The 64,486-nt window shown below is 39.4% G+C and overlaps 2 protein-coding genes across 2 annotated transcripts; both read left to right on the top strand.

The window, feature by feature from the left end:
- The first annotated feature begins 10,616 nt into the window (after positions 1 to 10,616).
- Positions 10,617 to 49,307, top strand: LOC121522438 (follistatin-related protein 1-like). The gene is made up of 11 exons (XM_041806828.1): positions 10,617 to 10,821; positions 10,957 to 11,013; positions 36,355 to 36,456; positions 36,573 to 36,702; positions 40,452 to 40,484; positions 40,744 to 40,874; positions 41,625 to 41,743; positions 44,272 to 44,384; positions 45,048 to 45,158; positions 45,310 to 45,404; positions 47,850 to 49,307. Exons 1-11 carry the CDS (start codon positions 10,819 to 10,821, stop codon positions 47,889 to 47,891), a joined length of 936 nt encoding a protein of 311 aa, XP_041662762.1. The 5' UTR covers positions 10,617 to 10,818; the 3' UTR covers positions 47,892 to 49,307.
- Positions 49,308 to 51,409: 2,102 nt separating this feature from the next.
- LOC121523118 (leucine-rich repeat-containing protein 58-like) lies at positions 51,410 to 64,190 on the top strand. The gene is made up of 4 exons (XM_041807893.1): positions 51,410 to 52,133; positions 59,050 to 59,178; positions 59,298 to 59,575; positions 62,496 to 64,190. Exons 1-4 carry the CDS (start codon positions 51,676 to 51,678, stop codon positions 62,687 to 62,689), a joined length of 1,059 nt encoding a protein of 352 aa, XP_041663827.1. The 5' UTR covers positions 51,410 to 51,675; the 3' UTR covers positions 62,690 to 64,190.
- The last annotated feature ends 296 nt before the right edge of the window (positions 64,191 to 64,486 follow it).

The following is a 64,486-nucleotide window of genomic DNA, read 5'->3' as shown; positions in this document are numbered from 1 at the left end:
TAGCGGATGCTAACACTAGCTAGCGCGCTAGCATGCAAACAGTTCAACATCCGCTACATTACCAATATGTTGTTCACTAAGTGTGCGGAGTTACCATCATTCTAAACTCAGTTCTCTGAGGTTTTTTAGAGTGCCAGCAGTAGCTACACTGCATTTGAGTATACTTCTCAGTGTGGATGCAATATGCATACTTGTGCTTTCAAATGTTTAGTATTCAGAACAAAAGTATGTGACTTGGGACGCACTGATTTTTTTTCCTCCTACTAAGCTTACCTGCAAGTTACATAAGCTCACTAACTTGCAAAATATTCGTCATTTTTATTGGATATTTGATGTACTTTGTACTTTTACACAATTGGATTAGCTTGCTAGCTGGCTAAGTAGCTAGCTATTTTAGCCTACAGGCTAGTTAAGTAGGCTTATTACCTAGCTTCACTAGCTAACTATTAATGTTTTTATACATTAGTTGACCACACTTGATTAGCTTGCTTGTTGTGTTACCCACTAGCTATGTTTTCTTCATAGATTGCTAACTAGCTAGTTACATTAGCATACTAACTTTCACTCATAACTTAGTGGTTATTTTTATTGGATATGTGATGGTACTTAAAAAACAAATGGATTAGCTTGGTTGTTGGAAAAACAGCTAGCTATTTCAGCTTGTTTGCCAGCTAAGTTTGTTAACTTGCTAGTTGCATTAGCTATTTTTTTATCTACACTATTTGGTAGCTAAAATAAACATAAATCAAGTTTGTTTAAACATTAGACCCAGGAGACCGGGATCCATGATGGATTTGACCCTTCACAGTCCTCAAAGGTCAAATAGGATTTTTCTCTTCATCTTCTATAGGCTATATCTGTTTCTATATCAATATATAGGCCACTAATGCTAATGTTACAGGTTTAGCTAGTCACAACATGAGAGCTTTGATAAAAGCAAGATTTGCACAGGGAAACAGCACAACAAACAAGTACGCACTCATGAACATATCCGCATAGTAACACACAAGGCATTTTTATCACTAAATACAGTTGAAGTGTTTCAATAAAATTATCCTTTTGCATCTGGCCTGTTTCGTCTTGTATATTGCACTATGTAGTTGAAACGTTTTTATTCCTTTATTTGATTATTACTATGCTTAATGACTGAAAAGCTCCTCGTTACTCTGCAGTTATACAACTCTCCTCTATTTTCATTATAGTTCCCAAAAAAAGCACCCCATCATTTTCCACCAGGATTCATTAGTACTCCATGTACTGTGTTTATTCTGTAATAACTTTATGCCACTTTCATTGTGATATAGAGATAAAATACCTTAATAACTTTTATAAATCCTGCAAATTAAAAGTTCCTTTCCTCAGCATATCTCTCCCAGCTCTACTCCCTCAGGGTATTTTAATAATTTGTACACAGAGTTTTATTTATCTCTCCTTCTCTTAAAAATGCTCAGTTTTTGCTTCCCTGTTCTTCATAGTCTTCTTAGTCACTGAAAACATTTGTAAAGTGCCTCCAGGGTTCCCTTCCAGGAAAGAAAACATGAGGTTCTGCCTCTTAGGGTGATTGTATAATGTTCTTCTTCATAACTTCTACTTTGTGGCACTTTTAATATTTGCTACAAGAAACAAGCCACAAATCTGAATAATTGTTCATTGATAATGCACATATTTCCAAATAGTAGTAAGTTGTTTTTGTAGCTCCTGCTCAGACATACCACTTTGAAGGACAGAGACAAAGATCTTTGCACATTTTGTCACCAAGTGTAAGCTAAAGTTTGAGGAAAGTTCTGCTATTTTCCTAATAATTCTTGTGTGTTTTGTGGCTCTGGCTAAAGTGTTGGCTGAATCTAATCAGATTCAGTTCACTTTTAACTGCAGTGTTAACCTAGCCTTAATTGCCCGAACATGTACAGCCCAGACCTGATTTCCCCCCCTGGGCAACTGGTCAGTATTTGTTTCTCTTATTAAAAGACATTGTAAACTTTGAGCACACAAGCTTGTGGAGCATCTTCTCTTTCTTTTCTCATTGCTTTGGGCTGATGGAGAAGAATTTGATTACTGCTCTTGTTAAAGGGTGCTGCTTGACTGAGAGTCTGCAGAGCAACAGGCCTGCCAGGCCTGCAGCGTAAATACATTAAGGCATTTGAGGAGAAAAACACCCTTTGGACATGTTTTATGTGTGTATGTGGGTGCTTTTTGTGTGGAGGTGTTCGAGTGAATACATCTGATGCAATACTTGTTTTTTTAACAAGCCCCCTCCAACCTCGCCAAGGTTGTTAGTTTGTATTCATACATTGTGTTTTTGTGTGCATGCAGATTTTTTTTTTTTTTTTTTTTTGTGCAAATGCCACATTAATGAATGAGATCCTCAGTAATAGCACCCAACAGGCGCCCTTGGCTATATTCACTGGAGACGAAGTAGGAGAAGGCATGTAAAAAAAAGGAACACTGTTTTTCAACAACAATGAATAAATTCCTTAAGCATCAGCTCATTTGTTTCCTTTAAATGCAAGAAACAACCCCAAAACATCTTCAAACAGCTTTAGTTTGAGCTAATTAGCTGTTTTGTTTGCATGCAGCATCCCCTCCTTTCTCTTCCTCTTTTGTTGCAACTGGGAAATTGTGAGAGCCGAGCAATATTGTTGGCATTATAGTGAAACAAGAGTCTGTACGCTTGATCATATTATAAAAGTCTGCAGGGCCCTCCCACACACAAACATACCTACTAGACAGGAAGTCTCACACCTCAAAGCTCTGTCAGACTTTCCAACATCAATATATACAAAACTGTGAAAATCACTTGCCCTCTAACTGTTTATGTTATGCATATTCATCACATGACATTTGTAAAGGGAAAAAGCCATCCAACCTTCATGGCCCTGTATGAAAAAAAAATAATTGACCCCTTGTTAAATCATGACTTAACTGTGATCAACCACATTTTTGGAAAGCTCAGTACAATTTCACCAGCCACACCCAGGCCTGATTATTGCCAGACTTCCCATCCATCCATCCATCCACTTATCCAGGGTTGGGTCACGGTGGCAGAAGGCTAAGCAAGTCAACCCAGACATCTCTCTCCCCAGCAACATTTTCCAACTCCTCCTGGGGGATTTCAAGGCGTTCCCAGACCAGATGAGGTAAAGAATCCCTCCAACGAGTTCCGGGTCTACCCAGGGGTCTCCACCCTTCTGAGGAATCTCGTTTCGATTGCTTGAATCCACAGTCTTGTTCTTTCGGTCATTACTCAGAGTTCATGACCTTAGGTGAGGGTTGGGACAAAGATCGACTGGTAAATTGAGAGTTTTGCTTTCTGGCTGAACTTCCTCTTCACCATGATAGTGCGGTACAACATCTGCAATACTGCAGATGCTGCACAAATCCACCTGTCGATCTCACGGTCCCTTCTACCCTCACTCATTGCCAGACTTGTTGAATCAAGAAATTCCTTCAATGGAACCTGCCTGACAAAGTGAAGTGGGCCAAAAGATCTAAAAAAGCAACACATCATGCAGCCATCTTTAAAAATTCAAGAACAAATGAGAAACAAAGTCACTGACATCTATCAGCCTGGAAAGGGTTACTGGGCCATTTCTAAGGTTTTGTGGATTCCAGCGAGAGCCATTATCTACAAAAGGAGAAAACTTCGAACAGGGGTGTACCTTCACAGGAGTGGCGGGCCCACCAGAATTAGTCCAGGAGCACATCAACGACTCATCTAGGAGGTCACAAAAGAAGCCAGAGCAACATTCAAACTTAACTTAAGTAAGGTCAGTGTTCATGATTCAACAGCAAGAAGCTGGACAATAATAGCATCCATAGGAGAGTTCCATAGGAGAGTGCTGACCAAAAACAACACCAAGGCTTGTCTCACATTTGCCAAAAAATGTTTTGATGACCCCAAAACTTTTGGGAAAATATTGTGTGAGCTGACAAGAAAAAGGTGAACTTTTCGGAGGGTTCCCCTTCTGTTACATCTGGAATAAAACTAATAGCATTTAATGAAAATAACATCATACTGACAGTCATGCTTGAGGACTTGAACGACTTGCTGTTGGAACCATCAATTCTGTAACCTTACATGCCAAACCTCCCATAGACGGTGTTTGGGAAAGGGCAAAGCCTTTGTAAAAAAAAAAAACTGAGAGTGATTGGATAAGCGGTCCGTCACATCTTTACAGGCCAATCGAAAAAGAAATAATGCCGTAGGTGTGTGCCACTACCGAGGAGTAAACTCCATAGAGAACTGCATAACACAAACCACAGCAACTGTCGGTGCACGACTTTTGTCGTTTTTGAAAAGAAAAGAACTTAATGCTGTTCTTTGTTCTTCTTTTAATGTAGAAATGTCATCAAGTACTGATAAAACTGCGATTAAGCAGCATCCACGCTTATCTCTTCCACCATAATTACACCGACCTCTTGTCGCTGCTTGCTTTCGTCACAGCTCTGCCTCGTCCGGTAGTACTGCCTCTCAACTCCTCAAACAGTGCTGATTGGTCCTGTCACTTTCTTACAGGGTCCAGTCTGTTAAGATGGGAGGTTTGCAAGATGGTTCAACATTGAGAAACAGTGAGAAACACAGAAACCATCTGTTTTGCAAGGTTATGAATTCTGATTTCTACCAGAAAATCTCAAAGGAGAATGTCCAGTAATTTGTTCATGACCTCAAGCTCAAACACACTTGGGTTATGCAGCAGGACAATGATCTGAAACTCACTAGCAAGTCCACCTCTGAATGGCAAAAAAATAAAAGATAAAAATAAAATGAAGGTTTCCAAGTGGTCTGGTCAGAAGTTTGGACTTCTGTGGCCTTAAACAGGCTGTCCACACTTGAAAACCCTGTAGCCCACAGGTGTCAAACTCAAGGCCCGGGGGCCAACTCCGGCCCGTGGTACAGTTGCACCAGGTCCACAAGATTATATCATATTTTTATTAAAAATGGTCCAGCAGTGTAAGGTCCGCATTTATGCATTCATGATTTCCTCCAGTATAAAAATGTAAACGTAACCACGATGACTCAAAATGTTGTTGTTAAGTCATAAAAGCTGAGACAATGAGACAAACATTAGTGTTTTCATGTCATATTTCCAATTTTGTATCTCACATTTATGACTTAAGTTTATGATTGTGACTTTTATTTAACTTCCTTGACTTTGAGAATCACAATTTTAAAATTTGGGTCATATTTGATCTTTTATAACATATTATTTCAAATCTTATGCCATTTTTTGACCTTTACAACTCCTAACTTTGAGTTTTAAGTCGATATTTTGACATTTAAGTTGAAAATTGAACTCATATTTTGACCTTTTAAACTTATGGTTGTGACTTTTTTATGTAGCCCAATTAAAACAACTCTGCAAAAAAAAAAGTGGGCCAAAATTCCCCCACTTAGTTGCAATTGTTGCCAGGGGTTAATTACTTTTCACATAGGACCAAGTAGGATGGGTGACTTTTCCCCTTAATAAATGAAATCGTCATTTTAAAACTGCATTGAATTTACTAGGGGAAAACTCTGACTGGTATTAAATACTTGTTAGATTATCTGAAACATTCAAATGTGACAAATATGCAAAAACAAAAAATAGATATTAGGAAGGGGCAACATTTTTTTACAGCCCTGTATGTTGCTATCTAATGCGTGCACACACAATGCATTTCTTCTTAAGATACGGAAAGCCCTTGAAGTGCACATACACACTATGGCTGCCTTTGAAACACACTTCTGCACGCCTCAGAGAAAGAGATGATAGAAAAACCATGATTAAAGAGAAGTCCAGCAGCAGAAAAGAAACTAATTGAACGTGTATGTGTGTGCCGAAGAGTGGTTTATTGCCTCTGAGTATGTGTGAGTGTAATTCAGTGTGACTATGGCTAGTCTTTGACCCTTTCAGGCATTGATGGATGTTTGTGAATATTTGAGATGCCTCTTGGAGAGCCCCCGGCAGAACACAGAGGGACATCAGAGGAGGTAATACCTCTGTTCTCTGTCCTGAATACAGTATGATTCTCTTATATGTATGTATGTATGCATGTATGTGCGCATGTATGTGCATGGAGCATGAATTTAAATCAGCTGGAGCAGAGCGCAGTCCTCAGACTGATGACTTAGAAAGGGCATTGTTGGATGCTGCAGCAACAAGAGAGATTAAACAGTTTGTCTAATGAAGTATTCATCTTCTTAAAGCTGCTTACAGGACATAGTGAAAGTAAATCTGCTCTGACTGTGCCCTCTTCTGAGAAGTACTTTGACATTTTACACATCACATGTTTTTGCATGCTTATGTGCAACCAGCAAAGGAGGAGATCAAAGCTAAACAGGTGGCAAAACTGAGAGAACAGATGATGGGATGAACCATCTGTGAACTTTTGCTTTACATATCAGTCAAGCTGTTATTAAAACATTCAGTTTGCATAGTTTATGCATCCTAAAGGGCTGGTTTTGCTTATGATCTGCTACTGCCAAATAGAATTTGATAGAAATGTAGAAGGGAATCATTTTGACACCACAGATCAGGACTTGCATCCTGAGTTTGGTTGGGAAAACTAAAGCCCCTGCTTCTCATTGAACTTTTGACTTTTCCATGTGCCTTCAGTATAAAAAAATCAATAAGAAGCACTTTTTATGCTTAAGAAGCTCCAAGCAGGCTTTATGTTGCAGGGACGGAGGATGGAGGGGAAAAAGAATGAAACAAGTTACCAGTTAAAGATGTGGAAATATGTTCAAATGCTACTGATGACTTTGCAATACAGACCTCTACACAGTTAAAAAGGATAATTATACATGGAGCAGAAGTATAGATATTGTCTTTTCTTTCTAGTTACTTCTTTATCTTTTTCAAAATCATACCTCAAAATTGCCAATGATGCCATTTTGGAAGCTTCCAGCTCTATCCAGGACCAGCTGCCAAGAAGCATCCCCACAGCATGATGCTGCCAGTACCATGCTTCACAGTAGGGATGGTGTGTTAGTGTGCAGTGTTTGGTGTCCCCCAAACATAGTATCTTGCCTGATGGCCTGAAAGCACCGTTGTGGTCTCATCAAACCAAAAAACTTTCTTACACTTGACCATGGAGTCTCCCACATGCCTTTTGGCAAACTCTAGTCGAGACTTAATGCGTTCTCTTTAACAGCGACGTTCTCTTTGCCAGCAGCGCTTTGGCTGGTCAAACACTTGGGCAGCAGTTGTTGCATGCAGTGACTGTTTTCACTTTGACATTAAAGAAGATTTTTTTGTAAATTTTTTGGTCAAAACAGCCAAATTATATTGACCATGAATGATTTATATAAAATAAATAAAAGGGCAAAACATCTGAGTGGGGTGAACACTTTTTATAAGCACTGTATCTAACTCAACTACCAACGGTTTCATCAGGGGTTTGGGTTTGTTATGCTGGTCTCAGCTAATGTAGCTGCTGGCCTCAAGGACATGAAGGGAGCTGTCTGTTTCACCAATGTTGTCTCACCTCACCTGACATATATCGAGTCAACTCTTTATGGAGGCCTCACTCATACAGCGTCTTCTATAAGCTGTAACACTCTGCTTGACCTGTAAACAAACTTTGATGTGTGAAATCTTCAAAATCCTATTTTAAGTAGTAACATTTTGCAACTTGGCATGCTTGAAATATGCCTCCTGGTATCCAAACATACTTTTTTTAGGAGTAAACAGAAAATAAGTGGCAACATTTTAGTCCTCTTTGACATGCAAGAATAATTTTTGCATTGTTGACTGGGCTTAGGCTTTTTCTGCAGCTCCCCATGGGAAGCACACAAAAAATAAAACAACCTTTGTTTGCTTTCCACACAGTTTCCTGTATGCCTGTAAAACAGTGAGGCAAACAGAGGTCATTGGATAAGTGAGACAATGTGGAGAAAAACAGATCATATCTACATTTATACAATATATGAAGGCTGTTATATGCATGAGGCCAGCTTAAAAAAACTACACTCAGCATGTTTTCCACTACTTCGTATTCAGCATCAGTGCAGGTAGAATATGAAACACCACACACACATGCATGCACATACTATGAAATACACACGCTCATACAAAAAGCCCCGGGGTGTCAAATAATCACAGCATCTATTTAAACAGGTAGGCTTGCTCTGAGGGGATGGAGTTATATATAATTGATGGCTTGCAGTGGAGAGAATTCATTCATCCTCTCCTTTCTGTGCAGAATTCAACAAGCAGCCATGTTTAATGCCTCTGTGATGACTCTTTAATTACTCCTCAGAGCAGCACACAATGCTGTTTGCGGTCCTGGAGTGCTTAAATTACACATCACACAGGTATAACAAGGCACACCAAGGAGCTTAATCTCATTCTCATGACCTCTGTTTTCCCATTAGTAACTGCATTAAAGTTGCACATACATTTATTGAAAATCGCTTTGTGAAACAAGCCAATTACATCAATTTTAGACTGAAATGAGAAACATGTCACAGCTGTTTTTTTCCCGAGCAGTACAGAAACCCTACAAATGAAAAACTCTAAAACTTTCAGAGCCATTTAATGATTTAAACTCAAACTATCCAACATGAAAACAAACATCAAACTGTCTTTTTTCCTTCTTTTCTACTGCTTCAAGCGAGACATCTGTTTTTTAAAGTGAAACTGCATTATTGATCATCTCAATTTATACATCAGAACACGAATGAAGTCTCTGTGCTTTCTGCAAAACAAACACATTCATCGTTGAAGTTTGTCAAATAGTCTCCAAAAGAGCTAAATAAATAAATAAATACATCACTGGGAATTCTGCATGATTTAAAGCTCCTATTAGGAGTTTTTACTTGGTAACTAAACAGAATGAAATTAATCCTGGTGCCTTTTATGAGGTAAAAAAGCAAACAAGAAAAGCTATTTTTATTATACGTCTGAAACACGCTGTACGGGGGTAGGTGTCAGTTAAAGTTGCATGCTGCAAAAACAGACCAACGTTCAAGAGGAAGATGTTTCCACCCTTATTATTTTAAATTTTAAAATTAAGTTTCTTGGGTCTCTATGGAAAGTGTACTTGATCTTATCTTTTCACTGATTGTGTTGTGATTTATGCAGATCTTGTACAATATGAGTAACGTGTAATATGCTGCTGTGCGTATTTTATGTTTGATATGTGCCTCTTTGTTTACATGTATATACAGAAGCCCTGGGTAGACAGGGTAACTTTATACATGTCTTACTCTTTAGGTTTTCTTTTGGTTAGAGGTAAATTTCAGTATTTGTTTCAGTATTTCTTTCTACTCATTTATCTACTGTTCTTTGGATAACACTTCTGGTTCTCCCAAGATAACAAGGAACTTCTTCAGTGAATTACAATATTGCAATGCTGTCTTTGAAAAAAGAGTAAAATAAGATGTGTGCATGCGTTTTCTTCTGTAATGCTGAGCTTTAAATGTGTTTATTTTGTCTCGTCTCTTTATTCAGTATGTGTTTTTTCCATTTAGGGTCCAAAAATGTATTTGATAAATTTGAGTGGTTAAACATATTCAAATAGCTGGGTCGTGATTTCTGGGTCATGGTGGTTGTCGTGGGTCCTGACACCCAACCAGTTGAAAACCACTGCAATAGAGTGTTGTTAGTATTATGTTACACTGTATGGTGTCCTATCAATATGTATCATATCTTATCATGTCATATCCTAACACATTGTATCCTAACATTAGTATTTCAATATTGTATTCTAACATATCTTGTGTTGTATCATATATACTGACATATTGTATTGTACTGTATTGTAACATATCGTATCGGATAGTTTTATATCATGTCTTTTAGTTCAACTGTCTGTTTGTAAAGCACTTTGTGCTGCATTTTATTCTACAAAAAGTGCTATATAAATAAAGTTTGATTTGATTTGATTTGATATTGTATCCTACCACACAACTTTACCCACATGGGGTGCCAGAATTGTCACAAATACAAGTTTCCTTCTATGAGCTTTAATAAAGAATTATAGTAGTTTTCTAACTTTCTGATGCGTATTGCATTGCATCCTTACATATTTTATCCTAAAATATCTGATTATAATGTATCATTTCAAATGTATTGTTTGTTTGTTTTGTTTTTTTCCAGGTAATTTTGCTAGATTCTTGTAAAGCACATCTTCAGACACTGATATGTACAAGAGCAGTCTGAAGGCATAGTTACTAGACTTTTAAATATTTCATAAAGTTGATATTGCATCATCTGTTGGCTCTGTAAACAAACAAAAAAGATACCCATTGGCAACTATTCTAATGCAGGTAACTTGGTTTAAGCTCTGCTGCTCCCTAGTGGCCAAAACCCAATGCATTCACCTTTAATTAACTGTTAAAACCAACCAACTAATAATTGTTTGTCTGTTAACTATAGTATTCTGTCTCTCAAAATAAACAGTGATGCTAACTCCTAAAAGATTATTGTAAATGATAAGGAGGAAGTATAATCAGCAGCAGTGACGTGTCTAGCAAAATTAAATGTAGAAAAGCTGTACTGGGGTTTAATTTCTCAGCAGACTAAGGTAGCACACACAAAGGCTAAGCTACATCCACACATACACTCTCTCTCCTGGGTCCCTCCCCCTCCTCTGCTCCTCTGTAAACGTCCTCGGAGGACTCCAGACGTTTTCATTGGCCGTGGCTGCTCAGGGAGGAGGAGGAGAGACCGACCGACTGGCTCGAATTCCTCCGCGCTCCTCACATTTCTAAAAATCACGGACCTCCTGCTCCTCGCCTCCGTCCCGACAAACATCCAGACGAGCTCCGGCTTCCTCCTCCTCCTCATCTTCCTCCTCTGAGAAGATTTCCGAGACGAGCAGCTTCTAACCAAAATGGTAACGCTTAACATAAAAGTGGCGTTTTTTTTTTCTTTGAGTTTTCTTACCTGCTGAGTAGTCGCTTTACGAACGAGTTTAAAAGCTGAACTATTTTCAACACTAAATCTCACTTTTTCTCTTTTCTTCCTCCAGATGTCGCGAGGTATCACCGTGCTCCTTCTGCTGGCACTGGCCGTCTGTAACGCCGAGGTAAGTTTGACGGTTTTTTCCTCATTTAAAACTTAAAAACCATCATTGTGACGGTTTAAACAGCTCCAATAGCTGTGCTTAACCCTCTCACAGCAATAAAACAACAGTTTTGTTCACTTAAACGAGCCAAGGAACATCTGGAAAGCGTCTATTACCTCAAACAGCACAGTGCCTTGGAGAAAATGAGACATTCGCAGCTGGGTTTTCAGCACTATACTTAGCCAAAAGCGTGTTATAGTATTTATCTTCTTGAGGGTAGCCAATTATGAATTTATTGTTGCCACTTTGCGCAATAAGGAGCTTCATTATGGACACAAAAGACTCACAGTTTCACTAAATTGCTACTGGGACAAATTATTTCAGTAGGGACATCAGTCTTAATCCTCAGCATAATGTCATTGCGTCTTGATGCGAGGCTTGTTTGTGTTTTTTCTTCTTTTTTAGGTCTGTTATTTTGAATTCTACCTAACCAAACACTTAAAATACTTCTGTAGTCTCAGTTGTAAAGTTAACAGCACAAGAAAAGCTGCCCCAGTAACACAAGACTTACACAAAAGTGGCAGACAGCTGTGAAAAGAAAAGAAGGGAGGGTTTTGGTGTTTGCTGGTTCTAGGGTTTGATGGTCCCCAATCATCAGTTATTGAAGGAATTGGTGGCAAAACGCTGCGCCGCCTGGCAGCTGCTCTAATGGTACACAAACACTGTGTTTGGGTGGTCAGACAGTCTGAGAGCATGTGTCTGTTTGCTGGTTTACTCAGGGGCTGTGAGAATGCTCACCTTATGGGTCTCACACTGCAGAGCTAAGTAGTCAAGCCTCTGAGCAAACACAGAGATAATGTGCTGTTAGATTAGCTGGCCTGATGGCGCTGCGGGACAGCCACGTCCATCATCTAATCTTTACTCTGGAAGTAAAAGAAAAATAGTGTTTTTATTCCTCTGAAATATATTACTGGAGACTGGGATGCATTGTAGCCTGCTAACTTTAACCTGCAGTGTCAAATCAATGTAAAAGCAAGCTTCAAAGAAAGCTACAAGGGTTTAATTCACATTCATAACATTGTCCTTAAAGGTAGAGCTTTGGTTTTCTGAATAGCAGTCGCATGAGGCATGGGACAGAGCTATTTGCGCCCCATAATTAATCTGATCTTGTGTCATCTTGTCTATAAAAGTCGACTCTTGTACCCACACAGTCGCTGTAAAATCCCCTATTGTCTTAGTCGGATGCATTTGTTGTCTCTTCGAGGCCCTCCAACTAGAAAATTACATCCGCCTCTCTTTCAAATCATACTGAGGAAAAAACATCTTCAGTCTCATTTGGTAATTTCAGTATGGACTGTGGAGTGCCACAAGGTTCGATTCTTGGCCCACTCACATTCAGTCTTTACATGCAACAAATTTTATCCTCTGTAATGTGCATTGAGTTTACCTTGCTGTGAAATGTTGAATAGAACTAAATTGAATTTACATATTATAGTTTTTGCCTTCATATTGTGATTTTGCTGTTTTCCCCCCTAAACTTAACTAAATTCGGTGTTTCAAACAGCCCCATCCGTAGCAGCGATAGCCTAGCTGACATGGCTGCACTCCAACTGGTTTCTTGTTAAAGGGACCGGGCTGAGCTCATCTCTTAGAGCTAATAGTTTTAAGACTCATTTATGCTTCTGCATTAAATCATATAGCATACACTGTAGGCCAGCGTAGCCCTGAACCTTGTGCAGAGACCTACGCATGCAGCTGACGTGCATGGTCAGAAATGTAGCCATGCATTGAAACAACACAGACTGCATCACTGTGATTGGTTGGCTTGAGTGACCATTAAAATCTACCCGCCGGCATCCAGCGCACACTTCCCCATTCATACGTCTTTCTTAGTGGCTAAACAAGTGCAAAACCTTTCCCATCAGCTGATTCAGAGGACCTACCTTCCATCTTCCATGGTATCTCCTCTTTCTTCTTTGCAATAGCTGTACCATAATAAACTACTTCTCAATATTTATTACCTTTGACTCCAATTTAATATGCCAGTTTCAGTTGCAACTATTTGTACACAAACAAGCTAGCAGGAAATGAGTATAAACCAGGCTTTACCGTTAATAAGTACCACATATAACCTCATTAAGACACCTGAACTATATTTCTTTAAAACTTCTGTGAATGTTACAATCTTATTAAGCTTTTATTGAAAACATCGTACATCTGAGAGATGGACAGGAGTTCATAGTGTTAAGGACCTTGGCCAAGGGCCCACGCTGGATACTGGATGCAGTCTGCATTGTAAATCACTACCCTATCCACTAAGCTTGGAAGTAGCCCGAAACTGGATTTCAACCCGATGTGAATAAATTAAATACCAAATTTTTTTATTTTTTATTTTTTGTAAAACAATGCCGACCAGTAGCACAAACATACAGCACTTATTTGGCTGTAAACATCTTGTGTTAGCATCATTTGTGGGAAAATAGCTCATCAAGACAATCTGGCTGCAGACCGTACATCTCTGAAGGCCCCTCTCAGAACAGAAGTGCTGTAATTTGTCAGTACAACATATTTACACTTTTAGATCTTTTTCAAAATTTAGCTTTATTCATAATCAAAGTCTGGCTGTTACATTCATGACATAACCACATTGTAAACATTACAGACAAAGCAACATTTCATAATTAAAACAGGAAAAAGGTCAGAGGTTCAAGTAGTTACAAGAACAGTGGCTGGCTTTAGCTTTGTTAGCTTTAGCTAAACCTAACACAGCTTCACTAGCTACATGTTACTACATAAGCCAATGTAGTGTAGTTAGCTTTAGCAACATAGTTAAAGCTTATGTAGATAAAATTGCTACATAGCACATTCAGTATGCACAGCTGCTTTGTGAGCTTTACTTTAGCTACATTAGCTATGTAAGCTACTTTTACCACATTAGAATGTTTTCATGGAGGACAAGCTTTTTATTAAACATTTGTAACTGGTTTTTTTGTTTGTTTGTTTTTTTGCAATTTTACAATCAAGAAGAAAACTCCAAGGCACTGTCTTCAAGCATTAAAATGCCTTTATTTTCACAGCATGGTCATGTGCAGACCTTAGAAACACACTTTAACGCGTTTCAGCATTAAGCTTTCAACAGCAAAAGAGCAGCCGCACTAGGAGGAAGTGACGCAATATGCTTACCATACGTCAGCACGTCAGCCATATCAGTGGATTGGGATGTGAGGGGGAGCAAACTGAAGCTAAAAAGAGCAATTTCTGAGTTTTATACAAAATCTATACATCTATACATACTCCTGTCATGGTTCCAGTTTCGAACCAAAATATCCAACAAGTCTTTTGAGAGGTATAAATAACAATTTGAGCAACAGGGAGGTTTGCAAGTCAAGACAGACATACATAGAGGCAGACAGCTCTCCAATTATAGCAGTAAGATAAGCAACCCCATCCAAAAGGAAACATAGATTTTTGAAGCGTTTACAAAGACAGTTGTAAAAAAACACACAATGAAAATAAAGTAGATAAAATAAAACTGCAAGTCATGATTTTGAATTTTAACTTTTGATATCCCAACCCTTGTCATGAAACTATAATTAGGCATTCATAAGTAGAGAACAAAGACAATGTATGAGCTAATGTTGCATGTTTATGCTAGCTAAGATTGTCAAGGATTTGGGTCCATGATACTTTTAAGAAGTATATAGTCTCTGTTACTTATTTATTTATTTATTTATGAATTTGTTTGGGTGTTTTTTTTTTGTTTTGTTTTTTTATTGTTATTTTAGTGTTGCAACTGTTTAGATAGAAAAGAGTAGGAAATTAGGCAGTGAGTAGGAAATGACATGCAGGAAAGGAGCCCCATGTTTGGCCACACACTTAGAGGACTAAAGCCTTTCTACTAAGTCAAACACTTTGCTATCAGCACCCCATTCATCTCCATTATGTATGGATAGTACTGAATAATACTTTTAGCCAGCTGTTTTTGATAATTGAAAACAGGAAATCTCCCAATATTGAGTGTCTTCTTTATTTTGCTAGCCCTGGTAACTGTTTGATTCTAACAAGGATGGTATCAAGGTTGTCTTACCATTTCAGTACCATCAAAAATTAAAACCAAAACTCCAGCTCCTTCTTCTTTCTCTAATACTGACTCCAAAAACTCACCTGTTTACGAATGAACTGCACTGATTGTTTCACGTTTGTTTGTCCAGATGACTCAGGTAGATGTCAATCAAACTGTGCTAAGCCACGCCCACATAGTCTTGATTTTTTTTCCAAGCAAGCAGTTTTGGATTGACCATAGATTATGGCTTAGATTGTTGAAGATGCCTAATGAGACTCTCTTTAGTTTGAATGTGCATTTTTACTTTCTTAAGTCAAGTGTAAGAGATCAAAACAAACACCAGGTGGTGGTTGATTGTCTGTCACAGCTGTTGAACACCTGGCTTTGTGTTGACTCCTCTGTTGACCTGAACAACAGTTGCAGGCTGAAGGACTAAACAGGGGAATAGCTGTGGTCTAATTACAGGATGGATTTTTTTTCAAGCTCTCACAGCTACACCAAATGTGCAAAACAAGATAAACCAATTGTCTGCAGCCCGATCCATCTTTATAGCTTTACGCAGATGTCCATTAGTGTCTCTGCTGCCACGACAGCATGACATGTAGCCTGACCTTCTACTGCCGTCCCTACATTTGCCTGCTGGCTGGGAATGTGTCATTGTGCGCCAGTTTATTGGAGTCGTGGTGCTGATCCGTGAGGTATGGCTTAGTGAAGACAGAGCACACAGGAGAGTCTGTTGATGGGGAAGCATTGGAGAAGCATCTATTCTCCGGAGGTAATTACCCTGATAATATACGGCCTGTTGACTGGCCGTGGGAAGGGCCTGAAGTGGCATTCCTGTGTTGCTACAAGTTGGAGCAAAGCTATCGCAGGAGATGATCTGATGAGCCTCAAGCTTGTTTAAGTTAGAAGACATGTGTTAGATTGTAAACACAGTGCAAAAAAAAGCTGGGAAACAGGCTTCTTTGTGTGTGAATTGATGTGTTTACTTTCTGGCGTGAGTGCAGGTTATTAAAATCTGGACACCAAGTTGTGATTTATTATGAAGGACAATGCCTGTGTGCTCCTGAGGTGAGAAATTGCAGTATTTGAAGACAAGCAGCTCAGAGATGAAGTGCTGCAGGGTGGCCTGGGTCAGGACTTTGTGATTAGAGGACTGTGCATGTGTTTGCAGGCTTGAGAGGAGATATGCATCTTGTAAATAAAATGTTGAAATCAAACACACCAGGAGCTTGATATTCAGAGGAGGTGGAAATGCAGGCATAGTGAAAGTCATAAGAGAGCGCAGCCTTGGGGGAAACATGCGTGGACACACTTGCATACAAACACAGAGGAAGGAGTGTCTGTTATTGTGTTATCTTATTATCCTGCATCATCCACTGTGACTGAGTGGAATGACACAGTGGTTAATTAAGTTTATCTGCACCGGATCCAGATCTTGGAAAACCATGGATGTCAACAAAGAAACCAGGCATGCTCTCCTCCTCTTCCTCTCTGACTGTCCAGGAGCTGGGAGGCCAAAGAAGACAGTTTGAAACACAGAGGAAGAAATCTCTAGTTGAGGGCCTCGATGTGCAGCCTCTGATTGAGCCAGGCGTCCCGCTATGTTGCCATGTTGATGCCTGCTCCCTCTCATTCAAGGTGGGCTAAAAATATCCGCCCAGGTGTAGGGAACATGAGCAAGAGGGGACGCAGTGTCCTCTGTCTGTTTCAGCCTGCTCTAATTATTGTAGCCCAGCATCCAGTCATGGATCCTGCACAGGGCCGGAGAGCTGGAGTGATGTAAAACAGAGGGGAGATGGAGCCACGGCCGTGCAATTACAGCGGGGGAAACAGAGGGTGAGGTAAGACTTGGCTGTGGAGCAAGCGGGGTAGAGGGACACAGAGAAGGGGGTGTGCTGCATTCATGTCCCTGCAGTGTTGTACTCTTCACTCTTGGCTTGGCTTTAAAGGAGTCCTCATTTAGCGTACCAGCTGTGCCGGTGTCTTATCATTACCCGCACTCTGCACTAAAGGCTCCACACACATAAATTAACACGCAAACGCAAATGACAAAGAGCAGCATCAAAGTGTGCTCCAAGGGTTTAACTTACTCATGCATACTCAAAGAGAGGCATGTGAGAAGGTGATGAGGTCTTAATCAGAGTTTCAGCAGGTCTCCTGAATTAAAGCTTAAAGTAGGGGTGTGATGGTACATCAGTCTAAATTCCTGTCTTCATATGGAAAGATTAAAGACAAAGAATTTAAGTGGAAAAAAAATCAGTATCTTCATCTTTAAGGCTTCTAACTTGCATTCAAAGATATCATTTTTCTTGTCTTTAAAATAAAATAATTATTTTTTCATTTAGATATGCAGAATTACTCAGTACTGCAGTAGGAGTTGTATTAAAGGTGCATATAAATTGTGTTGACATTGTTGAATACTGTTATAGTGATTATATAGTGACATTAACACAGTTTCAAGGTCCCGTCAGTGAGGGATTTGGTGGTATTTAAGTCTTGAACTGTCAGGGTTAGCTGCATTCAGTTCTCTTTGCATCCCGGAAGTATTCAGTATTCACCTAATTTATAAAGAAAATACTGAAATGTCACATTGACTTAAGAATTCAGACACTTTACTCAGTACTTATTTGAAGCACAGTTGGTAGCAATGAAAGCCTCAAGTCTTTTTGAATATGAGTAACAAGCATTGCACACCTGGAGTGGGGAATTTTCTGCCATTCCTCTTTGCAAATCCTCTCAAGCTCAGGCAGGTTGGATGGGAACCATAATTGGACAGCCATTTTCAGGTCTTCAGAGATGTTCGATAGGGTTCAAGTCCAGGATTTGGCTGAGCCACTATAGGACATTCACAGTTGCCCCCTAAGCCACTCATGTTCTGCCATGGCTGTGTGCCTAGTGTCAACGTCATGTTGGACGGTTAACCTTCAGCCCAATCTGAGGTCCTGACTACTACAGTACAGGTTGTCATTGAGGATGTCTCTGTACTTTGTTCCATTCAGCTCTCCCTCAATCCTAACCAGTACCCCTATCCCTTCTGCTGAAAGCACCCCCACAGCATGATGCTGCCACCTCCATGCTTCACTGTTGGGATCATATTGGGCAGGTGATGAATGAATCCTGGTTTTCTCCAGACATAATGTTTAGAAGTAAGGCCAAACTTCAGATGCCCTCATGTGTTTTGCACTGAGGAGAGGCTTCCGTCGAGCCACTCTGCCATAAAACCCAGATAGGTGGAGGGCTGCGGTGACGGCTGTCCTTCTAGAACTTTGTCCTATTTCCACACAGGATCTCTGGAGCTCAGTCAGAGTGACCATTAGGTCACTAAGGCCCTTTTCCCTCTATTGCTCAGTTGGGCCAGTGCAACCAGCTCTTGGAAGAGTCCTGGTCCTTCAATGCAGCAGATTTTTTGTTGCCTTCTCCAGATCTGTGCCTTGCAACAGTCCTGCAGGCAGTCCCTTTGACCTCACAGCTTGGTTTCTGCTCTGATATGCAGTATCAGCTGTGAGCTCTTCTAAAGAGAGGTGTGTGGCTTTGCAAGTAATATCCAGTCTATTTAATTTACCACAAATGGACTCCAATCAAGGGTTAGAAACATTTTAGTAATGTAGTCGGATCTGTCTTCAACTTTGTACAGCATCACCCAGATGCACCAGTCACGTTAGTTGTGCGGCTCTACTTGAAGAGCTATGGCAATATTGTTCAATGCCAAAGAATCAATATTACTGTGTATGAAATGCCTAGTCATTTAAACTCAATGTTATGGAGTCAGTGGTTTACATTTGTTCATTTTTGCAGCTCACAGTCAAAGGCAATACATGATCCATTTCTCATGTACAAAAAATGATTGGATTCCACTGTTTTCACACTAAACCGTCTCTTATTGTTTAGTTCTAAATTGCTGAAATACTTTATGGGATAACTCATCGGGCAAAAACCTCACTCAACCCATTAACCTCCTCCAGAGACCATGCAGCATCCAGCAGCCTGTGTAGAAAAGGACGCGCCCGGAGATCAGGCCCTGCATCTGTAATGCAGTTTGTTTGGCAGTCAGGAGGTCACTGTGGGACGGCTGATTAACTGGCTGCTTTTGTTCTCCACAATTGTTGTTGTTAAAATTCCTCCACCTTTAGGCAAACAGCCATGACAACTGCTGCAGAGCAAAAGTGATTCATTTACACAGTTCTACCTCAAAACCAGTCTGTGGAAAAGATTTAATTTAACTGTGATGTGAGGTTGAGGTTGCAGAACATCTTTTTTTAAGAAGAAAATAGCTTTCTACACTTGATACAATGCACCAGTGTGGTTGTGTTGGGTTTTCTTTTCTAGAGCTAAAAACCTTGAATAATTCTCTTTTGCAGCTTCCAAACTTCTATATCTGCTGCTTTTCTTTATTCAGTTTGATGTTCTATGCTTGTCTTTATTAAAACAACGTGGATTAGGAAATTCTTAAGATGTGTCTTAAAAATTAAAATCTTCCATTAAAAATGTTGGAAAGAAAAGTATGTTTATTAGGATGTACTGAAGATATCATAAAGTCATAATTATTCAGAAAACATGCCTGTCAGATCTCCGCTTTTGTCTGGAATGCACCTTTAGTTTCTCCCACCTATTTGGGATAAGTACAGGGACCTGATAAGTTTAAAACCTCAGCCTTGTCTTTGAACAGCAAATATATATATATATATATATATATGTATGTATGTATATATATGTGTGTGGGTGGGGGTGTGTGTGTGTGTGTAGTTGATTAATTAATTAATTTTTTTTTTTTTTTTTTTTACTAAAACTGATGTCTGCAAATCTCCTGAGGTCTGGTTTCTGCAGAAAATACATCACGGCAAGTAATGGTGTCAGCCATTGAGAGTGATATGACTGTCAGGGTGTTATTTGTCCTCCTCTGTCAATAAAGGCAAGATAAGCCAAAAAAATATAGATCTTAAAAAACAATAGTGAATGCGGAGAAAGCATTTATCAAGGAACAACACTTTCTTTTTCAATCTTACATGGAAGGAATGAACACCAGTTGTGGGTAGAGAACACAGTTAAAGTACTCAAGTGGAAGTACTGCAATAATAATTATTCAAGTAGAAGTATAAGTACCCACAAATATAAGTACTTGATTAAGAGTAAAACAGTACCTCATTAAAAGACTACTCATGTAGTGAATAACTTCATTTTGCGCAATTTAGTAAAAAGTATTGCATTACAACATATTATTCAGGGGTAGTAATGTGAACTGCACATTGTAATAAATTAAGTAGCATAACAGAGGTTTGAACTTATACGTTTAGCTAACTAGCAGTGCAGTTGTTAGCTTATTTAGCTTTCTTACCATAACATGCTTTCTTAGATTTTACATGCTATTTTTGAAGCTTAAGATTTTCACGGTTTTAGGTAGACACAGTAGGCAGCGCATTATGTGGCTGTTGTTCCTCGTCGTTTGAAAGACAGAGTCATGATGTCGGGCCAGGGATGAACATGCTCCTCTGAAGGAGATGCAGGAATTTCATTTTCAGCCATTATCTCCCAACTGTTGATAGTTAAGGGGGAGGGGTCACTCCTCTGCTGAGGATTTACCACACGCTGCTGTGAGAGCTCAGCTGAGTGTAGAAAACACTTAATGAAAATAAATTATAGACAAGTAAAAGTAGCTACCAGTGTATTACTCAATGCAACGGAGCAGAAGTATAGTTTTTTAATCGTATATGTAATGGAGTACAAGTAAAATACTCTGCTCATTAACTACTCTTAGAAGTAGGATTTTTCAAAAAAACTTACTCAAGTACATGTAACAGAGTAAATGTAACGTTACTACCCACCTCTGATCAACACATTAATGCATCTCTTATAAGTTTGCCAACTCTTTAATACTGTAATATTTTTCCAATTCCACATTTAAAGATAAAATAATCTTTGCTTTTTTTCAATGCCTGATTGTACTCAGAAGTACAATAAACCTTAGAAAAAAAACACCTTTATTTTATTAGACGGGAGTATTTTGGTAAAATCAATCCATCTCGAAATTTCAGGCAGATTACTAAGCACTGTCTAAAATTACACATAAAATGGCAACGTTTGTCCATTAAGGAGCTTACCTGTAATTTTTGGTAAATAAAAGCAAGAATGACCCAATAATGAGTGCTCAGACCAGTGGTTCTCAGATGTTGTGGCAAGACACACTGGTGTGCATTGAGCCAAGTCTCAGTGTGCCGTAGCAGTTTGTACAACCATACATAATTACTGCAACTATACAGGAAGTTCAGCTCAGTCAGGACTACTTTGTCAAGAAACACATGATTTGTGGTCATAGTTTCTTTTTTTTTTATAAGCAGGTGTAAATTTGCACTTATTGCTGTTATTCATATGTGGCTGTTCTAGGAAGGAGGAGCTGGGGTGGAGGAAGTTTGTATAAAGTGGTTTGCAGAGGGAGTAGCAAAGCATAGCCAGGTTAGAGTAGTTTAAATATGGGAGCATGAGTACAGTTAGTCAGTAGTGTGCTTTAAAGCGAATCGACTGGCCAGCAGATGTAAGATCAGCTGATCTCAGCTATATAGCAGTGCTAGACTCCATGACCTGTCTGAACTAAAGCTATACGCTCGTTTTACTGTAACATATTTTTAACACATATATATATATATATATATGTATGTGTGTGTGTGTATTTGTCATGCCTTGAAATTTTGGCTTGATCTTATGTGTGTGGAAACCACTGCCTTAGACTTCTTAGACTTTTTTGTCAGCATGCCTATGTTTTGATACACTTACCTTTCCTAAGAACGTGATTTGACACACCCACTCAGGGTCCAAAAGTTAAGCAGAGGTCATCCTGAGAAAAACATGCCCAACACACATCCTCAGGGGACCATAAATCTGTAGACCTCACTGAGGTCATGAGCAAACTATTTAGCTTAACTCATTCAGCGTCATCCTCACTACATATAACAGAACTCTCTGCTCAAATGTCAGCATCGTTTCTTTTCAGAGATTTGAACCACACATCTTGTTATTTATTTAGTGACTAGGGCTGCCTCTGACGCATTTTGGAGTCTGAGGTTATTTGTTATGTATTATATTTTTTGTGTGTCTTTTGAAGCATGAGAAGAGAAAAGATTAAGCCCAACATGCAGGGCGCCAATACAAAGCAGTAAGAAATGATGATTTGGCAGCATGATCAACAGTTATGCAAAAGAGGAATTAATTATTAAAAGATCTTCTTCTTTTTCACATTAATCATTCAAGTTTTTCTCCCAAAATGTCAAAAATGTTGAAAAAGTCTGATTATTCCACACTGACACAGCCCAAACAGTCCAGTGTGTTCTGTATTTATTTTTTGGAAGCTTTTCTTTCATTTTTTTTCTCTATTTGAATTAGATTTTTAACATTTTTTAGATCTTAGTTCTTGTGTCAGTCGAGCCAGACATGTACAAAATCTCAGTTTACAAAAAAAAGAGAAATCACTTTTATTGAGCTTATTAGATCTGGCTTGATGAATGCGGGGTCACAGTCCCACTGAGTGTCTGATAAAAGATTTTAAACTGACTGCAAACTCTCTAAACACATCCTGCTGCCTGGAAAAAAAGGCCTTTTCCTTCTACAAACATGCTCCAACTGTTTGCCCCGATATTGGCCTCAAAGAGAGCAAGAGACAGAGCAAGAGCGAGCGAGTGAGAGAGAGGACAGGGAAGTATATACTTGTTCCCCTGGATTGAGCCGAGCATGGACCCTCCCTCCCTCCTTTCCTGGAGAGGAAAAATGCCCAGAACATAGCAGAGGTTAGAGAGAGGAGGGGGGAGACAAAAGAGTAGACACAGAGCAAAAGAGGGTATCAGGTAAATATAGGTTTGATTATGTGATTAGTGATATGGGGGCATGTCAGCGGACAAATGTGCAGAAAAACAGTAGATAGACATAAAGAGGAGGTGATTTTTATGGAAGAAGTTGGCTTAGTTTGGGATGGGATCTACGTGGTGGGGACAGGGGACATTTTTGTCACCACAGTGTGTCTAAAAGGGGAGGGGGGCTCAGGGTGTAGCTGTGTTTGTTTCATTTTATGTCCCCCGGTGACGTTTTAACTGCTAGCAGATGTGACTCTGCCCAGACCGTGACTTATTTCCTTTACTTTCTCCCTCTTACTTTCTTTGTCCCCCTTTCCTTTCTCTTAACTTCTCTTTCTTTGCTTTTTATTAATTTCTTTCGTTCTCATTTCAGCTCTTGAAACAAGAGGGCTGGTGGGTGTAAGAGAAGAGGCTGCAGACAGCGCTGACATCATCCTGTCCGTTGGTACATTCCTTTCGCACTGAATAAGAAACAGGGAGGAGAAGAACAGCCTAAACTGGTCCTTTTGTTTCTGCAGGTTTTATCTTATACATGGCCCCCCTCAGGAGAGTGAGACCACCCGGAGAGCCTTTACAAGGCATTCTTATCTTTAGCACCCGCTCAAATTAGTCCTACTTTGGCCTCATTATTCCAAGGACACATCCTACTCAGCTCATTCTCATAGAAATCCGTGAAATACTCAACCAGGCATCTCAGCAGGAAGCATGTCAGCGGATGGTGTAATTCTGTGGTTGGATGTGTGTTTCACAGCGGAGGCTTTTTGTATGTCTGATCTCAGGAGGCTGTCAAGTACAGAAGAAATGAGCTTGAACTTGATTTGATATGTATGAAGATAGAGTTGAACAGATTCTGAAGGAGGGAAATGTGTTAATTACTGAGGGCAAAATGCTGCTGCTTTCTGTAATGATTCATAAAAGAGAGTCTCTAATGTTCCTCCCATGTGAAAAAGTTCCTTAAAGAGGGAAACTGGTTCAACATTTGCATACAGTCCAGTAAGACTGTTTGGCTGTGTTCCACTTCTCTTCTTGTAAGGTCTGCTCACCGCGGCGGAGAGAGAAGTGAGAGGGAGGGAGGTCTTCACGACTAGAAGGAGACGAGCTGTTCAGTTGGAGTACTCTTTGCATCCCTGTTTTCTTTTTTTTTTCTCCTGGCGTGAGCCCATGACTGAAGAAGCTGATGAGTGCTGGACAATCCGGAGCTGCAGAGACAACACTTGGACGAGGAAAGCGGGAAGAGCTGTAGTGGGGGAGAGCATGGGGCACCTCTCTGACCTAGATACAGAGGAGATTTTGGCTCAAGGCGAACTCTGTCGGACCCCAGCTGGGGCACAACATAGCTCAGGAATGCAACCACCCCAGCTCCTGATTCCTTTGCTTCTTTTTCCCCCTCCATTCCTGCACCTCTGTGTAATCAGACACATACTAGTAAAATCACTGGGATGCATTTTGTTGTTGTGAGAAGTTTCCTTTCTGTGTATTTGTTTGTCCATCTGTCAGTTTATGACTGTTGCAGTGAGGTACACAGCTAACTAAAAGAAGTCATTGTTGGCTCGAACAGATGGATGAGAACACTCTGCTTTCAGTTCACTTCAGTTTCATGACATTGTATTCAAATACATGTACTTTAATATGGAAGTGGCCCCCCTTTAGCAGTGATAACAGCCTCAACTCTTCTTTGAAGGCTTTCCCCAAGATTTTGGAGTGTTTTTGTGAGAGGGAGAAGAAGGCCTTGCTCGCAGTCTTCCATTCCAGTTCATCCCAAAGGTGCTTGATTGAGTCAAGTTTTCCACATCAAACACATCAACCATTTCCTTATAATCCTGTTGGAATAGTAAAGGGCCTTCCCCAAACTGTTATATCAAAGTTGGAAGCATAGCATTGCCAAAATGTCTTATGTTGAAGCATTAGGATTTGCCTTCACTGGAGATAAGGGGCCTAGACCAAACATTGAAAAACAGCCACATACCAGTATCCCTCCCTCATCAAACTTCACAGTTGGTACAGTGCAGTCAGGCAGGTAAAGTTTGGCATCTGCCAAACCAGATTGGCCCACCTGACTGCTCCACAGTCCAGTGTCAGTGTGTTTTATACTGCTCCATTCAACACTTAGCATTGGACTTGGGGATGCAGCTGCTCATTCCACAGAGCTTCTGCTGCATGGTTGTTGTGCTTGCAATAATGTCAGTGGAATTTCTGGACTGTTGTTCCTAAACACTTCCACTTTGAATAATATCACTTACAGCTGAATGTGGGATATCTGCAGAGTTAAAATTCCCTGGGCCATCTTATTGCAAAGATGGCTTCCACCACCATACACAGATGTTTTCAAATAGAGACTGCATGGCTAGGTGCTTGATTTTATACACCTGTGGCAACAGGTCTGATTGAAACACCTGAATGCAATAATTAACAGGTGTGGCCACACACTTTTGTCCATATTGTGTATTTTGGCAGGCAGGTTAGACAATGCACCTAACTTGTCTGCAATTTTTGGAATCAAAACTAAAGTTAGCAGATATTGGGTGCCTATTTTTTAGTTGTGATATGAAAAAATGCATCAATATTGTTTGATTTTTACTTCTATCATTAAGAAGTTCAAAAAGCTTGTATCACTACAACTCCTTTTGCAATTAAGAATAATTAAAGCAAAAGGGGAAGGCTGTCTCTTAAATCATATTTTGGCCAATAATCTCACGTTGTAGTTTGTTTAAGCATTTATTGTGCAACATAACATGTTTGGCGTCAGACTCCAACTTAATCACTCCTCACATACAGAATTTAAGGAGTGATAAGATAACAGCTTAAACCCCCCATTGGAGCCAACAGCTGGATGCTGGGGTGGAGGTGGGTTGAAAATGAGAGCTTTCCAGTGCAGCAGCAATTGCAGAGGAGGAGACTAGAAAGCTGGCAGCTTAAATAGACCACTAATTTAGGAGGATGTGAGTCATGTGATTTGATTAAGATGCTGTCAGGTGTGAATCAAGATTATCGACAGAAATAGGTCGTTTCATAAGTTAAATAATCTGTCATGAAGAGTCTTAACTCAGATTGCTTGAGACAAATATGTTTTTGCTGCATGAGTAGAAAACTTCACAAACCTTTTCTCAAAACGACCCCATTGTTCCTTAGGTTTTTTAACTCTCAAGCACCTCCGTAGAAGTCTTACCCAATTTCTGTTGAATCCTTTAAATGTTCATGGTTTTAATCTTTAGGGCTTTGTGTTTTACTGTAGTATTATATAGTTGGTCTAATTCTACCTTTCCCACCTTTTCTAGTCCATTCAAAGCTAACCTGCCGTTAACCTTCAACCAACTTTAGCTTTATATTACCCATACAGACTGTGAAGTGTTTTTACTTATCTTTAAGTGCAGTCATTCCCCCAAAATGTCAAACATGAAATAAAATATTCAGTGCTACAATTCTGTTTAAAGTTAGAGTTTTGCAGATTAAAACTTCCAGTAAAAATCATCTCAGCGTGGAGACAGACTGATGCCTTCAGGACACTGTCTGACACTTTAAAGCCTGCATTGACTTCAGAGCCTCATCTGTTCATGGCAGCTTCATTGTTATAACTCTATAATGAGCTCTGAAATATCATTTCTTTGATGAATAATGGTGAGTTCAGAGGCTGAGGTTTTCTAATCATTTTTTTTTCTACTTCCAACAGTCCTTGTTTCACAGTCAGGAGTATAAAATGAAAAGAGCTGCTGCATTCAAATTGTGGTTGTTTTGCCACAGTGACAATCTGAGGGAAAAGACATTTACGTATACAGTGAAAATGCTTATTATTGTGTCCCAAATCAATTCAAACGCCTTCACTTGTCCGTCATCTTGCACCTGTCTGAGACCATTTGTTTTTAATAATTCAAGTTGTCACATAGCTTAATATTTTATTTATGAAAACATTCATAGAGTTCCTTCGCCACAGTGAAAAAAGGGAGAATGTCAGGTAGTTTGTGTCTTCAAATGAGTGTTGTCACAGTACCAGAATTTTAAACATTGAAGTGATAGATGTAAAGACCATACTTGATTGAAAAAATCAGAAAATGAGGCCTGTGTTGATAATAAAAAATGTCAAGGAAAATTCTGCATGCTGTCTAGATTGCTCAATTAAGTTTGCAAAGATTCAATAAGGAAAAGCGGTTGCAATGTTATAATGTCAGTTCTTGGCGACCTGTGGAACTGATCACTGCTCTTTTGCTTGGCTAATGGAAGCTTTGGGTTAGAATATTTATTTTAAAAGCTTCATTACAAAATGCGATATTGTCACTTAGATATATCCTGACTAAATATGCGGTTGATTAACGACTTTCTCTCAAAAAAAGAGAGTGAAGCCTAACTCCATCTTGATTTGTTGTTATCAGCTTTGTGTTCACACCAATGAGCTGGTGCTTCCTTCATCTTTTTAACGGTTTCCTCAGAGGTTCAAACATGCTTCATACTTGTTATCTTACCACTAGCTCTTTATGTTAGGGGAGAGAAACAGCCACTGTCCACTCATGGATGCTTTATTTAGAGGCACAGTGGTGGAGTTTCAACACAAGAGAAAGGAGATTTCATCATTTTTTGAAAATATCTGTTTCCCAAATTTGAAAGTCTTATTTACTAGAAATTAGGGTCAGCCGATTACCAACCTGAGGCCGATTATTGAGTTGAATATTTAGCATTTGGCTGATAATCAGCAACCTTTGTGAAGACTTCTCTTTGTCATATTTTTGGGTATCCTTGCCAATACCGTGTGTCTAATACTGAGGTGCTCAGGAGAGCGAGGATGTGATGGGTCAGCTGCTTGATAAAGGAATTGCAGCTGCGTTTTTACAGGCATGTGGCATGCTTTCCCTGGCCTGATCCAGCTTACAGCACACTGGGTGCTCAGGACCCGGTGAGCTGGTTCAGGCACAGGGTGGGACTGCATGGGAAAATATCTGGAGAGATGGGGCATGGGTCTGGCGCAGGCCTGGATGATGGCCACCAGGAAGCCAGAGCAGGGCAGGACCAAGGTTGATGTGGCAGAGTGCCAAACCGGCATATGCTGCCGGTCTGCACACTGTGTCTTCCCATCCGGCTTTATTCTCCCCACTCTCTCCAAATGTCCTGCATACAACACAATCTGATTAGCTAGATGTCACATGAATACCAGTCAATCAACGCTTGAGTTTGGGTGCCACTGACACAGTGATGTACGTCCGGTTTTCTTGCTGCTACTGTGCAGATGCTCATACTGACAGATGGCTTAAAAGCATATTTTTCTTCATTTTTTGATCATGTAATTTTACTTTTGTGACATTCTGTACATTTGCACATCATAATAAAGGCATACTCAGCTATCGATCAAAAATCGGTATCAGAATTGGACATGAAAAACCAATATCAGTCAACCCCTACAAGGAAGTGCCAACTTGATATAATCTATGAAGCCTGCTTTATCAGGTATTTTCTTAAACTGTCTTTTTGAGATGCTGCTGCAACTCGAACTGAATCACATTTTAGCTTTTTTATGTAGTACAACTTAAATGGCCTGGGAAGCACCATGAGCACAGTGTTGAATCAACATCCCACTAACAGAGAGAAAAAAAGCCAATTTTTAAAGACTTCGATGCTGGCTTGTTTCATTGGATTGCATTAAATTAAACTCTGTGTGCCCAATACCCCATTAAGCTGATTAAAGCGATCCTGATCACTACAGAAAGGCATATCGATGCATAATTCATTCACAGAAATAAGCTCTGCATTTAAGAGATTTCATTTCTCAAGCAAATTCACTGCATGCTGTTTATCACTGTAGGCGTATCCATGGCAGGGTGTTTACAATCAGTAAGTCAATGTTGTTTATGCTAATGAGGGGCAGGGTGCATTGTGGGTATGGATTCAAGGGTGGTTGTGAAATGACACCCAGAGGAGGGAGGCATTGATTGGCCTGCTGGATCAACGGGGCATCACAGAGATGCATGCGCAGGAACATAATCGCAGTTCCACAAAAGCTCAAATGTATGCATTAAAGGCGGATATGCTCCATTAGTCATAGCGCTTTGTGTATGGAGAGATGCAGAGAGACATGCAGATGGATGTTCTAATGTGATTTTAATGTGTTAGCGTGTTCAGATTTAGCTGTCCTGCTGGTTCACCGCCAGTGTATTATCAGCGGTGGAGAATGAAAGAGGCTTTTTGAAAATTTTCTTAACTTCATCGTGAATATCTTGGCCTTTTAATTCCAGTTTTCCTCAGCAGGGCGCCGTTCTACCTGCCTCTTAATAGTCAGACTTTCTGCATAGCATCCTCTCTATCTTTTTCTCTTTTTTTTTCTTTCTGGTTCTGCAAAGCTGGTCTCGGCTCACCAGAGCATCTCTCACAGCCGTAAAAGGCCATGGCACTGGGAATAAGACAAAGCAGAGAGAATTAAGCCACACTGTATTTGAGATAGGAAGATGAAAGTATGCACCAAGGGCTTTAAGAAATATCACTTAGATCTCCTAATCTTTCCCTCATAATTTCAACCCTCTGATAAATAGATTGAAGCAGGAGGGAAAAATGGAAGGAAAAAGGGGCAGGAGTCGAGTAAAATGAGCTGTGAAATGTGCATAAATACAATCAGTTCAGTGCTGGAGGCAGCTTTGTGTATGAAGGGGCCCTGCTTAATCTGTAACGATTCACCACTCAGTCATGAGACGACAGTTCCTGTGATTGGTTTTCAATGGAAGAGAAGGAAAATGAGTGGCGTTTGTTTGTGGCTCTAAAAAATTGATGCCATTTAAGTAGGACACCCACAGAGGGTGTGTTTGTTGTTGTTTGTTTGTGTCTTTTCTGATCGGTTGGGGTTAATAATTGTGTTTACATCAGTCTGGTATCTACTGAAGGTCTGAACAATCCTGGAAAAGTGATATTTAGATATCCTCTCTAGCTGCTAGCTATTTCATACTGCCATATGACAAAAAAATACAAAAATGTACTCTTACTAAATTCAGTGAGTTTCTATAGGCTTAGATAAAAGCAAATATTTGAATAGTACCATTACAATGTGATTGGGACATTAAGACTATTTTTATGTTAGGTCTGCATCATGGAAAAAATAATAATTTTGATTATAATATGAAATGTGATAAACCAGTGTTTGTATTAGCTTAAGCTCTAGGTGTTTGCAGCATTTTTCTTTTTCTTAAGATTGATTTAGGGGGCTTTTTTTTAGCCTTCATTAGAGATAGGACGGTGGATAGAGTGGGAAAACAGGGACAAGAGTGTGAGGGACCCGTGTACATGGGTTACCAAGAGGCTATCCAGGCCACCGCAGCATATTTCTTATTAATCCAAAATGAATCAAGCATTTTTACAGCTGAATTTGCACTAGCTTGTTGATAGCTAGCTTTGGTTTCATCTGGCTGTGTTAAAATGGTTTTAGAGTGTGACTGAAATACACCACTCTCCATTCAGGAGATAAAATTTAAAAATAAAATTTAAACTGAGCAATAATGTATTTCTCGTTTGCATTAAATATTTTTTCTTTTTCTAATTTGTTTACTGCAAATGATAATGTGGCAAAGATGCCAAAATTTCCATTTATCATACTGTTCAAACACCTTTTGAACATTTTGTAGCTTTGTGTAAAGGAAGTGGACCAAGTGTTTCTGCAAACGAATCTGATAAAAGGAGCAAACTCAAGAGGTGAATGTTGGACTTTTTAGACTGCCTAGTCTAGCCTAGTCAACCCCCTTTTTCCACTTTCCTCTCTCTGTGTCTTATAACATCCAGCCAGATAAGCTAAGCTAACAGGACGTTTCACTGAACCAAGCTAGCTTAAGCTAACAGGACGTTTCACTGAACCAAAGTAGCTAAGCTAACAGGATGTTTCGCTGAACCAAGCTAGCTTGAGCTAAAAGGACGTTTCATTAAACCAAGCTAGCTAAGCTAACAGGATGTTTCGCTGAACCAAGCTAGCTTGAGCTAAAAGGACGTTTCATTAAACCAAGCTAGCTAAGCTAACAGGATGTTTCGCTGAACCAAGCTAGCTTGAGCTAAAAGGACGTTTCATTAAACCAAGCTAGCTAAGCTAACAGGACATTTCACTGGACCAAGCTAGCTTAAGCTAACAGGATGTTTCACTGAACTAAGCTAGCTAAGCTAACAAGACGTTTCACTGAACTAAGCTAGCTTGAGCTAACAGGACGTTTCACTGAACCAAGCTAGCTAAGCTAACAGGATGTTTCACTGAACCAAGCTAGCTTGAGCTACCAGGACGTTTCACTGAACCAAGCTAGCTAAGTTAACAGGACGTTTCACTGAACCAAGCTAGCTAGGCTAACAGGACGTTTCACTGAACCAAGCTAGCCAAGCTAACAGGACGTTTCATTGAACCAAGCTAGCTAAGCTAACAGGACGTTTCAATGAACCAAGCTAGCTAAGCTAACAAGACGTTTCACTGAACTAAGCTAGCTTGAGCTAACAGGACGTTTCACTGAACCAAGCTAGCTAAGTTAACAGGACGTTTCACTGAACCAAGCTAGCTAAGCTAACAGGACGTTTCATTGAACCAAGCTAGCTAAGCTAACAGGACGTTTCATTGAACCAAGCTAGCTAAGCTAACAAGACGTTTCACTGAACCGTGTGATATTTACAAATTTACAAACCAGGGGATGTTGTTTGATATGATCTTATCACACAAGTGTACATTGTAAGTTTCTTTTTTAAATGTCTAACAGTTTTGACTTTGATTTAGTTTGTATTGGCATGGTAGTTTAAAAGAAAAACTTGTCTGTAACAGCTACAAGTTCGGTATTTTAGACTCTCTAAACCAAAGTCGTTAACTAGACTACAAGAAATGACAATGACTTAAAAATTTACTGTCAAATGTGGAACAGGAAAACCACTTCTTGTTCTAGTTGATTTTAAAGATCCACATTTCCCTGAAATACCCACAGAAAAAAATACCAGCATCAGAATTTACTTCCATCCCCACATTTATAATCTTCATTGTTCTTAATGTTACAGTGCCTATAAAACTATTCAGCCTTTGACATTCCAGCACTTTGACATTAAGGAAGGGTTTCCTGTGTTTTTTTGTCACAAAATCCAAATTATATTGACCATGATTGATTTATAAAATCAATAAAAGGGTAAAACGATGTGGCCGATCAAAGTTCTTGTCAGGTGTGTTGCTCCTTTTCACTATCCTTTTACTTCAATAAAGGCATTAAAATCCTCACAATAGGTCATTTCAAAAGTCCAAATAAACAACACTTTTGTTAGCTGTCCTGTATTCTGCTGAAAATACCCTGTTTTCATTTCTGTTTTTCTGTTTTACATTTTTTTTTTTAGATTCAAGGAAACTAGTACAAGTCCATCCATCCATTTTATTGCTTATCACAGTCGGGGTTGCAGGGTAGTACGAGTGGGTGAGGTCTTATTGCTAAATTGTACTCCAGCATCGTCCTGGCCCATTATTTAGTCCTGCTCTTTAAATGAGTACAGTATGTAAGGTAGCTATAAGGTCGAAAGCCTGCGCATGGTTGGACACAAGTGGATAAAAGGCTAGTTCACCAGTGTAATAATCAAAATCAGGGCACCAGCGTGAATGAGGCTGTACTGAGCGGTGCCCATGCAGGCTTAATTTATGACCACATAAGGCAGTCTCACTTCCCAGCTCCTCTGTTTCCAGTCTGTGTCAATCATAAAATCTGCACCACATGCTCTGCTGTGATCCTATTACTGGGCTTGGCTCAATTTGCCTCTTTTGATTGACACATCTGTGATCTTGTCACAACAGGAGCCTGTACATGCTCTCACCATGGCAACAATCCACTTGAATCAGCTGGTGGTGGTTCAAAAAAAAAAGAAGAGGAGCCCAGTTTGCTGTGTATTCATTAGCTAAATGTCAGGGATCCTCTGCTGGTTGTCCTTGCAGAGAGATGGACGTAGCGAGCTCTACGTTTAGACCAGATCCATCTGAGAAGCACATCCATTATTCATGTTCTTATTGGAGCTTTCTACAGGTTTCAACAGGCTCCTAGCACATCTGTGTCTAACAAACTGAATTGTCAAAGCCACGGGGATGGCTTTGAAGATTTTTCCATGACCTCAACTTTGCAGTGCAAGTGTGTCTATGTGTATGTGTGTTAAAATCATGCATAGAAATGAACCTACAATCCTTCTCCTCTCACCGCTTTGGGGCTGTGTTGCTATACTTGCATGCTCCTTCCCCCACCCTGCATCCATCTTGTTATATTCTGTCATAAGTGAGCTTATGAAAGTTGGGTCACAAGAATCCTCCCTCTTTTTAACCTACATACCAGAAATCTGGACTCACAAACACACGGCCAGCTTTTGGAGCCAGCTCACGTGCTGTCACTCACACACAAGGCCAACTTTGTGTCTCGCTCTTACAGGAAACAGCGGCTTAAAGAGGGAGGAGGAGGAGGAGGGGGGGATCAGGAGCAGGGAGGAGGAAAGATTTCAGAGCATGGGAATGGGCCCAAAGGAAAACACAGCCCAGACTCCAGATGTGGAAACACCCTACATAGACACATATACAAAAACACACAGCTAGGGAAAGGAGGAGGTAATGAGGGTCATAAAGCTGCTCTTGGAGCTCCGCTTGGCGTCTCCTGATTGGTCGGTTTGCAGCTCCAGTGAACTCATTTTTTTGGCAAGTCGACCTGCAATCTTCTGCGATAAACAAAAGATGAAGCGTGAAATAGTCAACAAGAGGAAATAAGACCGAGTGCTTCAAGAACAGTCGAACCAACACACAAACGGGTAAAGCAAATGGAAGATTTCTGAGCTGTCTTCATTTTCCTTGTATATCTTTTATTCTGTCCTCATTATTTTTTCCCTTAGTGTGCTCACACAAAGACTATTCTGTTGTTTGTACCACAGACGGTTTTAATCTGAAGTGCTGCCCTTGTTCTCCTCTCTACAGACAACAGCTTCACTATTCCAGATCTTTTTCTAAGTTGAGTATGATCAGCTGTCACTACTTCAACAAAGTCTGGCATCGTTGACATGGAAACTACAGGCAAACTCAAGTGGGTCTCCACAGACCCAGAAGTGCAGACATTAAAACATCAACCAAAGTGGAGGAAAAGAATCTAAGCTGGAAGCTCATGTACATATTTATGTCTAAAGAAAGTCATGATACCATTTAAAAATCAAGTCACCATTCTGTGGAGAATATGTGAGTCATTCCCAGGAATGTAGCATCTTTAGTCAGGGCAAAATGAGTACAGACTGAAGTGAGACTGAGTCATGACCGCAAATTAAAACCATTTGAGATGGTGAAGTTGGAGAGGTAGCGCCATCTAAAGGAGTGGTGTGATCAAACCTTGCAGGATGACCAAGAATTTCAACACTTCTTCTATTAGAGAGCATTCAGAGAGTATTCAGACCCCCTTCACTAGTGTTGTTTTTCTTCTGTTTCAGCCTGATGCTGCAGTCGAAAAAAATCATTTTAATTCTCCTTAATCTACACTCAGTAATGCATCATGACAAAGTGAAAAAAGAATTTTAGAAATTCTTGCAAATTTATTAAAAATAAAAAACTGAAATATAACATTGACATAAGTATTCAGACCCTTTATAAAAAAAAAACCTTGAAATTTTCCTCACGTGCTTCAGTTTATCCTGATTGTTGCTGAGATGTTTTTACACCTTGATTTGAGTCCAGCTAAATTAATTTGACATGATTTGGAAAGGCACACACCTCTATGGAAGGCCTCACAGCTCTCAATGAGTGTCAGAGCAAAAACCAGGCCATGAGACAAGAGTGATGTAAGGCATTGGTTCCCACCCTGGGTTCCATAACCCCCCAGCACGAGGCTTTGCCTGCTCCGAGGCTGCAAAAACTAGATATGCAAATATTGACTAAAACCATGATGAAGTGGTTATTTAGTTGTTTTTACAAAAGTCTTTTGATAAGAAAAGCATGTATAGGCATTTTTTTAGAGTTCTATCAGTGAAACAGTTAGAATCTGTGTTGATTTTTTGGTGGCAGTGTGTCACTTTTTCTTCCCTCTTGGGTCCTGGGGGTGCGCCCCTTTTCTTAGGTACATGTAGGGGAGGCTGCAAGGAAAAATGGTTGGGAAACACTGATGTAAGGCACAGACCTGGGGAAGGCTTCAGAAAAAGATCTGCTGCACTGAAGGTTCCCAAGAGCATAGTGGCCTCCATAATTCTCAAATAGAAGAGGTTTGGCATATCCAGGACTGTTCCAAGAGCTGGCCAAACTAAGCAAGTGGGGGAGAAGGGCATTAGCAGGAACCTGATTGTCGCTCTAACTGGGCCAGAGATCCTGTGTGGAGATAGCACAAAGTTCCAGGGGGACAACCATCACTGCAGCCCTCCACTGATCTGGGCTTTATGGAAGAGTAGTGTGACGAATGCCTCTTCTTGAAAGCCTGTTTTCAGTTCATGAAAAAAGCACCTGAAGGACTCCCAGACCTTGAGAAATAAGAGTCTTTGCTCTGATGAAGCCAAGATTGAACTGTTTGGCCTCACTGCTAAACATAATATCTGGAGGAAACCAGGAATTACTTATCACCTGCCCAGTACCATCCCAACAGTGAAGCATGGTGGTGGCCGCATCATGCTGTGGGGGTGTTTTTTGGCAGCAGGGACAGGGAGACTGGTCAGGCTTGAGGGAAAGGTGAAAGCAAAGTACAGAATTTACCACAGGAGCCAAATTTCAAGTGTTCGTTTATTTATTTATTTATTTATTTTTTTGCCAAGGCTCTGAATACTTCTGTCAATGTGATATTTCAGTTTTTTATTTTCAATACACTTGCAAAAATGTCTAAAATTCTATTTTCACTTCATCCTGATGTGTTACTGAGTGTAGATTAATGAGAATACATTTTTTTGACTGTAGCATCAGGCTGTAACGTAAGAAAAACGACAAGAGTGAAAGGACTCAAAACTTTATGAATGCATTGTATTTCAGCTTTAATTAAACAATATCTAGGTGAAACAGTTTGAGTCTAAAACCATGCTTCAGGTGCATTATAACCAGCAAATTTGTGAATAAATGCACTAGATTTGGTTGTATTTGGATCAGATTTGTTTGAGGAGTGCCAACAATACTGGTGGAAATGTATATGGGCAGACTTGTGTTTGGCTTAGAAAATCAGTGGGAAGAAACACCAAAAAACAACGATTTTCTGTGCCAACGTTCTGGAGAAAAAAGACAGAAGCTCAAAGCTGAGAAATTTTTTACTCAATTCAGTGTCTTTGGGATTGATAAGGTAGTTTTTGAGCATTTTGCTGGCTCAGAAGATAAACGGATGTCATTTAGCATGCAATTAAAAAAGATGGAAAAAGGGAAATTATAATTCTTGCATTTCTGATGCTGTGTCTTGTGTGTTGGTAGTGCATCACTCTGCTTTGTAAAAGGTTTCCTAACAAGACAACAGCGCCGCCCTGAGTCTGAAACTTGCGGAAAGTGTCTCTTAAGTGTCAACATTGTGTTTTTTTTTTTCCCAGGAGATGCAGAGCAAGAGCAAAGTGTGCGCCAATGTGTTCTGCGGGGCTGGCAGAGAGTGTGCCGTGAACGAGAAGGGGGAGCCCAGCTGTCTGTGTATAGAGGTGAGTGAGAGCACACTGACATTACTTCCACACAAGAAAAGATGGTTGAAACATCTGTGTGAGTAAACCCCTCTAAGGTTCAGTTAACTGTAGTTCTTCCCTCATCTGTTTTCCAGAGCTGTAAGCCCCACAAGAGGTCAGTGTGCGGCAGCAATGGTAAGACGTACAGAAACCACTGTGAGCTCCACAGGGACGCCTGTCTGACTGGCCTGAAGATCCAGGTGGCCCACGATGGACACTGTCAGGGTATGAAAGGCATCAGCTGACACCACAGTGCTACATGTAGCTAACTGGAGAAAAAGCAGTGAATAGGGGAGAATATCCACACTGAGGGCGCTACTGTAGATATTTACTTGAACTTCATTGCAGTGTTCTTGAACCTCATGCACCAAACTTAAGAAAAAGAAGATTGCTAAATGTGGGGCTTTAACATTTATGCTTTAAACTTGCTGCTCTCTGTCTGACTGCATCAGGGATTCAATTTTTCTGAAAGTGATCAGATATTCCAGGTTTGCAGTTCTGTAGAAGTGACCAACATGGATCATGGATATCAGTGAAAGCACATTCAAAAAGAGGGACTAATATGTGAAATAATGAGAATTTCAGAACAACTAAAAACTTAAATGTGTGATAATTCTTTGAATTATCCATGCTGTTTTTATGTTTAGCTGAGCTTGTTTTGAATAGAGGGTGGTGAGTTAGCTGTTTGTGTTTTTGTGCAGACTGTGCAGGTACTTCAAAGTACGACACACCATTAGCCCCCAGCTCACAGCATGGCAAACAACTGAAACAAGGCATGGTGGTGTGAGATGTTAAGGCTCTGACTGGGCTCTGTGTCTGCTTTCATGTATAGAAAGTTTTTTCCACCTTCATTACAGGCACAACAGACCTTATTATTATGCAAATGCTGATACTGAGCTCATGAAATTAGCTTAATATGCTTGTGTAGGTCTAAGACCTTTTCTTCATATTGTCTTCCCACCTCTCGATTAATTGCATTATTCTATTTGGTGTGCAAACACATTTTAATGTCTGAATCCTTTATATCAAACTATGAGGTTAGGCGTGTTTTATTAAAGGTCACATATACACAAAATACACTTATTCAGACTTTTCAAGCAACCACCTTTGAGAAAAATGTGTGCTGAAACAACCAATCTCAGATTTTCCCCTCATGATGTCATGTACGGAGTTAGCACCGCCCCCAGGTTCGGTTGCCCCTCCCCACTTGCAAGAACATTCCGCCCTCCTGTCCTGATCAAGGGGGGGGAGTCAGACAGCTCATCAACATTTAAGCCACAGACCCTGAAACAGCTCATTCTGAGCAGGGCTGAAACAGAGGGTTTTTTAGACATGCAAAAATCCAATATTGGAGTGTTTTTTCAGCAACAAACTTCACAGGCATGTTTTAGGGACCTTTGAGACCAATATTAACTTGTCTTGAAAGGGTAAAATATGTGACCTTTAAGGAAAACACCTGCTCTGTATTCAGTGACAGAGAGCACTGGAAGTCATGCCCAGAATTCATGCAAGATGTCATGGGGGTTAGAAGGCGAATAAAAAAATAAACAAAAAAGAGGTCCAAAAAAGAGAACAAAATCTCAGTCACTGTTTTTTTTTACACAAGTAAAAAACTTTCAAAACATGTTAGTTCATCTGAAAGACAACGGATGTACACATTGTTTTCTCAAAAAAATCTCAAAACATAAATAGAAATTTACAGTGGGGTGCACAAGTTACATGTTTTTTAGTCTCCTTTTCCAGTCAAATAATGGCCCTTGAGCTCAAAGTCTCCTGGGGGATATTCCGGAACAAATTTCACAAAGGCATCACTTCAGGTTACAGTATGATTTCCAGTTTTTCCAGTATATTTCCCCTTTTTTGGTAGCATACCTCAGAGAATGTTGTTCCATTTTATAAATGTCCTGAATTATTTCCTTCTGGTAATTGCCTTTCTATTACCAGCTACTGGTATATATAATAAGTATCTCTCATGTTTCTTAAGTCCAGTTGGCAGATTTCCCAAACATACAGCACTGAAAGAAAAGTTAAGCTCAGAAATGATTGTAGATCTAATTGTAGTCATAATATCCATCCAGTAAGAAGAAATAACAAGACAATCTCAAAATATACGAAAATGAGCTGCAGACATATTAGCGCACATTCTCCAGCATCAACTGTACTCTGGATTGATTTTTTGTATTTGTTTGATTTGGGGGGTGATAAAATATCTTAATATGTTTTACCAGGTGTGTTCGCTTCACTAGTGGGAACTTTATTCTGTAAACTGTTAAGACTTATAAGTATGACCCAAATAAGCTCAGATCATACAAAGCTGTTTAACTAGGCTGGAATGAGGCGGTAAACCCTGCAACACGAGGAGAAAAAAAGCCCTCTTAGAAATGCTCAGGCTAAAAATACAAGAAATTTGATTGTTTTACTTCACAGTAATGAATCCAAGGCAAAGATATTTCTTTTTCAGACTTGTTTGCAGCCCGAACACAATCCTTAGGGTAAAATAGAGTTGTTTAGATTACTCAGAGATATGAAAGTGTACTTTTTATTTTTTGTTGTGTGTGATTTAAATCGTCAATAAGAAGTGAATCCATTTGTTTTTATTTTTCTCTCACTTTCCTTTGTCTTTTTGGGATAAGGGCATGTTTTTAAAAGGTATCAAACTTTGAATAAGCAGTTATATACTTGTAAGTCATGATCAAACTCAACTATAAGTCTGGTTATTGTAGCTGTAAGCGAAAAGTCAGGAAAAACTCAGAAACAAGTTCAAATAATAGGATTATCCATAATACTGGACTAAAATATGTATCAGATCAAGTTTTTCATCTTATTTGCCTTTCACTTTTTGCTGTTTGTATTACATTTATTTATTTGTACAATTAAATAAACATTAGTATAAAAAAAGTACCTAAGTTACATTGTTGGCAAAACTGCCATTTTACATCTGTAGTACTTTCCCCAGCAGAGTTTTCTCAGCTTGTAAACTGACTGAAAATTAACTGTAAATTGTGAACTTTAGACTTAAAAACCGAGAAAATAATTCATGTAAATTAGGGATGTACAATTTGAATGGTTTGATATTGGCATTGGCAGATATTGGCTGTATTGAAAAGTGCTGTTTTAGTGGGACAGTGCTTTAAAGAAAGGGAGGTTGATCTCTATAAACTACACAACAAAACCTATGTATAAAACAAGTGCAGCAAACCATGCAACATGGTAATAATTCAATCTCAATGAATCCAGAGTAAGCATAGTTGCTTAATGCTAGTGTGAGTTATGGGGAATTGTAACGTAAATGTAGATCTGGGACTTAAATATGATAAAATTTGTTTGTTATCATTTGCCAAATATGAGAAAAAAATGTCACGTTTGCCTTTTCAAGATCAAAATTCATGAAGTATCAATTTTTGAAACTTAAATTCTCAGTGAACACAAGGAAGTAAATGTGTGTTCGGCAGAGAGGCCAAAAGTCCTCAGTTACCTTTAGATGAGGTTCTTTTGGCTCACCTGACAAATAGACTGACTGCTGATAACACTTTGTGTAGTAAATTAAAGTGTTTGATCTCTGTACCTTCCCATCTTCATATAACTGACACGTCAGGTCAATGGGTTGATAGTGTACCATGTAAGGCCAGCCACGTGTCACCGTATAAAAACAGAGCTACTCTCACACTTCCAGCCTTGACTTTATCCATTAATGCATCTAATGGCTGTGTCTTATCTGGACTCAACCTTTCACTGCTCACCACGAGAGATGTCACACTCTCTCTGCCTCTTGGTCTGGCTGAACATTTATCAGATCTGAGGCAAAAAGAAGTAGTCAAGAGAAATAGTTACGTCATCCTGTCGCTTTTACAGACCTTTGGCCGACAGCTCAGTGACAGCAAAGTTTATCTCTGCTCTTCTGAATCGAGACATCACTGTTTAATATGTCATTTCACATCAAATCTGACAGTATGTCTCTTTTTCTTTACTTTTAGAGAAGAAGACAGAGCAGGCTGCTGCCAGCCCAGGTGAGTTTGTGTGTGCAAATCTAAAGGTGATGATCACATGTAGTATTTAAGTTAAAGATTATAGTTCAAACATGTGAAAAGGCTTGATTTATTCTGGTTTTATTATCAGGCCATTCTAGGTGCAATAATTATTGAAATTAAAAGGATACAATAGAAAATTTAAAAAACATAATTATGCTAAATATGGGCCAAACATGTATTAGCTTTAAAGATAGATTTCTTTCTTTGTATTTTGACCTAAATGTTCCCGGCCCTGCAGTGGTTTGCTACGCCGCTGACCGCAATGAACTGAGGAGTCGTGTGATCCAGTGGCTGCAGACCGAGGTCGTCCCGGACGGCTGGTTCGTCAAGGGATCCAACTTCTCTGACATCCTGCTCAAATACTTCAAGGTGGGAACAAAAGAAAGAGCAGACAGCGGCCTCTAAGAAAGCACACAACTGTTCCTCCATCATTATTTTTACTGAGCAGCCTACTTCATTTATCAATGTGGGCCTCCTCTGACCACCCTGCTCCGTAAAGCTGCCTCAGACTGTGTCTAATTATTCATGTGACAGACCTTTCAAGCCCGTCAGCTGATGGTTATAATTCAGTTTAATGAGGGTCTCTGCAGAGGAGGACCCCTGCTTCTCTGTGTGCTGACATGAATGAGATTATAGCAGAAGAGCAGATGGTTCTTTGAACAGTTTGTTAGAAAAATCAGGATTTATTTATCTGAATGTAACACGCTGCACATAATAAGAGCCTTCTTCTTGCTCATTTTCAACAGCATTAGACGGTCTAATTAAATGTCTTTGATCATATGAAGGGTCCTCTGCTGTTACTGCTTTTCTTAAACCTGAGCCAAACAAACAGATCTGATGTCACATCAAGATGAGCAATGATGTTTTCACATCAAAAATGAGGATCTTTTTTTGTGCTTTTGCACCCATTTCTACTGTAGCTTAATGGAAATGTTTAAAAAGAATGCATGCTGGAGGAAGGACTTGGTACTTGAAGGGATGTTTGTGCAAATTGAAAACTGTTTACATGAAACCACATTTTTGAAACATGAATAACAATATTTTCATGCCTATAAAAATGTAATTTCACACTGCTAGGTGTAAAATCTCCATCTAATAGTAATTCCCATGTTTTTGCAGAATTATGACAATGGTGACTCTCAGCTGGACTCCTCAGAGCTGCTCAAGTTCATCCAGCAGAACGACTCTGTCGTGGAGCTGCAGTCGTACGCAGACCAGGAAAGCAACAAGCTGCTCAGGTCAGTGTTTGTTTGTGGGTTTGCAGGCTTATGTTAGCATTCATTAGGGCAGAGTGGACAAAAAAATAGTGCCTTTTTATATGTGGTATTGGCTCGAATCAGCTCAGCTCTACTTGGTATTAGCACTGGGCACTTTGTTTTCCATTACAGCACCAACTGTGATTCTACCACCTCAGTGTAGACAAGGTCATCATAGCATGGCTCTGTGAATCTGCACCACTGGCAGTTTAACAACTTCACTGCCAGAGCACACGTACACATAATATTCCCTTCATTCATGCGTTTTAGGATGAGCATTGGTCCGTCTCCAAATTGTTCTCTGTGTGATTCAAACCAATTTCTACATATAATGTGGGAGTGTCCTCCAGTTAGAAAATTCTGGGAACAAATAGCTGAGCTTCTTTCTAAACCATTTGTAGTCACGGTTACTTTCTCTCCTGAGTTCATGCTTTTGAATGATGATTCTGGGCATAATCTTAACCAAACACAAAAGTTGTTGTGGCTATCAGCGTGCACTGCAGCTACAAAGATGTTAGCAGTTAGGTGAAAACCACCACACACTCTTTCTCTATACAGTAATGGATTAATTCATCGATGGATATCTTAATAATGGAGCGTTCAGTTGCTAGGATAAATCTAGCGGGTAGTGTTGTAATTGAAAATAGAGATAGGGCATTGAATGCTGTAAGATCTATGATGTAACTTTTATATTGCTATCTGTACTAGCATTTTTTCTCTTCTTTTTGTCCTTTTGTCATTGTAAAGATCTCTTTTGAGTTAAATACTACAGAGGAAGACCCACAGGGAAGGGGAGGGTTAGGGTTTTGAAACTAAGTTAGCTAGCTGCAGGTTTGTAATGTTTTTTGTGTATTGTTAATTGCCATTATGAATTCATGCAATTTTACTGATACATGAAGATTTACGCCTGCTTCTGTTAAAAATGTATGAAAGAGAAAAAAAAGAAAAGAAAACAAGAAAAAAATGTTAGCAGCAGCTGTAGATCTGGAAACGTTACCTTCGTAAAGACGAGTCAGATCAATATTTGGTATTATAAGTCCCACCACCTTTTGATTTTGATCTGGTCAATGAGGGGCAAAATTATCATTGTATCAAAGTAAATTAAAATCTAAGTGTCATTTCAGTTAACTTACACTAAAATTAAAAACTAAGTTCTACACAAAAAAAAACTAAAACTTTATAGTGCGCTTACAAAACTAAAAACATAAAGTAAAACTATAGAGAAAATATCTGACACAAAATGAATGACTGTCATATCCTTTATGATTTATCTCAGCCACAAATTTGAATTAAAAAGAATCAAAAGTGAAGATTTAAAAAAAATATTTGCCCTGTGAAACCAAAAACAAGTTGAAAATACTCAAAATATTTGTCATACATGATTTTATAAAAGTTTCAAGTAGTTGAAATAGATTTTTTTGAATACAACTAGCGAAAATATATAATTCATATTTTTTTTTATCCATTGCAGCTTTCCCCAATGTCTTTCCCATATTTTAATTTTGAACAAACATGCCTCCCAAAGCAAACTTATTTAATAGACTACAAGTAAAAAAGAGTGCACCTTAAAGTCCTCTTCCACAGAGTTCAGTACATCATCCTTGCTATGTTAAAATTGGTCCCCATAGGCAGATCTTCTCTAACTGAGTGGGTAACTTCACTCATGGTGCAGAAGTGTCAAATGCCCAAAGGCATTCTGGGAAGACTTTGCACAATAAGGGATGAATTGTCAAAAAATTTGAGTACAATGAAAACAAATGTGTGGATTGATGGACTATTGTTTACTTAAAACTAAGATGTGTTCAATTAACTGTTCAAAATTGAGCTGGAATAGCTGTTCTGTTTATGACGTTAACACAACTCATTTTTAACAACCTTTTACTGTTTGGTCTTACAGTGTGAGGTTTACTTTTTGGCCCTTTTGGGTCTCACCCTGACAAATTAACATTACATTAAAAAATTAACTAAATGATTTCACTCACGGTGCAAATGCATCTACCAAGACAAACACAAGTAGAAAAAGTACTGATGTCAAATGTACTGCAAAAGTACCCCCCCCCCCCTTTAAAAAACAGCCTAATTACTTTAATTTGTGTAAATGTAATTAGTTACTTTCCACCCATAGCTGAATCAGGATGAGCTGAGCCAGTCCTACATAGTGAAAAAAACACTGAAAGGCTTCAGTTTTCTTTTTTTTTTTGGCAACCTTTATCATCAAAGCTCTGGAAACATTTTCCTCTGTGGCATTGCTTGCACATAAAGATCTATATCTGTGTGCTGCTATTTTGAGATATGCCGTACATTCAGTGAAACTTATCAAGCCCATGCAAACATGACTGAAGGCCTCCTGTGGGAGCCCGCTCTGGCATAAACATGTGCTACGTGCAGTGGAACAATCTGAACCAATCATCATTCATACACTGTGTTTTGTCTTTTTTTTCTAGAGTTTGTTGTGACCATTCAGAGCTGTTTATGCTAATTCTGTGTTTGTATATGTCTGTGCTCACCAGGAGCCTGTGTGTCGATGCCCTCATCGAACTCTCTGATGAGAATGCTGACTGGAAGCTGAGCTTTGACGAGTTCCTCAACTGCCTGAAGCCTGGCTTCAATCCACCAGAGAAGAGTGAGCTCATACTGTTGTACTGGTTGTTTACTTTGAAATAAAGGTACACGAGGACATTTAGCTTTAGGCTCAAATACAAAGTTGTGAGCCTGGAAATAGGCCTAAAAGTGTTCCCTGCATAGTCTGAGAAACAGTCAGAGTTGTGTGGTTTCACTTTGGCCTGCATGCTCATCAGATGTTGAAATATTTAGGATAAAGTTCACAGACAGCGGAGAGAAAATAACAGTCCGCATAGAGCACTGAAGCCCAGAGCTTCTCGAGACTCAAGGACATGAAAACACACAAAGACACAAGAACATTTGACTGGTTTTATGTATTTATAAATTTCATGTTTACCACATACACCGTGAGGTCCATCAAAAATCTTCAGGGCTGGAATGTTTTAAAGAAACATCAACAATGCATTTGGAAATGCCTAGAATTTCATTTTTAAATTTATAAAACCCATCCATCTTTACTGTTTACTGTTGTTTGGCAGAATGACTCACTTTGCATCTTTAACCTTTCAAGACAAGTTAGCTTAAACCACTAGTAGATGCTGGATATAGCAGTGTGATTAGTAGACATGCCTCTTTTGTGGTGACCTATTCAAGTATTTTGTTGTTCTTACATTTTCTATTGTCTTTGTTTTTGTCTGAATCTTGTCCTTGTGTTGTTTTGCAGAATGTGCCTTGGAGGATGAGACATACGAGGACGGCGCAGAGACACAGGTTGAGTGTAATCGTTGTGTTTGTGCTTGTGGCAACTGGGTCTGCACTGCTATGACTTGCACTGGTGAGTTATAATCCCTGACATGTTTTTCATTTAAAATTCAGGACCTATTCACAGCAAAAATGAGCTACCTACACTTAAAAGCAGAGCTGATTTAGATGTTCGACTTTGTAATATTAAATGCATGTTGTTGGCTTTTCCTCAATCTTTGCAGACAAAACAGCAGCTGTGGATGAGGCAGCAGATGCTGGGGCAGAGATGACTGAGGAGGAGTGGAACCTCAGAGTGGCTGAGCTCAACAAACACCAGGTCTGTGTTTGCAATCAGGATAAAAATATCCGTAATGAGTCATATCATATCAGTTTGAATAAGTGGTGTGTCGTACATCTTTTGAAAAGGACAGCACTGGTCACTCAGCTGTAGTCTCTGCATTTGAGTTGTATATCAGGGCCCCATTACTGCCCAATGCTCATAGGTTACTTGGTTATAAGGTCCATGAAATATAGTTGACATGAGCCATAAAGCAAGTGTCTGCTTCGAGATTCCTTCTGGATATAACTCTGTGCCTCCAGACAAAGAGCATTCCAAATCAAACTGCTCAGCCAGCACAAAACAATCCACAGAGGAATTGGTCGGTGTAAATTTTTATGCGACTATGTACCAGTCCACACAGCTCAGCGGGCCAAGGCACCAGCCGCTTTATGACTACTGGCCTGAAGAGTGCGACAATAAATCTGGCGGTGTGAAATCGAGAAATGTTTTCCAAATTAGATCGATAAAACTTTAAAAAGATCATTGAGAGAAACAGATGGCAGATAAACAGAGCCAAATCATCACGAGCTCTCCATGTTTTTTGTCATAGATTAGAGGATGTCCTCGAGATTTTGTGAGATGTTTTAGGGTCATCAGGTCTTGTGGTTCATTTTTCCTTACCCTAAAATATCAAGTAGCCTGAAATATATTTGGTAAAATGAAGAAGGCAGGCATTATCCCGTTCATTTTACATTTATAACTCTGTTTACAGGTCTTGCATCTTTCTGTGTTAAGCTTTATGTGATTCCAGAGAGACCTGAGCCGAGGCAGAACTTAAAAAACTGCCTCTAGTTATGTCACTTGAGTGAGTGATAGGGGAAGCTGAGAACTACAAATCTAGAAATCTGGGACATTATGTTGTTTGCCGGTTAAATTACCTTTGGTGGTTCTCAACCTTCTCTCCTCTGAGCCCCGCAGGACTGACCTGAAAAAATAGTGATACATGTGGTCAAAATTAACATAAATTTTTGGGTTTCTTTGTTTAAATATAAACAATATAGCCCTTAACACAAATATTGCCACTCAAAGAAAATTGTATGAATTATACATGTGATATATCATGATTTTAGCTATGTACAGACTAATTTTAACTACCTCAGAGCAGACAGAGCCTTTATTTATTTTGGAAAGGACACAAAGGTTTCCTTCACCTCCAATGCTGTTAAGATTACAAGCACATTAAAACCACAGCACAATAAGACAGAGTTTATAGAAACAATCACTTGGAACAACAACATCATCGATGACAAACGTAGATGAATTGAGAACAGGTAAAACATTGCTGTGTGAAACACAGTGGCTGGAAATCAAAGTCCTTTTAGCAAGATAAACAGTGCACAGGCGCTGTTTGAGGGTCAAACCTGACAGAAACTAACAGTTTATATATATCTGTTTTTTTGCAGTTTTCATGATGTAACCATGAGTTTTGTTGAAGGAATGTGGAATAAAATGCTTCAGCCCCATACAGTGTTAATTGGTTTAATGCAAAGCTTTTTTTAGCCCCCCCAGGCCTCCGCGTCGTCCATCTGACTAAAAGTTATATAGTGTTTCCTTCATGGAGGTATACAACCTCCTGGTGATATTTCTAATTTTACTATTCTTTTTGTGGATTTGCTTATTCAGTAATTACTGCTGCTTTATGTTACTGATTTAATTTGCATTCACAAATTGTTTGCAAGGAAGAAAAGTGGGAAAAAATGGGAAATGAGAGTTCAAGTAATTTGTCTTCGATACAAAAACTATGTGATTTTCAGGGGCAAAGATGAGGGGGCGATTTGCAAGATATGGATGAAAGCTTTAAACTTGGAAAAAGGGAATCAAAGCTTCTGAGTCCCACATGAAACTGGAAAAAGTAGCAACATGAAGCCATGAAAAATGTCATTTGTTTATCCTTGTTTTTGTCATTGAAAGGGATTTTGACGTCTAAAATTGTACTTGAATATCAAGCAGCAACCCTAAAAAGCTGGTTAAAATGCAAGATAAGCCAGAAACCCCTGGGAATATGAATCAGATCAGGTTCATTTTTAAACCGTGTTGGAGTTTGACTTTTGTCAGTCTTGGGTCCAAAATTGTAAAATCCAACCCTAAATCAGTATTGTTAGATTTATAAAGCCATTGAGTAAAAGCCTTGGGTCACTTCACCTAAAACAAAATGTTGTGCTTACTTAAACGTGTGTCTGAGAGAACAAGGCTCTGGCCTCAGGCCCTTGCTGAGTCAGCATGACTATGTACTCTGTATCCCAGAATGATGGCTTGTAATAACACTGTTAACACACATGGCTCTGTGGGAACAATTTTTATGTTATCACTTGTTTGCTAAATGTATTCCTGACACAATTGGCTTTAATGGATAAAGCTCTAAAACGTATGTTTACTTTAAATGTGTACTGTACCATGAATTAAGTCTTCCTTTTCTGTCTTCTCTCTGGTTGTTTAATGCAGGAAACAGTGGAGAAGATGAAGACCAGCACAAAGGAGGCCTAAACAAGGACGCAATGAAGGAGAGGATGCACATCATCACCTGTTCTCCATACTTGATTTACCTTGCGGCCATGTGTTGTTTTTGAACTGACTTTATCATGTTTCTCTGCTATGTTAATTATTACACTTTTTTTACGATGTTTTTTGTGTTTGTGTTAATGTTTGTTAGATTCAGGGGCAATCAAAGAGTATTATAGGATTCCCTCGTGTTCAGTACTGTCATATTTGATTGTATTACTGCGCCTCTACACTAGCCTCGGGGCTGTTTTTACTACCATCCTTATATTGTTACAGTTATTATTGATTAAGGCATATTGTCACTGTTTTTAGAATATGGAAGTTGTTGATTGAGAGGGTGGTGAGGTTAGGAGAGTAGAGAGCTGCCTGTTAAAATAAGAGGGCTGTTGGAGGACTACTTGACATCTGGTGCAGTTTTTGTTTCCGTTCAGCACTCTCATCAGTTTTGCAGTCAACAGGTCAGTTAAAGAAGCGAGAATAGGAGGGTAACGCTACTTGTGATTTTGATTTTGTTGCCGTTTAGAACTGCCACACTAGGCCACTACTTGACCAATGCACTTCTTGTCTTTCTGTCTTGCTTTCTTTTTCTTTTCACAAGCCTGAGTCTTTTTTAAATCTTCACTCTAAAGTCAGAATTTTGCTTTTAAAGTTTGCTTCTGTGTACAGTATGTTATTGGCTTGAGTTGCAACTCATCCTGATCACATGTTATGCTCAGGCAAGTCTCAATGGTGCTTTTTAACATTTCTCTGTTGGTGTCTGACATTTCCCAGACAGAGACACTGTGGTCCATCTTTCAGTGCAGAGCTGCACAGCTGCACATCAGTGAGACCTGATCTGAATATATCATGGTGACAACTGAAACCAAAGTCTTAATGAAGTGTTTGAATGTTGTACTAAATTCTCCAGGTAAAGCATTACTCTGGACCCAGCAACAACACTATACCTGTGCTTTCAGAATCACTCGAACAGAAGGACTAGCCTCACTGTCAGCTGTAGTAGCTTAGACGCATCAATAACTGGGTGCATTTAAATCGTGTGTGTGAATGAATGTATGTGTGTGCTATTGATGCTCAGAGTAGTTGCGTTTCTTAAATGTGTTTTTTGTTGAAATTCTGTACCTAAGTTGGGAGGTTTGACAATACAAATCAGTGCCTTATACCTGCAAACCGTATAGGTCTGTACCTTCGCCTGCATCGAGGCTATAAACGCCGAGTGCCAGAGCAAGAATGAGTGTGCTTTTGCTGAAGTTTAGCAGTATACTAGTGCTTTGTGACTCTATCCCTGATAAATGTCTGTGTGAAAGTTGCATTACTAGGTTCAGGCTAAATCTTTATATTCCACTAAACGTGCAGAGACTGTAAGGAATACATATGTATGCCAATAAAGCCCATAAACCACAACCCTGCTTTGTGACTATTTGATGCCTTTATCTGCCAAATATCAAATACTGCAAAGAAGAAGCTTCCATCAGAGATTAGATGAAAGTCTGAATAAGCAAGCACTCTGAGTAAGAGTACTCTCCTGAAGATGCCAGCCTCGTTCAGAATTGAATTTAAAAATCTGTTAATACATAGCAGGCTCTTTACACTTTTCATATTTATATGCAGATCAAGTAACTTTCCAAACCCTTTTGCTGGCATTGCTTGGGAAAAAGGTCTCAATCTAATTAATAATTGATCTGCCATGCTATTTTACTACAAAATTCATGCAAAACTAGCATATTCATCCTCACTGACCAATGTGCTATTTTTTTGTGCATCAACAGCCTTCCTGTTTCATGAGCTAGATTGTTTCATTGTAGATAGCCATGAAAACCACCTCGAAAATCTGTCACGGAGTAACTCTGATGACCACTCAACAGTAAAGAGTTATTCTGGTGACCACTAAACAGTCAGACACTGATGACCACTCAACAAACAAAGAGTTATTCTGATGAACATTCAACAGTCACAGAATCACTCTGATGACCACTCAACAGTCAAAGAGTTATTCTAATGAACATTCAACAGTCAAAGATTCGCTCTGATGACCACTCAATAATCAAAGAGTTATTCTAATGAACATTCAACAGTCACAGAGCCACTCTGATGGCATTCAACAGTCACAGGGTTACTCTGATGACCAGTCAACAGTCACAGTCATTCTGATGACCATTCAACAGTCACAGTTACTCTAATGACCATTCAACAGTCACAGTCATTCTGATGACCATTCAACAGTCACAGAGTTACTCTGATGACCATTCAACAGTCACAGTCATTCTGATGACCATTCAACAGTCACAGAGTTACTCTGATGACCATTCAACAGTCACAGTCATTCTGATGACCATTCAACAGTCACAGAGTTACTCTGATGACCACTTAATAGACATATATTTACTCTGGTGCCCAATCAGCAGTGAGTGTCAGAATATAGCACTATATTTCAACAAGCTAAACGTAAAATAACCTGCACTTTTTCTTGCAGCTTCAATATTGTAAGAAAGCTCATTTTGGTAAATGCCTCATCTCATATGCACATTTGCAATAAAAAATCTATTAATTGTTCTCAGATACTGTAAGAAAGCTCACTGTGCTAAAATGTCTCATATGCATATTTACACTAGTTAATGTAAACTATCTTAAATTATCTTATCTACCTCAGGTGAATCTGCCCACCAGTCATATCTAGTCAGCATTCTTACACCCTTTGCACATCTTGCAACCATACAATTAATTTACACAGACTTGTATATACTCAATAAAAAATCAACAAGAGCTTGTGCATATTTAAATCTTACTTTTTTCAGTTTTATTTCATTTTTTTATATATAATGTTTAATTCCATCAAATTGAGAGCAAAGCTAGCCAGAGTCAAATTCCTTGTTACTTAGCCAATAAAGGAGATTCTGATTCTGATTGAAAATGTGTCAAATGTACATTTACTTTACTGCTACAGTTACCTTAGTCAGAGAGCATGACATGTTTAATGCTAAGATCTAACTTTGAACATTAAGTAGTATCAAGTTGCATCACTGTCTGCACAACTGATATACCCGTAACACTCTGGTAAATTTTTCTTAAATTCCACCTGGAACTTGCTCGAATTCTCCTTATTATCCAGAATGAACAGAACAGAGCTGTGACAGATCTGAATACAGTGGGAGGAACCCAATTATCCTGTACCTACTTCTCATTCTGAGCACATTTCAGTCAGCGGGGCATTGCATAATATAACAGAAAGGGGGTGTTGCATAATGGCGGTGAGGCCTGTGCAAACAGCATGGTGGCTCATCGGCTCACATTTAGGTTGCATTTTAAACTAATTTCACACAGAGGTACGTTACACTGTAGTCTGCGGCTTTAATGTTTGGACAGTGCAAAATCTGCTTGTTACAAATCTCTTATGCCAGTGTGAAATGACAGAGAAGGAGTGTGACCAATCAGTACACACGTGGGCGGGGCTTGTGTAGAGAATTAGCCAATCCCTAGACTGTGATGAAAAGATCCCCTCAAAAAAGGCTGCATTGTAGTACAGCTACATTGAATCCACTGTAGTTGTATGTATCCACGGAAGCTAGTATTCAGGACTTAATTAGTGACCTAGATTTTCATCAGAGATGTGCTTGGAGTTTTCGGGCGGGTGTGTGGAAAACTTTCCGTTCTCAATGTCAAACACAGACGAACAATCCCGGAGCTAACTCGCGGTTTACGGTGGCGTTTAGCCTATAGCAAAACTTTAGCAAGAACTTTGTTCAGAGTTTAATTCCACGCCTGAGTTACTAAAATGGAGATTCACGAAGGGGCAGCGGCAGCAGGCGACAGCGTGTTGGACTTTTCTCGTCTGAGCCTGAACGCTTTCAGTGTTGACACAATCAGCGACGAGAGGAAAAGAGACACCAAACAGCTCTACCTGAACTACAACCGGCTAACCTCGCTGCCCTCGTCTGTCAGCTTTTTCTGCAACCTGGAGTTTTTGGACATCAGCAACAACGGACTGACGGCCATCTGTGAGGGCATAACGCGGCTGACGAGGCTGAAAACACTGATAGCCAAGAACAACCGTCTGGACGAGTTCTCGCTGCCCAAAGACTTCGGCTCTTTGCAGCTTGAAGTGTTGAACTTTAGTGGGAACCGATTTGAGGAGATCCCCCTGCAGTGTATGAAACTGCTGCGTCTGCAGTCTCTCTCAGTAGGCGGAAACAGACTGAAAAGTATACCTACAGAGATAGAAAATCTAACCAGGTAGGTCACTGAGGTTAACGACACGAAATAACGCCTAAAAATTTAGCACAGTTGTTAAAAGTTTGGCTAAAGGAGCAAGGCCAGCCACCCCGCCTACGTCTGTTAAAGATGTCGCATACTTACAAACTCTCCTTGTTGCCAACGTTAGCTGGCGGTTAAATGAAGATGTCAATACCTGATATAACAGCTGCAGCAAATCAAAACTTCAGTTTGATTCATCTATTTTAACGTAATATTTCCCCCTGGAGTACTTTATCAAGTTTATTCTTACATTAGCCGTCGAGTTAGTTGTGAGTTTAGCCTGGTCAACTTGCACCTAAAACCAAAGTGATGTTGCTATGGTTACCTGTTTTATGACTTATGAGTCAGTTTACAGCCGTTGTAAACCCACTGACTGGACCCACTACCAGAAACTTAAGGCCAATCACAATTTATTCAAATAATGGCAAGAATAGTTGGTCATAAACACATTACGCTGATAATATGTGAAATAATAGCTTTCTTTCAGTATTTTTATGCCCCTGCTAACTAGTAGATGAAACTGCTTAAGTAACTACCATAATATCAACGGCAAATTAAAAGTAAACTACTCTAAGATTATTTTTAGAGTAAAATTACTTATTAACAACTTCCCTAGTCTTCTACACTAGAGGATGTATTGCTGTCCTTCCTCTTATATTAAGAGTGAATTGGCTAATTATGGGTCATGTGGAAAAAAAGAAGCAGTTTAGTGGAAAGGTTTGCCTTTTGTGGCCCCAAGAAATGGGATTAATTAATGAGAATATGAAAAGGATTTAATATTCAATTAATTAGGGATTCACAGTATTATTAGCATGATATCACCATCGGAAGATCTTAGATCAGAGTTAATGATCTCTTTCAGCTGATATGAAAATTTCTGACTATATTTGTTGCTGACATATTGAACAAATTGGCAGTATGTACAAATAAGTTAGTGGATTTTTTGGCAGTACCAAAAGACCTGCTTATGTTTATTTTAGTTTATCCTAGCTCCTTCAACTTTAAAGTGCATTTTAAGGACTGAAGTTTTAGGTTTGAACTACATTTATATATCAGTATTAGTGGTAGACCGATAACCGGCCTGACCGATTATTGAAACAGATAATTGACATTTGGTTGATTGTCGGTATTGGCATTTCATTTTACCACTATTGATAATGTTAATTGATCACATTTCACTGCAAATGTTTAAAAATTTTTTATCACATTCATACCCAAGTTCTATTTGAAGGAGGGCTTGTGTATGTTTTCCCACTCTCTTCATACTTTGGGATAGGGCTGAACGATTCACAAAAATAATGTAACTGCAATTTTTTTCCCCAATGTTGCGATTGCAATTATATAAATATGTGATTATTATTAGGTTCCTAATCTTATGTATTTGTCAACAAATTCAAACAATAAAGAATTCTATATTATAACCTACATTCAGCCAGGAACCACTCATCATACATTTAACTATTCTGTTGCAAAATGGAAATACAGTTTTACTTGGCAGAGAAGAATCTGCTTAAAAGATGCTCTCTGGGTTGGTCAAGCAGAATGCTTTGACTTTACAGGGAGTGCATGGCTAGAAACTCCATAGTAGCATGAATATGAGGGTGCAACAAGCTTTGTTATAAAGGAGTAGGCTGGGGGGGGGGGGGGGGGGGTTGGTGAAGCCTTGCCAACAGCAGCATGGTGCATTAGCATTGATGCAAGCAGGGATGAGTGAGAAGTACAGTATGTCATATTAAACTGCTGTGTTGGCACTTCAGTGTTTGCATAATGCATAAAATCTCTGCTCCATCAAAAAAACGAATATAAAGAAAGTAAAAGAAATATTGAAACTTCTGCGATTTGTACATTGTAGTAGGCAATATTGCGATTTTATCTAATTCGTGATTACTTGCGTAGCCCTACTTTGGGATGAGTCCATCGCTGTTTTTTTTTTGTTGTTTTTTTTTTTCTTTTTTTTCCAAGCAAAAGACCACTAGAATCAACTCTGTTGTAACTGTGATTCACTCTCTAACGTGGCCAGGCTGTCAAACCAAGAAAGGACAAAAATTTCATTGCATAGTCTGACATGCTGTTTACACTGAATTTGCGATATTAGTCAAGTAATTTCAATCAGGTATTTTCAAATTGTTCAGCCTTAATTTAATCTATCAGATGTGTTATAATAAAGGATGATGTACTGCTTGTGCTTGTTGAAAAACATAAGAGGAGGAACTTAGAAGTAGTCACATATTAAATTGGAATCGCAATGTTAGGGAAAAAAATGCAATGAGATTATTTTCCCAAATTGTACGTCATCAGTTTTGATATAGGTGTCACCAAAATCCCCAAATGTGCATCCCTAAGTTTAACTGATTATAACCATACAATTTTGTTCCAGACATTAATACATCATCTATATCAATGACAATAGAGTCAAAGTTGTACTTAAGGCCTAATATAAACAAAGAACCACAAAGTGTTTCTCCTCCAGCAATGGTAGCCTATAGCTACATTTTTTACTTCACTTTCTGAAATACTCATAAGGACACTATAGTAGTTAAAAACTCTTGGGGGTTCAATAACACCCTTTTCATCCCTTTCACTTGATCTGTATTTTTCACATGCCCCATTTGGACAACTTTTCCTCTTAAAAGATGTATCTTGACCTGTTGTCTCTTGAGTCAGGATTGACCCAGCTATTCAACCTAGCAACAACGATTGTGAAATATGACATAGTCCAACTAAGACGAACTGTTGCATGCTTAAAATTTAATTTCAACATGGTCTGTACTCTATCTTTCTGTTTTTATTGTCATGAGTGTACCAACACTCTTACGCCCATCCGTATCTGTCACGCTCATTTCCAGTCAGTCCATGCTTCCAGTAAACAACGTGATTCATGTTGTGTGCAGGATAATTGCATCCATGATCTGTTCCAGTAAATTTCCCGGAATGGTCTTGGACACAGCCAAGTTTACAAAAAATACAAGTCGCCATACAGTAGTGTGTTTAAATATAGCAGAAACACATTTATGATATAAAGAAAGGAGCAGAAAGTTAACACCCAGGAAATCTTTTAGTGTGTAACTAAGTTATAATGTGGCTGAAGCAGCAGTCTAACAGATGTCTGTTTATAAGTGAAGGAAAAGGAGGACAGCCATGAGATAATTTCTTATCATTCAGGAGTTAAACGTCAAAACGTCACAGTGACCCACTTTATCAGGCTTATTAAGTAGTGAGTAACAGGAAGAGGATAATTTGGGCCAGTGTGCCCATAAACACATGTTGCCAGACCTCATTAATTTTATTACATCTTGATTTACACCACAGCCTCATTTGGCTGACTGGAACTGGCCTGTTGTGTGGTGACTGACTCAACACAAGTTCTGCCCCAAATTCTCAAATGGATTGAGGTCAGGAAAAAACTGTACCTGTCCACACACCACATGCTGCTGTACTTATTTTAGGGTTGAAACTGGGGTTTACTGATAATCAGCATGGACAGTTATTGTGGCAAATACCCGACATTTGGCCAACTTTCTGTATCTGCAGTTTATTTTACCAATCACAGATAAAATGAATCAATGAAAAATTGTGCTACTTAGGCTCTGCTGCAAGGTTTGTTTTCCCCTCTGGGTTTGTTTTTACTCTGCAATCTCATCTAATGTTTAACCCACAACACAATCTGATAGGCCGGACATCACACAAATACTTAACATTGACACTGAGGGAAGCCAGTTTTAGGCTGGGTGCTGCTACACATGTCAGCTCATACCATGCACGTATTTGTTTCCTGTTGGCTGTGTCTCCTTGCTGTTGCAGCCCTGTTTTTCTACATAAATTTTACCTCATAAATCTCCCTAAAAGTGACTCAATTCATCGCTAACAGAAAATTTCAGATTAAAATAGTTCTTTACAAACAAGGTGAGTTTCTCCACTGAACTGGTTAGCTGGAGTTCTACTTTGAAAAGCAAAACTGGATTTTTTGCCTTTATTTAGAGGAGGACAGTGGATAGACTTGGAAATACAGATGAGAGATTGGAATGGGACATGCGAGAAAGAGGCCATGGGCCAGACTTGAACCCAGGCCGCCCATGTACATGGGGCTAGGAGTGAGTTTTGAAATCTGGAACCGACATAGTACCAGTACCAACATATCCAATACATACCGGACCAAACTACGACACAGATATTGATGCTGAATTTCGACACCCTGCCACCTCATTGCAATCCGCCCCCTGCACATATGTGTTAAGATTTTATGTGCACTCACTCTGTTTCAGCTGAGCATGAATGTCTTTGAATTGCCTTGCTGTTTGGAGTAATTTCTCTGCTCTGCTTGCATTTTCCTCCCGAGGAACTAATTATACTGACTCACATATTTACTTAATCGTTGTCTTATACACAATGCCAATGTGAGAATTGTGCTTGAAACACTTAAAAAGTTACCCCACTTTCCTTTCCTTATCTCATGCTCTACTGGCATCTTTTAAAGAATTTCTGCAAATCATTGATGATGCCCGGACAGCTTTCTAATGTTGGCTTGCAGCTCCCTTTTTTCTCTCAAAAGCATTGTTTCAGGCATCCTATAAAAAGTATTTATTTAGCCCAAGTATCCAAGTATCTAAGAAGAGCCGTGCCCCCGGGACCCACTTGGAAAAAATGGAATATTGCTGTTAAAAATACACATAAATTGGAATTGTTTTCATTGTTTAAAGCCAAACACTATAGCCCAAACCCCAAGTTATATTAGCAAAAGATCTTTGTTTGAACCATTCACATGGGTTTTATCATGAATTTACGTAGTTTGAGTGAACCTAATTTTAACAACCTCAGAGCAGATAGGCCATCCTGCCCCCCTGAAATCTCTGTTACCCCTTCAAGTGGGTCCTGGACCCCCAGGTTGGGAACCAAGGCTCTAGATTCTCCATGTATGAGACATGATTGCCCTGAAAAAACACTGTCAACCCCATGTTGAAACGGGACCCTTGAGATTTCAGGTTGCAGTACATGATATAAAATGAATGATGAGAAGAGGTGGACAGCAGACACAATCAAGCAGCTTCTTTACTTGCAAAGAGATTTCACCAGTCATTATCTATACTGTCTAAGGTTATGCACTGATTGTAAGATAAGATATCACCACCTCTCAATGGTTTGTGGTGAATTGTCCTTCGTATTAGTTAAGTATTTTGTGTTGTGTCCCACATCAGATCACCGTTACTTTGCCTGGAAAATATACTGGGGGATTGGAGGGCTGTATGGCTCAGTGGAACTTGACCGGTCTAGATGTTCTGTGCAGGCTCCACTGTCACCGTGCCACATTTTAGTCTGAAAGCTGAATGGCATAAATGCTAGGCATAGCAGGACTTGTGTTGTTGTCTGCCTTTGGTCGGTACCCTAAACTAGAAGTGTGGCGTTCATCTCATGTAACGAGAGTAAAGGGTGTGTACGAAATGTATAAAGCTGTAGAGTTTGTCCATGTTTTCTCTGTTAAACATACAGCCACCTATCTGCTTGTTAACTTGTTAGCAAGGTAAGCAGAAAGAAGGTATTGTAGGTAGCTGAAAGGTGTTGTTTTGCAACCTACTTTTGTCAATAAATGGATTCTTCTGCTATGCATGTGCATGGGGACACAGATAATATTCCACCTGAACTGACTAATTAAGCTTGAACTGTAGCCTAACTTTACTTGAATGTGATGAACTAAATAGAAAACATTTCCTCTTCTCCTGCATTTAAAGCATCTGCTGTAAACCTGTTGAGAAAGGGTGTAGATGTATTCTCTTTTGAGGGTAGTCACATCTTCGACTTGTTGAGTTTTTTCTTTGTCTGCAGGCTTACTTTAAATCAGAAAAACAATAAAAGCAAGAGTCTAAGCTTTGACACTTTACAGTGATAAAACATCCAGATGATAAGATATGACATGATATACTTTGAGCGCTGTAGAGCAAACCTCGATCAAGTGTATCTTTGAGGTAATGGTTCAGGAAAAAAGCTGACATTTTCCTAACTCCAGCACATTTTCAGTCTTTTTTTCTCTACCAAAGCTGATACAGGTCATAACTAACAGCCATCCCACTGGTGGGTGATTTGTGTCACTGTGTCAGCAAGGGCAGTGAGCAGACCCCCGAATGTCTCAGTTCCCCCTTACAGAGGGGGCTTGCTCAGTGCTCAGCCACCAAGGACAGTATAATGGCTTCCTGTCTCTCAGTCGCTGTGTCATCAGTTCCAGCAGGCAGATGGCCTGACAGCTTACTTTCGCTGACCAGCCATCCATTCCTCTCCTCATCTCTGTTTTACTTCCAATTACCCCCCCCCCCAGTGTACTCCATACCTCCATTAACCTACCAAGGTCCTTTGTTGTCGTCCTACTGAGAAATGTAGGAGTCCATTTTGGTGTCCACTGCACTTGAAGGCAGTTGTTTTGTGGTCATCTCATCTCTGATCTCCTTTGTTTAGAAAATTAATAAAAATTTTAATGTCCTTGATTTATTGTCTTTTCAGGGTGACACTGTCTGTGCTTGGGTTGTGCTTTAGACAGCATGTCACCTTTTTCGTCTTGATTTCTGAGCTCGCCCCTCGAACAAGTTTAGAAACAAAAGGCAGGGAAGTTAAACTTCTCTACATGAAACCATGCACCTCTAGCACCCTCTTGTGGCTTTTGTGCATTTAAGTTTTGGGTTGCTCAGCCTTCTGAGCCAAAGAACTGTTCTGTCCTCTATTTTTAATGTTTTTTTTCCCTTCAGTATGAAAATTTGAATCTCAATATGAAATGGGATTCTTTAAAGTAGAGCATTACACCCCTAAAAGCACTAAAGATTTTGTGAACACTACTGTTTTTTGTTTAACTTTATTGTATGGCATTATTTGGTGCCTGACTCAAATCAAACCCTCTCTTTCCTTTTGTCCCTAGTTTGGAGCTCTTGTATCTTGGCGGAAATCTCATCACAGCTATTCCTCCAGAAGTGGCAAACCTGCCCTACCTTAGCTACCTGGTGCTATGTGATAACCGCATCCAAAGTGTCCCCCCACAGCTCACCAGGTATCTGCACGAACACCAACAACATCAGCAGTAAATTTAATTTAAAAGCTAGAAGTGAGTGTGCAATTCCATCACAAAGGTCCTTTTAGCTGCTATAATTAGTCATTGTCTCATTGCAGGCTCCACTCACTGAGATCTTTGAGTCTCCACAACAACTTACTCACTTACCTGCCAAGGGAGATCCTGAGTCTGGTGCATCTGCAAGAGCTCAGTCTCCGTGGCAACCCTCTGGTTGTGCGCTTTGTTAAGGAGATGACCTACGATCCCCCCTCACTGCTGGAACTGGCCGGACGGACCATCAAGAGTCGTAATATCCCCTACCACCCCCGAGACCTGCCCTCAAACCTACTGTACTATCTGGACCTGGCCAGCAAGTGCCCCAACCCTAAATGCGGGGGTAAGAGACATTTTAACTTGTAATTGAGGAAAATACACTTTACTGGTTTTAAATTGTTTAATTTTAAATAAATAATCAGGTATACAGATCTCCCATTTTTTGGATTGAAATAACTCATGAATTCTCTACCTTTTTTTTACATCGCCTCATCAGTGGTTTATGGCTATCAGTTTGGACTTGCACAAAGAAAAACTACTTTGTCTATAAAATTGTATTATTTTTTCATTCCATACCATGTTTTTTTAAAATGCTGCGTTCTCCTTTAAGTGTCACTGGTGTAGAAAAGCAGTGGAACGTTTAACATTGCATCTGTTTCATGAGACAGGACTTAAAGAGATGAATAAATCGATAAAACCGCATCCATGTTGCCGTAAGTGTTTGTGCAACTTAGACACTGTGCAAGAGTTTGACTGCCACTTTTTATTATTAAAAACATGATATTATACAAATTTAAATGTTTAAATTCTGATATTGTGACAACCCTTCTTTTAGCCATCCTAAGAAACAGTAAGCATCCTGTAAAAGAACAAGAATGAAAACTTCAGTCATCTGTTTTGATGCTGGGGGGAGCCTTTTCCCAAATTCTCATTTTTTTAATACTACATGAAAGGCAAAAAGACAATATTCTTTATTTTTATGTACTGTAGTAACAAGAAGTACCAAAGTTATTAGAGAAACTAGAATGGCCGCCTGAGGCAGCAGACCCACCAAGGAACTCACGCTCCCATTGATTACTTTGGTGTTCAAAATTCAAAGTGTGAGAAAAAACGAACGGGTACGCAGATCATCACCAAAATCTAACTGATTCTTCCCTGTCACTATCCCAATATTCCCTGAAAGTTTGGTGAAGATCAAACTTTCCGTTCTAGAGTTATCTTGTACACATACAAACAAACAAAGATACAGAACCCTTTACATAACCCCCTGCCGGTTTCATCGGCGTGGGTATAAACAGATTCACAGTCAAATTCTCCACCTAAAGTGTCCACAACAAAAGAGAAAGAAAGAGCACATCAGTCAGTTATCAACATTGATTAGAGAAGGCAAGTGACCAACACTTGATTTAATTGGATTTTATTAGTAAAGGAACCAATTAATCAGAAATTTTGCCATGTGAAACATTGTACTCTGTACCTCACAAAGCTGATGGATTGGCCGAACTCTATGTCTTGTCATCAGGCAAATTCATCTTAAAAAGCTCCAATCCACAGCTATGGGCGGGGTTTTGTTGTACTGTAAGCCAAAGGCAATGGCTGCCACTTAGTATAGCGATTAGCTCAGATATAGCTTAAATATAGTGATAGTTATATCAGAACTGGACCGCGTCTTTATTTAATAAAGAGCATGAACAGCATTGAAAGTTTGTCATGACAGAAAAGATGTTTTCACTCTTCTGCCTACCTGCTGCTGGGGTTGTAGTGTGGGTCTGAACAGCAGCTAGTCGGGCAATTAGCTTGGATGTAGCCCTCGTAAAGCGACAGTTTCATCAGAACTGGACCACATATCTGTGGGTGTTTTCAGACAGACATGGTTCTGATTCTGGCACTGGTTCCATTCTGGAGACTCAGAACCTTGGTACTTTCTGGCGAACCAGCCTGTGTTCACACCAGTTTAAGCAGAACCAAAGTGGGAGGACATGATGGACATGTATTACCACATCCTGCTCCACTTTTGTCTTTCATGCAGTCCCGATATTCCTTCTTCAGTTTCTTGAGTAAATCAATTATTTGGTCTGGTGTTCAGGTGAACCCAGCCTTTGCCATCTCTTCCTCAAGTTTGGCATACAACTTGCTCTTCCTTGTTCTACTCCCCAGCTTCACCTGGAATTTTGTTGATGCCCAGATCATAACCAAACATTTTGTCTACCCAGCAGACCACTTTTACTTCATTTTCTGCTCATCTTCCCAACCCAGAATGTGACACGCCCACTGATGAAGAACCAACTGTTTTTGGTTCCAGCTGAGAACAAACTTTTCAGGTTCAGAACCAATTTTTTCGTGGTTTGAACGTGCCAGCTGGTTCATATTTAGGTTCAGGAACCAGAACCGGCACGGAGCCCCGCCAGTCTGAAAGGCCTGTGTATGAAATTAAGAGAAAAGAACCAAAATTTCTAAAAGCTTTCCTGCTTATGAGAAGTTGCAAACAAATCAGTGACAGAGAGAAAAAAGAAGTTTAATTGTTTCACAGCAGTTACTTTCTACAGAACTTAGAATTTGACTGCTTTTATTTGACTGCTACTAAAGTCAGGCTCCTTTCCTTTTTGACTGCTGCATGTTTATCTGCTATATCAGAGCCACAACACCACAAACTTAATAACTGACAAATTATTTTTCACCCTCTGCCATCTCCTTTAGATCCACAAATTAACATTGCGGAAAGACAGAGAGCAGAGGAAAGAGACAGCAGTGCCCCCTGGTGCCTATTAGTCCCAACTAGTTGAAGTTTGTGAATTTTACACTCCTGCACACTCACTGATGCCTATAAAATGTTATAAATCATGAAAAAATAAGAAACCACAGGCAGAGTATAGAACCACTGCATGCATTTCCCCTGGATTACTGACAGTAATTCGGAGGAAATCTTCTATCTTGTTTATTTTGCTTTTCATTCCCATCAATTGTATGTTAAATTTCCACATGTTCAGTGGCCGTTTCTGACATGCAGATTGGAAGTTAAAAGTCTAAACTAATCAGTTTTGAGAGTTCAGGGGGTCATTTTTTAGTTGCCATGATATCAAAACAGGTATTGATACCATTCTACTTCTGCTAGTATCAATCGAAGTTCAGAACTACTTCTGACAACATCCTTCATTGTTTACTCCCTGTCCTGTTTCCTGTCTGTTTGTACATTGTAAACAAACCTAACCAGTAAAGTAACCCTCACCCTTCCTTTCTCCCATTTCACATTTATCTCTCTCCAGGTGTCTACTTCGATTCCTGCGTGCGCCAGATCAAATTTGTGGACTTCTGTGGAAAGTATCGGCTGCCCCTCATGCACTACCTGTGCTCCCCAGAATGCACCTCTCCCTGCAACTCAAACCCACAGAGCGACGCAGACTCAGAGGATGAGAGCAGCGTGCCAGCTTACCGCCTGCAGAGGGTACTTTTGGGGTAATACCATCATGGATGAGCCTCTGGTTAACATAGCCTCATCACTCTGCCGCTGATTAACAATTTGTCGGAGATCAACTTGGCTGCAAGATTCCCCGGCTCTTGAAACACAATCACAAAAAAGTATCATCTTCAATGGACACAAGATGTCAGACCACTGTTCTGACAACTCAATTTTCAAGACATTATTGGCGACAATCTGTTCTTTTTTCATATCACAAATCAATCTGCCTATCAGAACTCAAAATTCTCATTTCTTCCATGTGGATATGCAAATCAGCAGTCTCCATTCAAAGCTCCTGAGTGTAGGTTTCACGGTCGACTGGAGGAGGACAGATAAACTGCTTGAAGACCGAAGAAGCCGCTGGATTCTTTTCTGTTCCAGGGCAGCAAACTTAATCTTTAAAACAACACTGGGTGCTTTTTTGCTGCTGCAGAACACTATTGTGCATTTTCTGGAACTTTGTACCAAAATAATTTGTTTCTCGGCAAACAAACCGCTTCCTTTCAAATTTCTCTGACCAATCGAGCTTCTAAACTGCTCTACCAACTTAGAAGGAAGTCTTGACTTTCTGAAATTTGTCAGCAGAAGCTACAGCATGACATTAGCATTACACTACAGTATTCTAACTTCACATAGCCTTTTTACACTGTGTGGGTATGCTCAGCTAAGGTTTTCTGCGGTGAAGCTGCCCCGCATAATATTACAGATTAGAGTTTAGATATTTTGTCAGCACAGTAGTCATTGAACACCAGCTTTGAAAATGTTCACCTTGATGGCATAGTTTGACCCAGAATATGGGTTATGTGAGCATGTGGAAGAGAGCTTGTGCAGGCTTACTCACAGGAAGTGGCGTGGGCGTGGGGAAAAGCATTCACTGTTTTAGCACAGAAACAATGGCTATTTAGCAAAACACAGTGGCAGTCCTCATGTTTATGGCAAAGGCTGTCGGTTTTCTCTGAGTAGAAGAATTCAGAAGTGTGAATGGAAAGATTTGTGTGGGATAACCTTTTCTCCAGAAAGAAACTGCTTCATTGCATCTTTGGTAGCATATATTTTTGCTTATTTGAAAAGCTTGGAGATCTTACAGCCTCACAGACAGCACATATCCATCAGTGCGGAAAGAATTCACTTGTGACCAATGGTTAAAAAACGCCCCTCTTTGTTACGTTAACACCTAAACTAGAACATTTAAATGCCTTAGTAATGGTAACGCTCAAACACAGGTGCTCTTTAACTGGGATATACACACCCTGTAATGTGACGAGAATAACAATATGAATGATAAACCCTTTTTGAGTAATTTTGTACTCATCAGATAACAGTAGCATAAATATAGACTTTTTATAACAAGATATGCTGCTTTTGTAAAAATCCTAATTCACATACTAAACAGACTTCATATATTAATGACCTGCAGGATAGATCGCACTTAAGCAGAAAATATATTCATATATTAATTATATTTAATTGTACTCATTTGAGATAATGTAAGTAAACTGTACAGTATATAATAACAATAAAAATGATGATTATAATTACACTGAAAGTTGTTTTTTTAATTTCCTGTCAATTTTATTAAACTGTTACCTCTTTATATTTTGATAGTATTGAAAGATTAGAATTGATGTTGTAACAGTCTTGGTGACAGTTTTCATGTGTTTCACAGTCCAAAAACTTTCAGTTTTGCATTTGTGCATTTTCATTTGCATTTGAAACAGAGTTCATTCTTTAGGCTGATTATGGAGAGACCATTTCTTTCACCCAGCACCGAGAGATGCCAGGGTGAGTGAATTCTGC

Source organism: Cheilinus undulatus, linkage group 15, assembly GCF_018320785.1.
Source record: "Cheilinus undulatus linkage group 15, ASM1832078v1, whole genome shotgun sequence".
NCBI classification, from domain to species: Eukaryota; Metazoa; Chordata; class Actinopteri; order Labriformes; family Labridae; genus Cheilinus; species Cheilinus undulatus.
The sequence above is the reverse complement of the archived record's forward strand: the minus strand, read 5'-3'. Positions and strand labels throughout refer to the sequence as shown.

Coding starts and splice junctions, on each gene's coding strand:
- LOC121522438 (XM_041806828.1), top strand. Junction 41,744..44,271: donor GAAAGCAACAAGCTGCTCAG/GTCAGTGTTTGT, acceptor TGTGCTCACCAG/GAGCCTGTGTGTCGATGCCC. Junction 45,159..45,309: donor CACTGCTATGACTTGCACTG/GTGAGTTATAAT, acceptor CAATCTTTGCAG/ACAAAACAGCAGCTGTGGAT.
- LOC121523118 (XM_041807893.1), top strand. CDS start 51,676: ATGGAGATTCACGAAGGGGCAGCGGCAGCAGGCGACAGCGTGTTGGAC. Junction 52,134..59,049: donor GAGATAGAAAATCTAACCAG/GTAGGTCACTGA, acceptor TTTTGTCCCTAG/TTTGGAGCTCTTGTATCTTG. Junction 59,179..59,297: donor GTCCCCCCACAGCTCACCAG/GTATCTGCACGA, acceptor GTCTCATTGCAG/GCTCCACTCACTGAGATCTT.